At 41.8% G+C, this 72,089-nt stretch overlaps 1 pseudogene; it reads right to left on the bottom strand.

Moving 5' to 3' along the window:
• Positions 1–24,117: 24,117 nt before the first annotated feature.
• Positions 24,118–25,801, bottom strand: LOC138432733 (elongation factor 1-alpha 1 pseudogene; annotated as a pseudogene).
• Between the last annotated feature and the right edge of the window lie 46,288 nt (positions 25,802–72,089).

The following is a 72,089-nucleotide window of genomic DNA, read 5'->3' as shown; positions in this document are numbered from 1 at the left end:
AGCTGAAGCTCCAGTACTTTGGCCACCTCATGCGAAGAGTTGACTCATTGGAAAAGACTCTGATGCTGGGAGGGATTGGGGGCAGGAGGAGAAGGGGACGACAGAGGATGAGATGGCTGGATGGCATCCCTGACTCGATGGACGTGAGTCTGAGTGAACTCTGGGAGTTGGTGATGGACAGGGAGGCCTGGCGTGCTGCGATTCATGGGGCTGCAGAGTCGGACACAACTGAGTGACTAAACTGAACTGTACAAGGATGTACCAAAAATGTTATGAAAATCATTCACCAGGCATATAAGATAATTACATGTTTGAAAACTTAAGAGGAAAACAAATGTATGTGTAAGACTAGGTTATTTACAAAGTCTTACTGAGCGGCTTAGTAGGGAATCAACTATGCATTTATGCATCAGCAATAGTTTCTAATCTCAAATTTGAATTAGACTTCCTGGAAATAAGAAAGAGAGATGGTATTCATTTGAATAATCCTTTAAAAAATCGATGGCTTATATACAGGGCTTCCCAGGTAGTGCTAGTGGTAAATAACCTGCCTTTAATCCAAGGAGACATAAGAGACACTTTTTTGATCCCTGAGTTGGGAAGATCCAGGCAAGAAGTGGCAACCCACTCCAGTATTCTTTCTGGGACAATCCATGAACAGATGATATTGGTGGGCTACATTCCACAGGGTAACAAAGAGTCACACAAAACTGAAGCAACTGAACATACACAGTGGAAAAGTAATCTTTGTAAACTTACCTCTGAGGGATCATTGACACTGGACTTAACAGAAAAATATATAAATCATCTGTTTTAAATATGTTCAAAGAACTATAGGAAACCATATGTTAAAAATTAAAGTATGACAGTGATGTTTCAACAAATAGAGAATATTAGTAAAGAGAAAGAATTTAATAATAATAATAAAAGAACCATGTACTAACTTTGAAATTGAAAAGTACAATAATTGGAATGAAAAGTTGATGAGGAGGGCCAAACAGAAGATTTTAATAGCCAAAAGAAAGAATTAGGGAATTTAGAGACAAGTCCATTGATATAAAATAAGTCAAGAAAAATTATGAGCCTCAAGGACCTGTGAAACATAATCAAGAATATCAGCAAATGTATATTGGGAGTCACAAAAAAAGGAAAGAAATAGGCAAAATATTTGAAGAAATAACAATCAGAAACTTTCCAAATGTAATGAAAAACATTAAATCAAGAAAGCTAATGGAATAAAAATAGAATAAATTCAAAGATATCCATAGCTTATGTATATTACTATCAAAATTCAGTTCAGTTCAGTCCTTCAGTCGTGTCCAACTCTTTGCAACCCCATGGACTACAGCATGCCAGGCTTCCCTGTCCATCACCAACTCCTGGAGCTTGCTCAAAATCATGTCCATTGAGTCGGTGATGCCCTCCAACCATCTCATACTATCAAATTGTGGGACATTAAAGTCAAAGAGAATCTTGAAAGCAGAAGGAGTCAAATAATTTAGGTACAAGGATTCCTGAATAAGATAAACAAGTGATTTTTCATCAAAAATCATCAAAGTCAGAAGGCAATGAAGTAAGATATTCAATGTGATTAAAGAAAAAGACTGTCAATTAAGAATTCTATATGCTTATGGTGTTAGGAAGTGTTCTACCTTCATTCTTTTTCACATAGCTGTCCAGTTTTCCCAGTACCACTTATTGAAGAGGCTCTCTTTTCTCCATTGTATATTCTTGCCTCCTTTGCCAAACATAAGGTACCCATAGATAGATGGGTTATATCCAGGGTTTCTATCTTGTTCCATTGGTCTATATTTCTATTTTTGAGCTAGTACCACGCTTTCTTGATTAATGTAGCTTTGTAGTATAGTCTAAAATCAGGAAGTCTCATTCCTCCTGCTCCATTTTTCTTTCTCAAGATTGTTCTGGCTATTCAGAGTCTTTTGTGTTTCATACAAATTAAAATTTTTGTTATAATTTTGTGAAAATGCCATCGGTAAGTTGATAGTGATTGCATTGAATCTGTGGATTGCTTTGGGTAGTACAGTCATTTTCACTTTATTGATTCTTCCAATCCAAGAACATCCTCAGAATGAGAGAAAATAATTGAAAAATAAGCAAGTGGCAAAGGATTATACTCCAAAATATACAAGCAGCTCATGCAGCTTAATAGCAGAAAAACAAACTACCCAATAAAGAGACATTTCTCCAAAGAAGACATAGAGATGGCCAACAGGCACGTGGAAAGATGCTCAACATCACACATTATTAGAGAAATGCAAATCACTGGTCAGAATGGCCATCATCAAAAAATCTACAAAAAATAAGTGCTGGAGAGGGTGTGAAGAAAAGGGAACCCACTTGCACTGTTGATGGGGATGTAAACTGATACAACCACTATGGAGAACAGTGTGAAAGTTAAAGTTGCTCGTTTGTGTCCGACTCTTTGCAACTCCATGGACTGTATAGTCCATGGAATTCTCCAGGCTAGAATACTGGAGTGGGTAGCCTTTCCCTTCTCCAGGGGATCGTCTCGGACATAGGGAGAACAGTAGGGAGATTCCTTTAAAAACTAGGAATAAACCCACCATATGGCCCAGCGACCCTATTACTGGGCATATACCCTGAGAAAACCATAATTCAAAAAGACACATGTACCCCTATGTTCAATGCAGCACTATTTACAATAGCTAGGACATGGAAGCAACCTAGATGTCCATTGACAGATGAATGGATAAAGAAGTTGTGGTAAATATACACAATGGAATATAAACCATAAAAAGGAGTGAATTTGAGTCCATTGGAATGAGGTGCATGAACCTATGCAGAGTCAATTAAGTCAGAAAGAGAAAAACAAATATCATATATTCACACACACACACACACACACACATATGTAATCTAGAAATATGGTACTGATTAACCTATTTGCAGGGCAAGAATACAGACACAGATGTAGAGAATGGACTTGAGAACACAGCAGGGGAATGAGAAGGTGGAACAAATTAAGAAAGTAAGATTGATATATATATACACTACCATGTGTAAAATATTAATAAATAGCTATTGGGAAGCTTCTACATAACACAGAGAGCTCAGCCTGGTGCTCTGTGATGCCCTAGAGGGGTGGGATGGGAGGAAGGCTCAAGAGTGAGGGGATATATATATACTTAGAGCTGATTTACATTGTTGTATGCAGAAATGAACAGAACATTGTAAAGTAATTTTCCTCCAATTAAAAATAAGTTTCAAAATATAGAAGAAAAAGAAATAACAAAGAAAATGCAAGCCAATAAAAATAACCAATACCATCATGCTGCTGCTGCTGCTGCCAAGTTGCTTCAGTCGTGTCCGACTCTGTGCAATTCCATAAAGGGCATCCCACCAGGCTCCCCTGTCCCTGGGATTCTCCAGGCAAGAACACTGGAGTGGGTTGCCCTTTCCTTCTCCAATGCATGAAAGTGAAAAGTGAAAGTGAAAAGTGTAAGTGAAGTCGCTCAGTCGTGTCTGACTCTTCGCGACCCCATGGACTGCAGCCTACAAGGCTCCTCCATCAATGGGATTTTCCAGGCAAGAGTACTGGAGCTGGGTGCCATCGCTTCTCCGAGTACCATCATGACATAACTACAAATTTTGTTTATGGCCTTTGTTCCTCTTTCAGACACTTATTAATCATTAATCCACATCTGCCCTGTGTACATCCATCCACTGCTTTTCAGGAAATTAAGTCTTTCTCATATGGTTCTAGGAGGTTCCTTAAAGCCATTACCTCTGACTCAGACCAACTGTCAGCACCACAGGAAAGGGAGCTCCAACATTCAGGTTGTCAACTTCCAGTTGAACACCTCGGTCCTGAGTCATCACCCTGATGTGCTCGTACCTCATATTCTATGAACAGAAATATCTCTGGCCAAATACACCATGGGAAATGGAACTTTCAGGTCAATCGCACCTACATTACTTCTCCCCCATCGTATACACTATGATTCTCCTATCACTATATGTTTCAGTTCAGTTCAGTTCAGTGGCTCAGTCATGTCCAACTCTTTGTGACTCCATGGATTGCAGCACACCAGGCTTATTTGTCCATCACCAACTCCTGAAGTTTGCTCAAATTCATGTTTATCAAGTCAGTGATGCCATCCAACCATCAAATCCTCTGTCGTCCCCTTCTCTTCCTACCTCCAATCTTTCAATATTGGCAGCATTGGGGTCTTTTCTAATGAATCAGTTCTTCACATCAGATGGCCAAAGTGTTGGAGTTTCGGCTTCAGCATCAGTCCTTCCAATGAATATTCAGGGTTGTTTTCCTTTAGAATGGACTGGTTTGATCTCCTTTCAGTCTAAGGCACTCTTAAGAGTCTTCTCCAATATCACAGTTTGAAAGCACCAATTCTTTAGTGCCCCACTTTCTTTATAGTCCTACTCTCACATCCATACATGACTACTGGCAAAACCATAGCTTTGACTAGACAGACATTTTTCAACAAAGTAATGTCCCTGCTTTTTAATATGCTGTCAATGTTGGTCATAACTTTTCTTCACTATATGCTTCAGTTCAGTTCAGTTCAGTTCAGTTGCTCAGTCATGTCTGACTCTTTGTGACCCCATGAACCACAACACACCAGACCTCCCTGTCCATCACCAACTCCCGGAGTTTACCCAAACTCATGTCCATCAAGTTGGTGATGCTGTCCAGCCATCTCATCCTCTGTCATCCCCTTCTCCTCTTGCCCCCAATCCCTCCCATCATCAGAGTCTTTTCCAATGAGTCAACCCTTCACGTGAGGTGGCCAAAGTATTGGAGTTTCAGCTTCAATATCACTCCTACCAATGAACACCCAAGACTGATCTCCTTTAGCATGGACTGGTTGGATCTCTGTGCAGTCCAAGGGACTCTCAAGAGTCTTCTCCAGCTCCAAAAGCCTCAATTCTTTGGCACTCAGCTTTCTTCACAGTACAACTCTTACATCCATACATGACCACAGGAAAAACCATAGCCTTGACTTGACGGACCTTTGTTGGCAAAGTAATGTCTCTGCTTTTGAATATGCTGTCTAGGTTGGTCATAACTTTCCTTCCAAGGGGTAAGCATCTTTTAATTTCATGGCTGCCATCACCATCTGCAGTGATTTTGGAGCCCAAAAAAATAAAGTCAGCCACTGTTTCCACTGTTTCCCCATCTATTTGTCATGAAGTAATGGGACCAGATGTCATGATCTTAGTTTTCTGAATGTTGAGCTTTAAGCCAACTTTTTCACTCCCCTCTTTCACTTTCATCAAGAGGCTTTTTAGTTCCTCTTCACCATAAGGGTGGGGTCATCTGCATATCTTAGGTTATTGATATTTCTCCTAGAAATCTTGATATAAACATCTGAATGCAGAGTTCCAAAGAATAGCAAGAAGAGATAAGAAAGCCTTCCTCAGCAATCAGTGCAAAGAAATAGAGGAAAACAACAGAATGGGAAAGACTAGAGATCTCTTCAAGAAAATTAAAGATACCAAGGGAGTATTTCATGCAAAGATGGACTCAATAAAGGACAGAAATGGTATGGACCTAACAGAAGCAGACAATATTAAGAAGAGGTGGCAAGAATTCACAGAACTATACAAAAAAGATCTTCACAACCCAGATAATCATGATGGTGTGATCACTCAACTAGAGCCAGACATCCTGGAATGTGAAGTCAAGTGGGCCTTAGAAAGCATCACTATGAACAAAGCTAGTGGAGGTGATGGAATTCCAGTGGAGCTCTTTCAAATTCTGAAAGATGATGCTGTGAAAGTGCTGCACTCAATATGCCAGCAAATTTGGAAAACTCACCAGTGGCCACAGGACTGGAAAAGATCAGTTTTCATTCCAATCCCAAAGAAAGGCAATGCCAAAGAATGCTCAAACCACCACACAATTGCACTCATCTCACATGCTAGTGAAGTCATGCTCAAAATTCTCCAAGCCAGGCTTCAGCAGTACATGAACTGTGAACTTCCTGATGTTCAAGCTGGTTTTAGAAAAGGCAGAGGAACCAGAGATCAAATTGCCGCTGGATCATGGAAAAAGCAAGAGAGTTCCAGAAAAACATCTATTTTTGCTTTATTGACTATGCCAAAGCCTTTAACTGTGTGGATCACAATAAACTGCAGAAAATTCTGAGAGAGATGGGAATACCAGACCACCTGACCTGCCTCTTGAGAAACCTACATGCAGGTTAGGAAGCAACAGTTAGAACTGGACATGGAACAACAGACTGGTTCCAAATAGGAAAAGGAGTACGTCAAGGCTGTGTATTGTCACCCTGCTTATTTAACTTTTATGAAGAGTGCATCATGAGAAATGCTGGGCTGGAAGAAGCACAAGCTGGAATCCCTATATGCTTAGGTGAGTACAACTCATTTTCCTTGATAATCTCTCAAATAAGATTCAGAATTATCTATCCTGAATAAATCTAAGGAAAGTTCCATAAGGAGCCCCTCTTTTGGTTATTCAGTTTCAATATGTCCATCCACAGAGATCATGGGCTTGAGAGGGACTGGAGGAGGAGGAGAGAAAGAGAAGTCTTGAGTGCGTAACCCACCAAATAATTATTCATCCAACTGCATGAGTTAAAACAGAATAGTTCACCTCCTCATCTGAAAAACTGAGCTGGAGAGGGTGGTTCAGAATAATGGGGCCTGTGTGGTTTGAAAAGCTTATTTAATGTTCCTCTGAAGGCAATACCAATTGCCTCCAAAATAAATTGCACCAATAAATACCAATTGCCTTGTAAATAAAATTACAAGACAATCCTAACAGATACACAGAGAAAGCATGACTAAAGAGGAGAAATATTGGCCTAGATTGTTTAAAAGACCTCTTACAGGGCAAACTTTCTTTGAGCCTAGCACCAGGGTAGATTCTAGAATGGAGGATAAGGCCCTCATGCTGCCCTTTGCTGAGGGCCTGCCATACTGGACTTGAGACCAGATGTGTACAAGTATGAGCCTAAATCCTGGTAAAAACTCTACAAGGCATGTGTCACCAATGCCCTTTTACTGGGAACGTGAAAGGTGCAAGTATTTGTCATTAACTCGTGTCCAACTTTTGTGATTCCATTGACTGTAGCCTGCCAGGCTCCTCCGTCCATGGAATTCTCCAGACAGGAACTCTGGAATTGTTGCCATTTCCTTTTCCAGAGGATTTTCCTGACCCAGGAATCTAACCCAGATCTCCCACATCATAGGCAGATTTTTTTCTTTTTTTTGTCTGAGCCACTATGGGGGTGCATTACATTTCAATGATTCAATAACAGCAAGTGGCAGTCCCAGGGTTTGAAGACTGACCTGTCCCACTCTAAGGTTTCAATTTTTCTCTTCTATCAGCTCCCCCCCCCCCCATCAACAATATAAGATACATGGGCTAAGTTGGGTAAGGTGGACCCTTCCTAACAATTGAACACCATGGCTAATAATCTTTGTCATTCATGCTATTTCACTTTCTGCCTCATGGATTTTTTAAATTACACAAGCCAGTATACAGATGGGAACTGAAGCCCAGAAAAGTTAAATGTCATTTGGCTGTTTTACAACAGATTGGGAGTTGAGACATTGGTCTTAGAGCAACTTCTGGATAGTTGTGGATGAGCCAATACATTCAGCAGGCTCACTGGGAGCTGAATTTACAGACTTTCTCACTCACAGCCTCTTTCCTGGCCCCAGACGTTTTCTGTGGGGTAAGTAACATGATCAAGCTGGCGAACAGGAGAAATTACAAGACACTCATGTCTGCTGACCATCCCAGTCCCCTGCAAGGGGCAGAGCAGTTGCTTCTCTGGACTTAAAACACCTTTGTGCTTCTAAAATCAAAGAATCACAAGCAGAAACATTAGGCTACTTACTGCTTTTAATTCAGACAGGAGAAATGTCACCATAACTGAACATCACCTCCCTTTCAGGCATGCCTGGACCTTGGTTTTTAGCTACATCATCTGACACAGGTTGCCATGGCAAAGATGATTCTAATTTTTAAAAGGTGACAGGAGCTTCTGTTTGGCACTCAGGACAGCAGAACAATCTGGGAGGTTTACACCCACTAAGGAGTGTCTTCACACCTCCTACTAGACTCTGGACACTTGAATATTAAAGCAGTGAGAAGCCAGAATAAGCTCAGTAGCAGTAAACAGGTCCTACCTGAAGAAAATGGATTTTTAAGGGGAATCTGTTAAGTTGTTTTGTGTTTTAACAAGACACAACAGGTATAGAGGTTGAAAGTTAAATAGCACTACAGGACAAAAGATGTGTGATAAGGGCCCTAGCTTACTCCTTCTCACCTCAAAGAGCCCATTGCTCAGAGGCACTGCTTCAGCCTCCACACCTGACACCTGCTCCTGAGTGGAATGCACTCACCTACATACCACAGTGTGTCTGAGCTCCTGCTCCTTCAAGTTCAGGCCTTTCCTATTGAATTCCTGCCTTTTGTGCCTTCTCCCCACCTACACAGACTCATTATCTTCTTAGCCTGACATTATGATTGCATCACACTTTTTGTTGAAATAAGCATTTTTCATATCAGATTCAAGAGTATACAATGATTACACTTTACTTCTTATATAACTTTTTGGGTTTGGTTTTGTTTTGTTTTGTTAGAGTTAACAAGTCCCTGTTTGTTTGTTTGTTTAGTTTTCTGTGTGCCTTTCCCTAGCTTGGGTTCTTCAATATCAGATGCACCCAAAATGTATTAGTTCATTTATTTCTCTTGGAATGATTTCTGTGGAGTTCTCTGTGCTCCTGCTATGACCTTCACTGTTCCTCTCACCGTTGCTGGGGACTCCCTTCACTTCCCTAAGTGCATGAGGTCCCTTTTTTCCTGGATTCTATGCATTCCATTTTCTCAAGTAACTCCCTCATTTTCTTGGGGCATATCTTCCAGATAGGTTCTTGAAAAAGGATATCAAGGAGGTAAGTTTTCTAAAATTGCAAATGACCACAAACATCTTCCTTTTAGAGGAATCTAAATCTCCATTCAAGAGGCAAATGGATAACCATGATATATTTATATAATGGAGTAATATACAGTAGCGACATAGATGAGATTTACCTACATTAACATGGATATAACTTACAATAATAATATTGAAAAATAAGAGCAAACTGTAAAAGACTACATAGTGCAATGCTGTCATATTGCACTCAAACCCAGTCATCTCACTATTTATAGATTCTGCCTTTGCCAATTTACTGGTAACCCTCTTAATCAATACCTTCAGAGTTTTTGCAGACATGTGCAGATTGGAGAAAATTTTGTGCAGTCTTCGCACACGTCTTCAGCTGAAATCAAATAAAATGATGCCTTCCTGTTAGAGCTTTCATACCAAGATGAACAAAGGGTGGAGATGGAAGGGAGAGTGCAGTGCTCAGCTCCAGCTGAATGGGTTTGAATCCTGATTCTGGCACCTACTAGTGGGAAAACCTCAGGAAAGTCACTTAACACTTCTGAACCTTGTTTTCTCTTTTTAAATAAAGAAAATAGAATGAGTCCTTTTATGATTTAAGATCACAGTCTATGCGACATATATAAATATTTCCCCTTGGAGAAATGTTTCACACACACATACGTACACACTTTGCCCGGGCATGGAATTCCCAATGAGAAAGGCATTTATTACAAAAATGCAAAGTCACTGTCCCATGATCATCTAACTTCAATGGTGCTATCAGTAGTGCTATCTTATCTGATACTTTACCTAATAAGTACCTAGTTCTTTAAATCTAGCAACTTGTTCATTCAATTCTGGATGTTTTTCTTTATTATTCTTTAAATAAGTTCTTCCATTTCGGATAATGGTTCTCTCTGTTAAACAGTCAGGCCAGTCCTGACCTGGCCAATCCACTGGGTAACTGTCTGCATTTCCTCTTAGATTTGTCCCTTTTCCCATAAAGAAATTCTCTCCATCATGCTTTTATATAAATAAAGAGCTGATTAAGTAAAAAGATTTATTATTTTCATGGCAAGAAGATAAAATATTATAAGCTTAAATCTATAAATACAATAAAATCACAAAATTTCTGTTTGTGGGTGTTTGTGTATGTGTCAAGCTTATCTTAAAATGCATAGGATTATAAAGAGACAGGATAATTTTGGAGAAGAAATGGAGATACACTCCCTAACAATTACCAAAGCCATTGTAAAGCTAGGGTAATTAAGGTAGAATGGGATATTAGCATAAGAATAGACAAATTAACCAATGAAATAGAAACTCAGAAACAGGACTTGAAAAATTATACAAGAGCTTTAGAAATCAGAGGGGAAAAGATGAACTTTTCAATAAAGGATGAAGGGGCTCTCAAAGTGGCAAAATTATAGCAATAATAATAACAACAAAAATACTTATTTGCTTTCACCATTAACAAAATTAACTAAAAGTAGATTAAAAATCTAAATGTGAAGAGCAATAATTTTAAATTTTTTGAAGAAATGATAAGAGATACACTTATGATCTGGGCTTCCCTGGCAAGTCAGTGGTAAAGAATCTGCCTGCCAATGAAAGAGACACAATAGACATGGGTTCGATCCTTGGGTCAGGAAGATTCCCTGGAAGAGGAAATGGCAACCCACTCAGTATTCTTGTCTGAAAAATTCCAGGACAGAAGAGCCTGGTAGGCTACAGTCCATGGGGCCACAAAGAGTCAGACACAACTAAGCAACTGAATGCACACACATATGATCTAAAAATAGAAAAGAATTTCTAATACAAGACACAAAATTAACCAACAATAAAGAAAAGCAAAGTAATAAATTTGGCTTCATTAAAACAAAAAATCTAAACAAAAGAACAAAAGTTATCCTGTAAAAGGTTAAGATACAAGCCACATGTAGGAGTTAGATAATGAAGTGTAAAGATAGAAGAAATGCATTTACCAGCATGACCATCTGTCCTGGTCAACCTGGAACAGTTCTGATGTACATCAATTGCCCTAGTGTAATTGTTATTAACCATGTTTTCAATCTGAGGAGGCCTTAAAAATAGCTGAGAAAAGTGAAAGGCAAGAGAGAAAAGGAAATATATATCCATCTGAATGGACAGTTCCAAAGAACAGCAAGGAGTGATAAGAAAGCCTTCCTAAGTGACCAATGCAAAGAAATAGAGAAAAACAATAGAATGGGAAAGACTCGAGATCTCTTCAAGGAAATTAGAAATACCAAGGGGACATTTCACACAAAGATGGGCACAATAAAAGACAAACAGTAGGGACCTAAAAGAAGCAAAAAAATATTAAGAAGAGGTGGCAGGATACACAGAAGAACTATACAAAAAAGATCGTAATGAACCAGATTGCCATGATGGTGTGATCACTCACCTGGAACTGGACATCCTGGAGTGTGAGGTCAGGTGGACCTTGAGAAGCATCACTATGAACAAAGCTACTGGAGGTGATGGAATTTCCACTGAGCTATTTCAAACCCTAAAAGATGATGCTGTTAAAGTGTTGCACTCAATATGCCAACAATTTTGGAAAATTCAGCAGTGGCCACAGGATACAAAAAAATCAGTTTTCAATCAAATCCCAAAGAAAGGCAATGCCAATGAATGCTCAAACTACTGCACATTGCACTCATTTCACAAGTTAGCAAAACAATGCTCAAAATTCTTCTAGCCAGGCTTCTACAGTATGTGAACTGAGAAATTCCAGATGTTCAAGCTGGATTTAGAAAAGGCAGTGTAATCAGATATCAAATTGTCAACATCCAATGGATCATAGAAAAAGCAACAGAATTCCAGAAAAACATCTACTACTGTTTCATTGACTATGCTAAAGCCTTTGACTGTGTGGATCACAACAAACTGTGGGAAAATGTTAAAGAGATGAAAATACCAGATGACCACACCTGCCTCCTGAGAAACCTGTATGCAGATCAGGAAGCAACGGTCAGAATTGGACATGGAACAACAGACTGGTTTCAAATTGGGAAAGGAGTACGTTAAGGCTGTATATTGTCACCCTGCTTATTTAACTTATATGCAAAGCACATCATGTGAAATGCTGGGCTGGATGAAGAACAAACTGGAATCAACATTGGTAGGAAAAAAATCAATAACCTCAAATAAGTGGATGACACCCCCTTATGGCAGAAAGTGAAAAGGAGCTCAAGAGCCTCTTGATGAAAGTGAAAGAGGATAGTTAAAAAGCTGTCTTAAAACTCAACATTCAAAAAACTAAGATTATGGCATCTGGTACCATCACTTCATGGCAAATAGATGGGGAAACAATGGAAACAGTGGCAGACTTTATTTTCTTGGGCTCGAAAATCACTGCAGATGGTGACACTTAATCCTTGGAAGAAAAGCTATGACAAACTTAGACTGCATATTAAAAAGCAGAGACATTACTTTTCAGACAAAGGTCCACATAGTCAAAGCTATGGATTTTCCAGTAGTCATGTATGGATGTGAGAGTTGGATCATATAGAATGTTGAGTACCTAAGAATTGATGCTTTTAAACTGCGGTGTTGAAGAAGACTCTTAAGAGTCCCTTGGACTACAAGGAAACCCAACCAGTTCATCCTAAAGGAAATCAGTCATGAATATTCATTGGAAGGACTGATGCTGAAGCTGAAATTCCAATACTTTGGCCATCTGATGTGAAGAACTGATAAAGACTCTGATGTTGGGAAAGATTGAAGGGAGGACAAGAGGAGGACGACAGAGGATGCGAAGATTGGATGGCATCACCAACTCGATGGACACGAGTTTGAGCATGCTCTGGGATGCACAGAGAAGCCTGGAGTGCTATAGTCCATGGTGTCATAGAGTCGGACATGACTGTGTGACGAACTGAACATCACTCTCAGAAGATACCTTAGTTCAGTTCAGTTGCTTAGTCATGTCTGATTTTTTGCGACCCCACAGATGCAGCACACAAGGCTTTCTTGTCCATCCCCAGCTCCCAAAGCTTACTGAAACTCATCTCCCTTGAGTCAGTGGTGCCATCCAATCATCTCATTCTCTGCCGTCCCCTTCTCCTTCTGCCTTCAATCTTTCCCTACATTAGAGTCTTTTCAAATGAGTCAGTTATTTGCATCAGGTGGCCAAAGTATTGGAGCTTCAGTATCAGTCCTTCCAATGAATATTCAAGACTGATTTCCTTTAGGATGGACTGGTTGGATCTCCTTGCTGTCCAAGGGACTCTCAAGAGTCTTCCCCAACACCACAGTTCAAAAGCATCAATTCTTTGGTGCTGTTTTTTTGTTTGTTTGTTTGCTTTGTTTTTTAATAGGCCAATTCTCACATCCATACATGACAACTGGAAAACCATTGCTTTGACTAGATGGACATTTGTTGGCAAAATAATGTCTCTGCTTCTTAATATGCTGTGTAGGTTGGTCATAGCTTTTCTTCCAAGGAGCAAACATCTTTTAATTTCATGGCTGCAATAACCATCTGCTATGATTTGGGAGCGTCCCACCCCTCCAAAAAAAAAAAAATTCCATAACTGTTTCCATTGTTTCCCCTTCTACTTGCCATGAAGTGATGGGACTGGATGCCATGATCTTAGTTTTCTCAATGTTGAGTCTTAATCCAACTTCTTCACTCTCTTCTTTCACTTTCATCAAGAGGAGGCTCTTTAGTTATTCTTCATTTTCTGATGTAAGTGTAGTGTCATCTGCATATCTGAGATTGTTGATATTTCTCCTGGCAATCTTGATTCCACCTTATGCTTGATCTAGTCCAGCATTTCTCATGATGTACCCTGCATGTAAGTTAAATAAGCAGGGTGACAATATACAGCCTTGATGTACTCCTTAGCTGGTATGATATATGATCACTCTGTGCATGCATGCCAAGTCACGTCAGTTGTGTCTGACTCTTTGTGACCCTATGGACTGTAGGCAGTCAGGCTCAGCCCATGGGATTCTCCAGGCAAGAATACTGGAATGGATTGCCATGCCACCATCTTCCTGACCCAGGAATCAAACCCGCATCTTTTCTGTCTCCTGCATTGGCAGGCAGGTTCTTTACCACTAGCACCACCTGGGAAGCCCACATAATCACTCTACATATAAAAAATGGATTACTATCATATAGTAATTACAGAACCCTTACAAATACATAAAAATTCCAAAATAGACAATAAGAAATCACATAAAACAAAGAAAAATGAGCAAAGGCTAGGATTAAGCAATTTGTGTGGAAAAAATAAAAATCCTCAATGACCATAAATTCATGAAAAGATGTTCAACTTCCCTAGTAAACAGGAAAACACAAATAAAAACCATAACCATCACTCTGGCAACAGTTTAAAGTCTGAAAATGCCAAGAGTTGGAAGGATATGGTAAAACAAGGAAGCTCATGGTCTGAAAGTGTGAATGTGAAATAACTTAACCTCCTTGTTGGGCAACTTTGTATTACCTGGTTAAAGTGGATACACTTGAACCAGCAACTTCACTTCTTGAAACTTTTATTCATGTCCACACAGAGTCATGGGCAGGATGAGAAAAAAAATGAAATCATCTAAATGGGCAAGTAAGTTAAACCATGTTCCAGGAAAAATAATACAATATTCAAAAATAAATTATCTAGCTCTGATACATCAATAGTAGTGATGGGTAAAAATAAGTTGTGTAAAGACATAGAAAGTATGGTGCAGATGATATAGAGCTAAAAACATGCAAAGCAATTCTACTCATTGTTTAGATACAGCTTATAGAGAGTTGCTACTCACTGAATACATAAACAGTAAACTGCAGGAATGGATGAGGATGAGAAACACAAGGACCATGATAGCCATACTTCTGGAGAAAGAAACAGAAGAATGGGAAGGAGAGGGTTCATGGAGCACCTTAACACTACCAATAGGCTGTTCTTTCTTTTGAGAAAGTAAGATATGAAGTAAATACAGTGAAACCTTGAGGTTGAACAAAGCTATGTGGTATACGCATGAATATTCTATAGAATTCTCTATAATTGCCTGTATATGTGAAATATTTCATAATAGAAGCTTTTGATAGTAAAATAAGTAAATAATAATTGGTGGGTCTGGGAATTTGTTTACTTGTCCATACCTAGTTTCTAGCGGGAAGAATAGGCTCTTCTCTCCTGATCCTATGTAGGAGCCCACAGGAAGCCAGCCAGCTTTGTCTCATCATCTCAGGCAAGACACTAGACCCATGAAGGATAAGAGATGAGAATTACTTCTGTTGTGGTGGGGAGGAGATTCTTTCATATCTCCCTGTTCTTGTAAGACCACCCTACATGGAAGTTCTATTCTCGTTTCCTCGAGTAGCTGAGCATGTTTAGCATCAAAATGATTTTCTCTCAGAAGCAAGGATAGCCACAACCCACTCAAAGTGTAGATTTCCCTTCGCTGGAGATTTCTGTGCAAGCTGAAATATATTTTCTGGGGGAGAACAGAGAATCAGACAAGGTTGGGAGTGTGTCCCACTGCTGGCAGTCATGCCTTCCTCTGGATCTCTCTGAGCTTCTATCTTTAGGGAGGTGTGTGAGGCCTGGGGCCAAGAAACTGGGTCATCCCATGGCCACATCTTCCTGTGTGGAGCTGCACCCTCCCAAGAGTGGCCTTAGAGGTGGTGTGTCCCAACACTTCCTCCTATGGCTTTTCACTCATCACCAAACTTCCACCACTGCAAATGTCTTCAGTTTAGTTCAGTTCAGTCACTCGGTAGTGTCTGACTCTTTGCAACTCCATGAACCACAGCACACCAGGCCTCCCTTCCCATCACCAAATCCCTGAGTTCATCCAAACTCATGTCCACTGAGTCAGTGATGCCATCCAACCATCTCATCTTCTGTTGTCCCCTCCTCCCCCGCCCTCAATCTTTCCCAGCATCAGGGTCTTTTCAAATGAGTCGGCTCTTCACATCAAGTGGCCAAAGTATTGGAGTTTCAGCTTCAACATCAGTCCTTCCAATGAACACCCAGGAATAATCTTTAGGATGGACTGGTTGGATCTCCTTGCAATCCAAGGGACTCTCAAGAGTCTTCTCCAACTCCACAGTTCAAAAGCATCAATTCTTCAGTGCTCAGCTTTCTGTATAGTCCAACTCTCACATCCATACATGACCACAGGAAAAACCATAGCCTTGACTAGACGGACATTTGTTGACAAAGTAATGTCTCTGCTTCTAAATATGCTGTCTAAGTTGGTCATAACTTTCCTTCCAAGGAGTAAGCCTCTTTTAATTTCATAGCTGCCATCACCATCTGAAGTGATTTTGGAGCCCAGAAAAACAAAGTCAGCCACTGTTTTCACTGTTTCCTCACCTATTTGCCATGAAGTGATGGGACCAGATGCCATGATCTTAGTTTTCTGAATGTTGAGTTTTAAGCTAATTTTTTCACTCTCCTCTTTCACTTTCATCAAGAGGCTCTTTAGTTCTTCACTTTCTGCCATAAGGGTGGTGTCATCTGCATATCTAAGGTTACTGACATTTCTCCCAGCAATCTTGATTTCAGCAAATCTCTTAGCTGATAATAAATGTGGTGTGGCAAACAGAGAGTAACAGTTGTAGTTGAATATGTGTCAAATCCCTGCTTTAGTATTTTAAAAAGCAGCTCTCAAAGTCCAAGTCAAGCCCCTCAAGTCCACTGAAACTTGGATTTTCCTCTCCATGGGACAGGAGGAACAAAGCTTACCTGTGGATTTCCTGTACATGCTGGAAACAATATATGTAAAATACTGGCCTGCAGTATGAGCTCAAATGGATTCGGATTTGGATTCAGGTGTTCTTCTTCTTACTCCTATTCCACTACTGACCAGACCAGGCATCTGGCTTCCTGGTGGTATTAATGATAGACTCATATAGGATGTCTTCACCACTGCCTCTTCTACAGATTGGGGGCTTTGGAGAATGATATAAGAGTGCTGCCCAGGGCCTGCCCCCCACAGGAGTCTGCAGAACCAACACGAGAGGCTGGGTGTAAAACTGAGTGAGGGAAAGGGACTGAGAGACAGAACGAATAAGGGCTTGGGAAAGAGAGTGGATAAGAGATTGAGAGCGAGAAAGTAAGGGAGAAAGAGAGGTCTTTCTTGGCCCCTTGAAGGACAGCAAAGATAACTAAGACCACATGGGGTGTCCAGACCCTCAGAATTGAGATTACAGTCCACAGAGGAACCAACAGATGAGCTGAGGGCATTCCAGGAAAATGAAGTTAACTACATTGAACCCTGAGTGGAACATATAGTGTCAGTCCCAAATGTGTGCCTCCAAAGGTATTAGAGTTGTACCTGAGGGCCTGACCGTGGTCCTTCTCCACTAGCCAAGAACTCCCCCTGCAGGGGCTCCTTGGGGCCTAAGAGAAAGGGAGGAAGTTCTCACAGGAAAAGGTGGGAGGGCTGAGCCCCTTCCAGCAGGTAAAGGAAGTGAAGGAGACATTGATCTATACCCAGGGCCAGATTGGGTATTTTTGATCCATTTCACAGATGAGAAGGCAGTGGTTCAGGGAGATTAAGTAACTAACCAAGGCTATGCATGCAGCCAGTAAGACATCAAGGTTACAGCTCATGCAAAGATCATGCTGTCTATATTCAACAGGCTGTAGAAGAGGAAAAGACCCCCAGGTGGGGATCACTCTGGAAGGAATCAGAGAGAGGAGCCACTGTCAGCTGCTTGAGTGAACAAATCGATTCTCTTATGCAGTACAACCTTGCCTTGCTCTCAGGTAGGCTCTTTAGCTGGAACATGTACGGGTAGTAACTGTAAACAGTTCTAAAAACCAATTAATAGCTACTATTACAGAATGCCAGATGAGAAGAGGGGCATTGAAGACATTTTACACTTGATGCTTACACAAGCCCCAGCAGGTACTGCCCATTCCATTTTACACACAAGGGCACCAAGTCTCGGCGGGTAGGTGGCATGTCCAAGATCACACAGCTGGCAAGCAGGGCTTGAACTCAGGCTGCACACCTCCAGAGACTTTTCATGTCCCACTATCCCATGCCACCTCTCTATGTGTTAGCTTCGCCTTATGTCCACAAATAATTCACAATAGAAGTGATCCTCAAGAAAGTCCACAGGAAACCCACAGCCGGGAGCCAGGTCAGCCCTCACTCCAGAGAAAATCTGCATGGGAGAATTTCTTGATGGCCCAGTGGTTAGGACTTGGTGCTTTCACTGCCAGAGCCAGAATCAATCCCTGGTTGGGGGACAAAGATCCTACAAAGCAGGTAGCACAGCCAAAAAGAAAGAAAACCTGTATGGGAAACCATAGGAAAATCTGCTGAAGACACAAACTCCTCACCCTGTGGCAACTGGAGCCATGTCCTACAGCAGCTCTCAACTCTCCAGAGCCTCTGAAGCAGCCAGATTCTTCCAGCTCCCACTTGCCCAGCTCATTACTCACTTTTACTGCCAAGCCCCAGAGCCTCTCCCTCTGTTTGAGAAAATGCCCACAGTGTGAGCCCTGGAGGAAGACCTCAGCCCCTCCTCAGAAGCTCATAGCCACACCCTGACTTCCCCAGACTCCTAGGTAGCCAGAGAGATGGATCAGAGCTGGAAGCTTGCAGACACCCTATCCACACTCTGTCCTGGGGGCCTGGCCCTGTGCCAGGTAAATCTGTACTGTGCTGGGCCCAGGTGGGCTGCAGGTGGACCAGGGGCCTGGTTGCAGCCTTCCTTCCTCACTCCTACTCAGGAATGATGGCCAGGAACCATTTAATAAAATGCTTTTCTGCTTCCAATCAGCCAGAGTTGGTCTCTGGTGCTTTCGGCTAAAAATCTTCCTTCACACACTCATTTATTCATTCACTCACCAAATATCCATTGGTCCCCTGGGATCCATAGGCTCCTGAGTAATCTCCACCACCCACTGCTGGGTGACTGCAGAGGAGCAATTTTTTTTTTGTGCTCAGTTTCCTTACCTATAAAATAAGAATAATTATCACCAGTAGCTCATAGGACTGCTCTAAGATTTAAATGAGTTACCATATGCCTGGTGCACGGTAGGCTGTATGTGTTAATACTAGTTAATGTTATTGTTATCATCATCATAATTGTCATTATTTATTATAGCCACAAGTACCACTAAGGGCCAGGCACACATGTGGGCTTTGGAAAGTAAGTACCACCAGGGCCTTAATCCCAGGAAGCAGAAAATCTGACTGTGAAACAGGCAGGACATGTGACCACAAATGGGAGATGGTCAGTGTTGTGGAAGGGAAGGAACAGAAGGGGTTGCTCCATGGAGGGGTCAGATTTGCATCTGAGAGGATCTACCCCAACAGAGGACCAAAAATTTTTCCCTCACTGACTAGTCTAAGATGGACCAATACCACCCTTTCTTTTTCTGTATTCTTTCAAAATACAAACATGCAGGGGGCAGGGAAGGAGGGTAGAGGTGGAGGAAGGGTGTCTCTTAATGTCCTCCCTTCTGAAAAGAGGACACACAGCAGCTGCTGTCAAGGGCAAGCTGTGAGAACATCTCCAAGAGACAGAGAAAGGAGATGGGGAATAGTGGGAATGCCCAGCAAACTCCTGACTTTGCTGAGGGGGTTGTCATACTGGGCCACCTGCCTACCAGCCCTGGACCAAAACCTGACTCTGAGTTTTGATCAGAGATGAAGCCCCACAGCCACCCAGGCAGGGACCCAGCAGAAGAGAATGAAAAACTCACTTGGGGAGGTGTACCATCTACTAGTCTTCACTGAGGGCCCCTGTCCCCTCCACGTTGTCAACATCACCCCAGGGCAAACGGGGAATGACGCTGTCTTAGGGGGCTGTGGGATAGGAGAAAGCAGCTCTCAGAGGAGCCCAGATAGTGGAGAGGAGCAGTTTATTTCTCTGTTTTGATCTTGTTTTCTTGGGTCCAGGGGTTCCTCGCCTCACTGTCTTCTTTCTTCCTATCCTCCCCTAGGTTTCCAGGACCCTTACAATGTCCCCAGGCAGCCTGCAGTCCCCTCTATCATAGCCCTTCCAAATGGACATCTGCCAAAATACCTCCCTGAAGCAGCCAGTAGTCTGCGCCACCTCTTTCCCCTCTACACAATGGCAGACCTTCAGGGTCCACCACCCACCACCAACAGGAGCAAGTTCCAATGGGCCAGCCCTGCAGGCAGGGCCTTCCATGTCCCCCAGCCCCACCCCCTCCACGCACACACCTCTCCCACCTTTCCACCCTCCTCATCATGGGCCATAGGAAATCCTGGGATTGCAAGTTTTCACAAGCTGATCCTGGTTTCCTCATCCAACTCATTCATGCCCTTTCTCTAAGACCCAGCTCAGGTGCCAGGCCCCTCAATGGGTTGGATGAGGAAGCCAGGACCATCTTGAGATAAGCTTACAACCCCAGGATTTCCTATGGCCCATGATGAGGAGGGTGGAAAGGTGGGAGAGGTGTGTGCGTGGAGGGGGTGGGACTGGGGGACATGGAAGGCCCTGCCTGCAGGGCCAGCCCATTGGAACTTGCTCCTATTGGTGGTGGGTGGCAGACCCTGCAGATCTGCCAACATGTAGAAGGGAAAGAGGTGGGGGTAGAATTTTTCTGTTTTCTCCCTCTTATACCTCCTCTCTTTTGTGTCCAAAGCTCTCTGTTTTTACCACATTCCAGGTGGATCCTAGTGGGTCACACTCATAAAAACTTTTAAATGTAACAAAAATAATCCAAATGCACTGCTTATTTCTGACTGAGAAATGATGATTTCACTGGACATTGAACAAACATCCAGGACATAACCACAAACCACATGACAGAAATAGAAAACAAACAAACAAACAAAACCCTTTCCTTACTTCTTCCCCATAAATTCTTCCCCCTCCCAGTCTTGTCAGCTTGCCTCTTCTTTTTCCTACACTGCCCTTCACAGTCCAATTCATCTTAGCCTTCAGCAACCTCCACTCCTCACCCAGCAGCCTTAGCAGCTTTCCAGAGCATGAACGTGCATGCGAGCCCACACATTCTGCAAACCAAATATCCCCCTTATTCCAATACTCTCTGTCCTTGAGACTGTATGGTGAAGGCTCAAAGGGGGTTTGAGTGGAGAGGGAGATGCATGCCCCAGAATTCCCTTGGTTCCAGATTTGCTCCGCAAGTGGGAGAAATGTGGTTTTCATCAACAAGGCAGTCAATTTCACTAGGGTCTATTTTGATAAGAAAATAAGATTTGTGTCCAAATGGTCACATTTTTTAATGATTTATGTTAATCAGTTCTCCTATGGCTGTGAGCTTGGCTGAGGCAGGGTCCTTCTTTCCTTTCCCTGCACACTCAGAACCATGTGGAGATAGGTGGTACAGGATCCAAACCAGAGGCCCACACACCAACCCCAGCATCAAGTCCCTGTCCCACCGCCACTGTGATTGTCCTTGTCACTACTGCAGTTTCTGGTCACAGTAAATATGCCCTGAACTAAAGGAAACAGTGGTTGGGCTGTGGGCATTTGTTAACCTAGTGCCTTGAATGGAGGAAGGAGTATCTCTCAGAAACTTCCATATTCATGACTTCGATGTTATTTGTTCTGCCAACAGTGCAGCCCAGACACAAAGAAAGGGGAGAGGGTAATTCACACCTTCCTCAAGAGTCAATCCTGAGTCTTATTTATGCAAAGCCTTGCCTGGGGGATCATCAGACCTAGCCCACTTGGGGACCCAGCTTTAACTCCAACTTCCCAGGCAATGAACATTCCCAGAGGAGATAAGCCAACAGGCCCAGAGGCCATGGTCTCCCAGCAGGCAGACAGCAGGTGCCCCAGAGAGGTCCTTGGAGGAACATGAATAATGATAAACCCAAAGAAGAGCCTAGTGATTTCCCTTTGTGACAACAGCCTGCAACGCCTGTCACACATACTACTCATCAAACAAGTATCTCCCCTGTGCCTCATGTGAAAGGCCTCCCACGACACATTGCTTTTATTCTAGAGTGTGCCTGGGGAGTGTGACAGGTGGCAAGATCTAAGAATATCCTCATCTGCCTTCTAAAATGAGATGGAAAGGGGCCCAGCAGGGGAGTCCTGTGCTGAAATATTATTATTATCAATTACAGTGACACTTTCTGACAGTACAGTGCTTTGTGTTATTTCAAAGCCTGATAACATCTGCTCTTTTGTTTGGCCCTCACCAGGTCACTTTGCAAAACAAGGGCTGTGATCCTCTACCTCTGCCGAAAGAGAGGACTGGATTTGGACTTGGACTTCAGAGGCTGGGCTGAGGCGACATGGAGGCAGTGGCTTCAATAGTCTGGGTCTGCCTGGTGCCCTAGTGACATGCGGCAGAGCCTATGGTCCAGGGAGTAAGAAGAGCAGGAGGGAGGGAACTGACGCCCCGTGCTTGAGCGCTCCCAGCTTTGCTTGGTTGCTGTTTAAGATGAAGAGTTTGCCTCACTGCTCTGCATATGGTCACCACATTCCTCCTGGCATAAGGAGCACACACGCTAGTGTGTCCTGAATTGTGAGAGTCTGTAAGAGCTTACATGTGGTGAAAATGTGTTCCAAGAACCTTTAAAATATTTATGTCGTTTGATCTAGTTATTACACTTCTGGGAATGCATCCATAACAGTGGATAGAGAGCAGCCTTGAACTTCACATGTATCAGGGTTCACATCCTGACTCCGTATTCACTCATTTGTCATATGGGAATGTTACCTGCCCTCCTTTCATCTCCAACTCCCTCGATTGTGAATCAAGAGTCACAAGTCCAATGGACAGTGCCGAAACACAATGGTCACTCCATACTGAACAATGTTATGAATACAGAAAAACCGCATTCACAAAGATGCTTTCACAAAAATGGTTACCTAGTCTGTGCATAAAACTTTCTCATGAAATAGGACAAAAGTTTGTTTCTTCCCTGCCTTCTGCAGATAAAAAATTTTCCAAAAAAAAAAAAGAGTAGAAAAATCAGAAACAATTAAATGGTGCAAAAATAGGGAGATTCATCCCAGAAATTTAGAATTAAATGTGAATTTAATTAATGAATGTGAATTAATTAAATGTGAATCTTTAGTAGATGCCACAAACATGGTGAACTTCCAAGGCCAAGGAGCCTGACCTACTGGCCAGAATTCGAAACCTGGAACACAACCAAGGGACAGAAAGGCCTCTGAGCAGAGGTGAGGGTGAAGAGACACAGCTGAGTTGTTCATATATTTTATGATCTGATTACAGCGAGAAATAAAAAGCAAGTCCAGCTGTCTACAAGCAGGGTGCCCAACATCAGCCCATTAGTGTCCTGGAGTCACATCCAAATTAGCATTTGCTCTGGGTTTATTAATGAAATCTCCAACATTTCCTTCTCCAATGCATGAAAGTGAAAAGTGAAAATGAAGCCGCTCAGTCGTGTCTGACCCTCAGCAACCCCATGGACTGCAGCCTTCCAAGCTCCTCCATCCATAGGATTTTCCAGGCAAGAGTACTGGAGTGGGGTGCCACTGCCTTCTCCTCATTACTAGTAGTTGTATTCAAATAATCCAAGATAAATTTTCAGACTGCCATTTTACACCTCAAGCTTCTGCTAAGGTCTGTTAAGTAGCATTTACAATGAACATGCAAAGAGCTTTTCCACCAGCAACTGAAAGGTGATAGGGATAAGTCTTGTGTAAACATCTCCCTTTCAAGGATAGAATGCCAGGTCTCTGCTCCCATGAGAAAGGTCACTCAAACGTAAGGCCTTAGGGACAGTTAATTGCTCCTGGCCACTGGGGTGGTAGAAATATCCAAGGATACCACTCCTGCTCCAGAGGGGCCCGTGGTCAGTCATGCCCAGGCTGTGGAATGCAGCACCCCATGTACACATGTGGGAGAGTGAAGCTGAGGACTCCAGCTGTGGCACATGCACACAGGACCTTGAAGGCTCAGCTACGGTGTTTGTGAGGCAGCCATTTACTTGCTTTATTATTCTGTAACACTTTCAAAAAAAATTTTTTTAATAAACACTTTCAGTAGCAATAAGCTCAAAGAAAGTCATATTTAAATTTACTGAAAATTAAGTACTGAATTTCTCCTTCTGAAGGAAGTTGGTAATAGATATGCACATTAATTTGCACAAAATGTCATCATTTACCGTGAGAACCCTGGAAAGTCAAAGCCCCAAACTTAAAAGAAAGGGATCAACTTTTAATCCAAAATTCAAATTCTTGTGTGTGTGTGTGTTTTATTTTTTTATTTTTTCTCATTGAACTTTTTTTAATGGGTCTTAAATTCTGTGACAGATTTTTGGTCAAGTTGTTTTCATTAAAAAGTACTGATTTTAAAAACTAATAACTTAAACTGCCACACACAAAACATATGGTCCACAAAAACATTCTCTTTTCCGTCTGAAGGTTTTACAATGCATTATTATCATTAACCAGTCTTTTACTATTAAACTTAAATGGCCAATTGAGACAAACAGTTCTGAGACCGTTCTTCCACCACTGATTAAGACTGGGGCGGCAGGTATTGGGGATAATATTCATTTAGACTTCTGAGCTTTCTGGGCAGACTTGGTGACCTTGCCAGCTCCAGCTGCCTTCTTGTCCACTGCTTTGATGACACCCACAGCGACTGTCTGTCTCATGTCACGCACAGCAAAATGGCCCAGGGGAGGATAATCAGAGAAGCTCTCAACACACATAGGCTTGCCAGGAACCATATCAATGATGGCAGCGTCACCAGATTTCAAGAATTTAGGGCCATCTTCCAGCTTTTTCCCAGAACGACGATCAATCTTCTCCTTCAGCTCAGCAAACTTGCAAGCAATGTGAGCTGTGTGACAATCCAGCACAGGTGCATATCCAGCACTGATTTGGCCTGGATGGTTCAAAATAATCACCTGAGCTGTGAAGCCAGCAGCTTCCATGGGTGGATCATTTTTGCTGTCACCAGCCACCTTGCCACGATGGACATCTTTGACAGACACATTCTTGACATTGAAGCCCACGTTGTCCCCAGGAAGGGCTTCACTCAGTGCTTCATGGTGCATTTCTACAGACTTCACCTCAGTTGTTACATTGACTGGAGCAAAGGTGACCACCATGCCAGGTTTGAGAACACCAGTCTCCACACGACCCACAGGAACAGTACCAATACCACCAATTTTATAGACATCCTGGAGAGGCAAATGCAAGGGTTTGTCAGTTGGGCGAGGTGGTGGCAGGATGCAATCCAGAGCTTCAAGCAGGGTGGTCCCATTGGCATTGCCGTCCTTACAGGTGACTTCCATCCCTTGAACCATGGCATATTAGCACTTGGCTCCAGCATGTTGTCACCATTCCAGCCAGAAATTGGCACAAATGCTACTGTGTCAGGGTTGTAGCCAATTTTCTTAATGTAGATGCTGATTTCCTTAACAATTTCCTCATATCTCTTCTGGCTATAGGGTGGCTCAGTAGAATCCATTTTGTTAATGCCAACAATTAGTTGTTTCACACCCAGGGTGTAAGCCAGAAGGGCATGCTCACGGGTCTGCCCGTTCTTGGAGATACCGGCTTCAAAGTCACCAACACCAGCAGCAACAATCAGGACAGCACAGTCAGCCTGGGATGTGCCTGTAATCATGTTTTTGATGAAGTCTCTGTGTCCTGGGGCATCAATGATGGTAACATAGTACTTGCTGGTCTCAAATTTCCACAGGGAGATATCAATGGTAATACCACGCTCACATTCAGCTTTCAGTTTGTCCAAGACCCAGGCATATTTGAAGGAGCCCTTTCCCATCTCGGCAGCCTCATTCTTGAACTTTTCAATTGTTCTCTTGTCGATCCCGCCACATTTGTAGATCAGATGGCCAGTCGTGGTAGACTTCCCCGAATCTACGTGCCCAATGACAACGATGTTGATGTGGGTCTTCTCCTTTCCCATTTTGGCTTAGGTTTAATGGTGGTTTTCACGACACCTGTGTCCTGGTGGCAAACCCGTTGCAAAAAAGTGTGTGTGTGTTTTAACACTGCCATGTGATGATGACTAAATCCCATGACTGTAGGATGTACCACTCTATCTGTGATGCATGATTTTTCTTTTTTTTAATGTTAAGTATAACTGTATTTTTATATAGCTGGTTTCTTTGTTTTCATTTAATTTCATATTAAAGTATACTTGATTTGCAAGTATATCATCATATTAGTTTCAAGTAGTACAGCACAGCAATTCAGAATATGTATATTCCCTTCAGATTCTCTTCCCTTGCAAATTATTATTAAAACAAGATATTGAGTATAATTCCCTGTGCTATACAGTAGGTCCTTATTGGCTATCTATTTTATATATAGTAGTTGTTATTTAGTGCTCAGTAGTGTCTGACTTTTTGCGACCCCACGGTCTGTCCATGGAATTTTCTAGGCAAGAATACTGGAGTGGGTTGTCATTCCTTTCTCCAGGGGATCTTCCCAACCCAGAGATTGAACCCCGGTCTCATGCATTGCAGGCAGACTCTTTACCATCTGCGCTACTAGTGAAGCCCATATTTAGTAGCGTGTACATGTAAATCCCAAACTCTTAATTAGCATGACGGTTTTTTTACATCCACAGATATGTTCTAGAATGTATTTCTTTTGTTTTAATGAAGTGATTGATATGTAGTTACAAAACACAAAGTGATAGTTGACTTCATCAGCAAAAAAGAACATCACACACAATGAAATGATGCCAGATTTACACACTGCCCTTAGATGCCTCAAGTAGAAATTATTTCATTTCAATAATGGTTTTATTTTCTCATCAATCTAGGGAATCAGCATCAAGCTTTTGTAAGTTCATTCATCAAAGGTGAAACATTTGACATTATTATGACTGTTATTATAAATAAGTTTAAAGGTTCAATGCTGAAAATGAAATAATTGTTTTGCAATGACTATATGATTAAAAAATTTAGTAGCACACAGTATGTGGTACAAAAACAATATTCTTAATAAATTAAAAAAGTGTAGCAGAATATATTTGGAATAAATTGTAGTCTAAATATAATTGATAATTGCATTCCAGAAAGCTGCACTATTTTATTCAAATAGAAAACACAGTTTTCACATTTAAAATATTTTTATACATACATAGAGAGATGGATTTCAAAATGATTATAATAAAACTGACATGGAAAACAAAAAATCACCAGATTACTCCTCTACTTTCTCTTTGTGGTCTATTATCAAGCTGATATTAGAAGTATTTGAAACTTCAAAGAACTACTTTGTGAACCAGCATAAATGGCTGAGTGATACTACACCTTTCTCCAAATGAGTCCATGAAAGTTTAGTTGCATTTAGATCAAAATATTCAAAGAAATACACATACACACAAATTTGCTTTGAGTCTTTTATCAAAATTTAATTATTGGAAACAAACAGGAATCCATTGAAATGTGTTCCCTTCAAACATGAGCTTAACAAAATAAGCAATCAAAAGCTCAAATTCTATATGAGTTTTTATATAAAATGATAAATTGCACTCTGTAATAGCTTCCCTGGTGGCTCAGAGGTTAAACTGTCTGCCTGGAATGCGGGAGACCTGGGTTTGATCCCTGGGTCAGGAAGATCCCCTGGAGAAGGAAATAGCAACCCACTCCAGTACACTTGCCTGGAGAATCCCATGGAGGGAGGAGCCTGGTAGGCTACAGTCCGTGGGGTCGCAAAGAGTTGGACATGACTGAGCGACTTCACTTTCACTTTCAATATTTCAACTGTTTTTATTGCATAAACTTATACTCTAAATTGTAATAAAATAAAATCAAGAAAGCCCATGATTTCAGTGTCTAAATTTAGCAAAATTTTCAAAAAATCATACAGATAACATAAGAGTAAGTTTTGTCATATAAAAAGTTTCTTTAAAGAAACTGCTCATAGAGGAAGCTATGAGGTAATTCCTACTGACATATTTGGGCTGACATATTTTTCCATAAAACACAATTTTGAAAAAATTGCATGTAATTTTGTGGACAAAAAAAAAATTACCACACTGAAAATTACATTCTTCAGAACAATACTAGGAACAATGTACTAGAAAAAATAAATGGCTAAAAACTAGATGAACAGCTGTCAAAATTTAAAATCAAATTTAAGATAAAGTCAAGCAAGAATTTACAACAATTGATATTTCATCAAAAATTTCTTTTAAAGAATGTATCTAAAAAAGAGGGAATATATGTATATGTGTGGCTGATTCACATTTCTGTGCAGCAGAGACTGACACAGCAGTATAAATCAACTGTACTACAATTTTTTAAAAATGTATTTTTCTACTTTATTTTAAATTATGTTTAGATAGGATGTCCATGTCTAAACAACTATTATGCAATGCAACAACTACTCCATACTGTTACTTTATGATGTTGGTTGCAGGATAAGCATAATTCTACTGTACAGTAGGTATTCTGAGGCATCCATTATTTACATGGCCATTAAATCTATTGTCGGTCTCTAAATGGCCAAATTGTTCCCCCAGTCACAATGGCTTAGTTGCTGACTCAGTGCCTAGAAGCACAGAGCTATTTCTCATTGCTTACTGTCTACTTAGTGTGTACTACGTGCCAGGAGCCACATAAATAACCTGACAAATGTTAGATCTCAGTTATCACAGTCTCCAATTTATAAACAAGGGAAATGAAACTCAGAAGGCTTAAATTCTTATGCCAGGACCTCATGAGCAGAAAATGGTCATGACCTATGAAGTTCCTGTGATATTGTACTGTCCCTCATCCCTAGAACACAAAACCTTTAAAGCCCACTTAAATTTACAGTGTCTCCTACCATTCATTTATTTCTTTTTCATGTTTTTTTTTTAATCTTAACTCCTTTGTTATAAATTATTTTTGCCAAAATGGAAAATATTAGTTTTTGCTTTTCTGATCTTACTTACATAGTCCTCCTTGAAAGTGGGGGTTTTGCCTTCTTCAATACAGCTGTGAACAAGAGAGATCGTAGGCCACTGTACATTATAAACACTGGCCAACACATTACTCAGTGAAATTTTGTTGCACAAACACCAACATAAAGTGTAGGTGGTATGATCAAGAGATATAGAGAAGAAAGAAACAGCCATGAACTGAATTTCTCAAGTCTTCATTGATGAATGGAGCTTATTATTTGTCCATGTGGTCAGTCTCCCTCAGAGGCTGGAAATTTACCTTCTGACAACTGGGAATCACCAATTGATATCTGTAACCATTAGAAACATTCTGAGATTATTTAAGCATGCACGGTTCCTCTAGGGAAGTGTAAGGAATGAAGAAAATAACCAAACTTTTTTAAATTAATTTTTATTTGCATATATTTGCTTTGCAATGTTGTGTTGTGTGAATCAGCTAAATGTTTACATATATCTGTTGGAGAAGTGTGTAATTTCTCCAGTTCTGTCTCATCACAGCAAAAATGTGGAGTGGCAGACCAGTGTTACAGCTCTGGTATAGCTGTTTAAATGGTGTACTAGTGTTACAGCTCAGTTTTATTTGGCAAGCAAAGGACAACACATCCTTGAGGCGTGAGGGAAGGCCGACCCAAAGAAGCAAAGAGAAAAGAGAAAAGCTCAATTTGGCTCTTCTTTTTATGTTTTTTCTCCTCCCCCTGACCCTGCCCTATGTAAATTGGGCTAACCAGGAGGGCTGTTCGTTTCACCTGAAGTTATCACTCCAGTCCTCAGATCTTCCTATTTTCATGGGCTTTATTCTGCTTTGTCGTTTAGCCACTGCCATTCTGGACTCCTTTTTCCTATTCTAACTACCTAACATTCCCCACTCAAGAGGCCCAATTTTTTTCAGAATAGCAGTGTTGAGGTCTCTCTGGCTACTTCCTGCTGAGCTGGGACAGCAAGGGGCATTGGGCCTCCCCTTCTTACTATTCTCAAGCCTCAGAGTCCTTACAGTGGTGTCCGTCTAAGGGTGAGTGATATTTTCTGTGGTTGCGTGTAGTTTTATATATCCTTGTTGAATTGACACTGCATGTTGTAGCTTGTTGACCTGGGCAGAGACAAAATGGGTTAGACAATTGATAATACATGGAGTAATAAATATGGTGATAACAGATATTAGTAGGGGCATTAGCTAACTCCAAATTCCCCCTCGCCAGGAGAAGGATCCCCTAAACAGAGATTGTAGCCACCCCGAGAACTCTCCAGCTTTTTCTTTAAAATCCTATGAGATCTGAATGTTTTTCTTGAAGACTGTGAGATTTTCTTTAACTTAACTGGAGGTATTGACCCAGAAATAGCATGTCTCATTCAAGATGGCTCAAGTCCCTCCTTGTTCAGAGATCAGAAGATCTATCTCCTGTTTGTTTTGGAGTACAACCCCTGCAAAGCTGTGCTGGCTCTTTAGAGCTATCCTGAGAAATCTTACCCCCAGAAACTTAATTTTGGTGGTGTTCATTAGAATGACACTCATTTGTAGTCCTGTATAGGTATCTGAGATCTCCCAGGGGCTCACAGGTGTATTGAGTGTCCTCTTCTGTTTTCTTCCACAGCTTGACTCGTGAGTAGTGAATCCAGGAATCGTGTCCTGGTACCTTGACTGCTGTGGGTGTAGAAAATATTACAGGGTAGGGGCCCTTCCATGTGGGCTGGAGTTGAGCCTTTTGGAACCCATCTTTCCCTACTTTAATTAGGACTTGAGTCCCTGAAGTATATAGTGGTGGCTCTTTAGAATCTTTTTGGTCCTGTTTGACATCCCACAAGTGTATATCTTGTTGGAATTGACAAATGGCCATGGCATAAGACTGGACAGTCTGAGCTTCTGGATCTAGGAAGAGGTCATTGTCATAAACAAAGGTCTCCCATATAGCATCTCATCAGGACTAAGACCAACCTCTTCCTTAGGGGCAATGCGGGTGAGGAGGAGAGCTATTGGTAAAGCTCCTTCCATCCCAGGGAGGTCTCCTGGGTCATCTTTTTTATTGGTGATTTTAAGAATTGATTGGCTCTTTCTACTTTTCCTGGAGACTGAGGCCTACATGCACAATGGAGATAATAAGGAATGCCCAATTCTTTAGAGACCCATTGGGTGGCCTTAGAAGTAAATGATGTCCCATTGTCACTTTGTAATGACCTAGGCAGACCAAATCTCAGAATGAGTTCGTGGAGCAGTTTTTTACCACCTTGTCAGCCCTTTCAGTCTGGGTTGGAAGGCCTTCAATCCATCCTGTGAATGTATCTATCATGACTAATAGGTATTTATACCCTTGAGAAACTGGCATCTGGGTGAAGTTCATCTGCCAACCCTCTCCTAGGTAGGTCCCATGCCATTGGACAGACTGGGCCAGTTGGGGCATTGAGCTCCTTGGAGGTTGTTTAATTACAAGTGGGAGAAGAAGAGACCACTTGCCTTATAGTTGTTTGGAAGCTTGTTCCTCTGAAGGACCTTTCTAGTAATCTTTGGAAGGCCTTCTCCCCTAAATGAGTGGTGGCATAAAAGGAATTAACCTACTTCCATTGGAGGTTCCCAGGTAGAAAAAGGAGTCCCTCCTTTCAGAATCACCCCCCTATGATCTTCTTGAAAGCCATCACTCTTAGCTTTAAGAGTCTCCCCTTCAGTATATGAAGGAATTTCTGGCAAATTAGTCTGTGAAACTAAGGTTTCAGTAACGAAACCTATTAAATCATTGTTCTGTAATGTTAGTCACAGCTGCCTGATTGGCTGTTTGGTTCCCTCATGCCACTTCTGTACTCCCTTTTTGGTGTCCTTTACAATAGGAGACTGAAATCTCAGACAGCAGATGGACTACCTCCAAGAACCTAAGGATTTGATCACCAAATTTGACTGGGGACCCTCGGGTGGTCAAGCGGCCTCTTTCTTTCCAAATAGCAGCATGTACATGTAGCACCATAAAGGCATATTTGGAGTCAGTGCAAATGGCTACCCTTTTTCTTTATCCCAGCTCTAAAGCTCGAGTCAGGGCTATGAGCTCAGCCAACTGGGCTGAAGTAACTTGTGGCAAAGGTTTAGTCTTTATGGTCTCAAAATTGGAGACTAGTGCATGTCCAGCTCTTCTTTTTCCATCCAAGACAAAGCTGCTTCCATTAGTGTACCAGATTTCCTCAGGATTGGTCAGACAATCTTCTGACAATCCCTCTTTGGGTTTTGTCCAGCGGTCCAAGGTTTCTAGGCAAGAGTGAAAGGGGAGAGAGCCCTTGGGGGTAGGCAGGAGGGTGGTTCAGTTAAGAACCTCACAAGGGGATATAGCCATGCCTGAATTTTCCATCAGCACTGCTTGGTATCTGAGGATTCTTTGATCAGACAACCATAAATGGCCTCTCCCATTCAGGAGTTGTTTCACTTGATGGCTGGCAAAAATAGTTACTTTGCCCCCAAGAGAGAGTTTTAAAGCATCTTCTATCAGGACTGCAATAGCTGCAAGATTTCAAAGGTAGGGAAAGATCTCTTCCCAATAAGGGAGTAGGACACTCAGGGACCCCCAGAAACTGGTGGGAAAATATTTGTCCATCCAAGCAACAAAGAAATGCTCAGGTGAATCTTTTTGTAATTGTTTTTCCTGTAGCATCCAAAATGGTACAGGTTTGGGAGGAGAAGGGTCCAGAGTAGGAGGTCAAGACAGAGTATGTAGACCCTGTGTCAACCATGAAATTCTCAGACCTACTTGCCACATCCAGTTGCACCCTTGACAACTGTGATAGTTGTCTGTGACAGGTGGGCTGGCTGGATTGGGCTGCTTCAGTCCTGTTGAACCACCATGAGGGAAGGCTTGGCACTTGACCTTGAGGCTCCTGTGTCTCAAGAGCAGAGTGTCACCCAATGTCCCAATGGATAGTATTTGTAGCAAGCCATTTTAGGAGACTTGCCATGGTTTGAACACTCTTTGGTTCAATATCCTGTCTACAAATTAGGCATATGCCTCATGCCTTGTCTTTTAAGGACTCGGGGGTCTGCCTTAGGGCTTCCCAGGAGGGCAGCCAACATCTGGGCATGCCTTCTCTCTTTTCTTCTCTCCTTTTCCTGGACCTTGGCCTCCCTCTCCTATTCTCTGTTATAAAAGTTATTGGTGGCTATCTGGACCATCTTATCTAAAGAGGCAGCAGGGTCCTGCTGCTGTAGCTGTTATAACTTTATCCTGATATTTGATGCACTTTGGGACAAGAATTTGTTAACATCATCTGTCCCTCTTAAGAGTCAAAGTCCAGATTGGTAAACTTTTGGAGGGCCTCTTTTAGCCATTCCAGAAAGTCAACGAGGTTCTCATTGGGCTCTTGAGTTATTGCTGAGACATGGGTATAGCTGATTACTTTTTGCTGGGCTGCATACTCAGGGTCAGATAAAGTTTAACTAAATATGGCCATGATATCCTTCCACGTCAAGTCAAAGGCCAAGATAATGTGTTGGATTGTATCTATATATTTGCCTGGGTCATCTGTATAGCTTTCCAGGTCTTGTTTCATCTGTCTTCATTCTAAGAGGGAGAAAGGCTTATGGACCAGGGTTGGCCCAAATTCCCCTCCAGTTTCTACTAAGGGACATACTCGAGTTGGCTTTTGTGGAGGGGTGCTCCCAAATATGGGGGCACATTTGAATACAAGGAAGGAGGACCAAGCAACTTGGGAGCTGTGGGAGGTGAGCCATCATGACAGCTTCCTTCTCTTGGTTGTCTGCTTAACACCATTTGCCTAGTAGGCTCACTTTTAGGGCATACAACAATCCCATATTTAAGACAGAGTTCCTTCACATCTCTTAGTCAGAAGAAAATTTGGACATAGGAGATTTCTGTCCATTTCCCTTCTCTTTTGCAGAATAAGTCTAGCTGCAGGATGGTATTGTAAATTTTTTTATTTATTTATTATTTTTTACTTTACAATACTGTATTGGTTTTGCCATACATCGACATGAATCCACCACAGGTGTACATGAGTTCCCAACCCTGAACCCCCCCTCCCACCATCCTCCCCATACCATCTCTCTGGGTCATCCCCATGCACCAGCCCCAAGCATCCTGTATCCTGTATCAAACATAGACTGGTGATTCATTTCTTACATGATAGTATACATGTTTCAATGCCATTCTCCCAAATCATCCCACCCTCTCCCTCTCCCAGAGAGTCCAAAAGTCTGTTATTTACATCTGTGTCTCTTTTGCTGTCTTGCATACAAGATTATCATTACCATCTTTCTAAATTCCATATATATGTGTTAGTATACTGTATTGGTGTTTTTCTTTCTGGCTTACTTCACTCTGTATAATCGGCTCCAGTTTCATCCATCTCATTAGAACTGATTCAAATGTATTCTTTTTAATGGCTGAGTAATACTCCATTGTGTATATGTACCACAGCTTTCTTATCCCTTTGTCTGCTGATGAACATCTAGGTTGCTTCCATGTCCTGGCCATTATAAACAGTGCTGTGATGAACATTGGGATACATGTGTCTCTTTCAGTTCTGGTTTCCTTGGTGTGTATACCCAGTAGTGGGATTGAACTCTCATCCTCAGGCCAGTGTTCCTTATGCTCCAGAGGATACTGCAGCCATGTAGTGCCACAAAAGAATTTTAAGCCACTTCTCCTTAGAGTTAAAGGATCAAACATCTTCCAGTTACCAAGGATGCATCTTAAGGGTGTCCATCAGGAAGTGGATTGGTTATTTCCCATCTGAAAGACCGTGATGACAGGGAGGGGAAAAAAAAAAACTTAATAGGCCTCCTTCTATTTTATTGGTGGACATTTTTAGGGGTGAGCCTTTCTGAAGCTTATCGTACCCAGTACTGTTACAACCTGAGAGTCAGATGTACCCAGGTCAGGGTGCAGATCCCCAGACAGGCTGAGATGTGACAGTCCTCTTGAGATCAAATCTCTGGTCAGGTCGAGGCAGGTCAACCTCCTGGGACCCCCTGACTGGAGTTGGGCATCCCCAAGGTCTTCAACATGACCACTGCTGGGTAAGTTTAAGGGGTTGTAATCTTAACTCATTGGTGTTTTGTCCACCATAGATGGGAATAGATATCATGATGTAAAGCAATCCAAGCCCTGAGACTGGGAACCTGGTGAAACAGCCATAAGCCTTACCCTCTTGTTGCTCTGAGGGGATGTAAGTCATTGATTTCCTTCCCAATTCTCCATAAGAACAGCTTAGGATGTTTCCAATGCTAAACATCTCATTGTCATAGATGCACTTTAGGTAATAACAGAAGTAATGACAAAGGAGTGGGTTATCTGATCCTGTTAGGGGCATTAACAGTATTTTAATAATAAGCGGGATGTTGCCTACAAGGGGGCAGGGTCCTGGCTGTAGGAGTTAGTAAGTGGCTTAAGAACAAATTGATAAAAGGCAACAGACCAGATGTTCCATAAAAGTGAAGTGGAGATTTGATCCAGGGGATATGTTTGTAGCTTTAGGAGAAGGGTGGTAAGGGTTGGGGCCCAAATAGCCTGCAGGGCTAACTCCCAAAGTGGCAAACATTGTCCCTGGAAGCCCAGTTGCCATTGAAGGGATGCCACCAATAGATGGACTTCTAGCAGGCATTATGTGCCTGTCACCCACCCTAGTGCATTCACTGAGAGATGCTATTGTTGCACATGTTGTAGGCAACACAGAAGATGAATGCCTGAATGCCTTGGCAGACTGGATATTATATAGTATTTCCCTCTCAAAAGCCAGCTATTTTCTGGTTTTCCCTCCAGAAGATGTCGAGGCAACATTGTGGGCCTGGATAGGGCTTGGGAAAAGAGCATGAAACAGGAGCAAAGGGGGCAGGCACAACTTTTGAAAGAATGACATCAGTTCAGTTCAGTTCAGTCACTCAGTCGTGTCTGACTATTTGCGACCTCATGAACCAAAGCACTCCAGGCCTCCCTGTCCATCACCAACTTCCAGAGTCCACCCAAACCCATGTCCATTGAGTTGGTGATGCCATCCATCCAACCATCTCATCCTCTGTCATACCCTTCTCCTCCTGCCCTCAATCTTTCCCAGCATCAGGGTCTTTTCCAATGAGTCAACTCTTCCCATCATGTGGCCAAAGTATTGGAGCTTCAGCTTCAACATCAGTCCTTCCAATGAACACCCAGGACTGATCTCCCTTGGGATGAACAGGTTGGATCTCCTTGCAGTCCAAGGGACTCTCAAGAGTCTTCTCCAACACCACAGTTCAAAAGCATCAATTCTTTGGTGCTCAGATTGCTTTATAGTCCAACTCTCACATCCATACATGACCACTGGAAAAACCATAGCCTTGACTAGATGAACCTTTGTTGGCAAACTAATGTCTCTGTTTTTTAATATGCTGTCTACGTTGGTCATAACTTTCCTTCCACAGAGTAAGCGTCTTTTAATTTCATGGCTGCAATCACCATCTGAAGTGATTTTGGAGCCCCAAAAAATAAAGTCAGCCACTGTTTCCACTGTTTCCCCATCTGCTCAAGGGAATAACAAACCGATTAAAATCAAATGGGTCCAAGATGACAAGTCAAATGCAACTAAACTTTGATTCTCAATCTGCAAGCTAAATGACACACCCAGATGTGCCAGGACAGTTCCAAATCAAAATCAAAAGACTGAGGGGTGGGTGGTTCCCCAACTGTTGGAACGATCCTCCACTCATTAGCATATGAAATCACCCAACTCGTGAAAACTAACCACATCACATTCCATGGCCACTGCACTCACCCTCTGTAATGGCCCACACTCTTGGACTGTACTTCTCTCTAAATCTGAACAAATCCACCTCTTACTTATTGCTGTGTCTCTCACTGAATTTATTTTCAGTGAGACATCAAGAACCTGAGCTTCATTCAGTTCAGTTCAGTCTTTCAGTCATGTCTGACTCTTTGTGACCCCATGGGCTGCAGCACACCAGGATTCCCTAACTATCACCAACTCCTGGAGCTTGCTCAAACTCATGTCCATCGAGTCAGTGATGCCATCCAACCATCTCATCCTCTGTCATCCCCTTCTCCTACCTCCAATCTTGCCCAGCATCAGGGTCTTTTCCAATGTGTCCATTCTTCACATCAGGTGGTCAAAGCATTGGAGTTTCAGTTTCATCATCAGTACTTCCAATGAGTATTCAGGACTGATTTCCTTTAGGATTGACTGGTTTGATCTCCTTGCAGTCCAAGGGGCTCTCAAGAGTTTTCTCCAACATCATAGTTCAAAAGCATAAATTCTTCAGTGCTCAGCTTTCTTTATAGTCCATCTCTCACATCCAAACATGAGTGCTGGAAAAACCATAGCTTTGAGCTCATTAGGTCCTGAAACCAGGCACCATTGTTTTTGGTTGGGCTCAAGTACCAGTAGGATACAATTGAGTGACAAAGCATAACACAGAGTCCCTGCCACGTGGGTTTGAGTCCCAGTCTTGGGTAAACTGTTTCAAACACAATTTTTCCCTTTCAGGAGGGATGGTGACCTGCTCAGTACTTGTAAGCAGTGGCACAGATGGGGAGAGGAGCGGAAGAACAGGAGGGAAAAGCAGTGGGAAAAATGTGCTGAGGAATCCCTTTCACAACCTGCTGGAAAATCTGCTAAATATCTGACTTGTGTTCACAATTTTCATTGCCCTTATCCTTGGCACAAAGAATACTAAGGGTAGAGGAACCCTCATGGCTTGGGCAACAGCTACTAGGGCATAGCAGATACTGGAGCCTTCAGGACACACTGGGCAGTAGCCCTTGCCAGAGCCCCTCAGTTGCACCCACTGCCACTCACCTGTTCACATGGTATTCGAGGAAATAAGAAAGGAGAGATTGTAAAGGAATTAAGAATTTGTTGGCCATATGTACTTCCAGCCATAGTAGCAAGGACCTCCTACCTTAACCTGAGGTTTTCTGGAATCTGAAACTGAGTCACGTGAGCTTTCTGCCAAGTTTGCTTTTGCTGTCCTGGTTGCCAGCATGTGGACTTCTTGTCACTTCTACTGTGCTGAGTTTTCTTTCCATTCAGCTTCCACAGCAGGAGCTTTTGCCCAGTTGGGCTTCTGCTATGTTTGGCCTCTACCTTGCGAGGGCTAAGCCAAAGTTGTTTCAGCCAAGTTAAATCTGAGTCACGCCACCAGAGATGTCAGGGGAGTGTGTGTGTAATTTCCTAGGTTCTGTCTTGCCACAACAAAAATTTGAAACAGTGGACCAGTGTTACAGCTCGGTTACAGCTCAGTTTAAATGGCAGACCAGTTTTACTGCTCAGTTTTATTTGGTAAGCAAAGGAAAATACATCCTTAAGGTGTGAGGGTGGGCCAACCCGAAAGAATCGAAGAGGAAAGAGAAGAGATCAATTTTGGCTCCTCTTATGTTTTTTCTCCTTCCCCTGAGCCTTGCCCTAGGTAAATTTGGCTAGCTAGGAGGACTGTTTGTTTCACCTGAGGTTCTCACTCCAGTCCTCAGACCTTCCTTTGTTCTATACTCATGGGCTTTCTCCTTCTTCGTCTTTTTGCCACCGTCATTCTGGACTCCTTTTTCCTATTCTAACTACCTAACATATCCATGCTTTTATAGGTTTCCTCCCAATTTAGGTAACCACAGAATATCAAGTAGAGTTCCTTGTGCTATATAATAGGGTCTCATTAGTTGTCTATGTTATACATAGTATCAATAGTATATATATATATATATATATATATATATATATATATATATATATATATCAATCCTAATCTCCCAATTCCTCCCTCCCTGTTTCCCCCCACCACCCTTGGAATCCATACATTTGTTCTCTACATCTGTGTCTCTACTGCTTTGCAAATAAGATCACCTATAATATTTTTCTATATTCCACATATATTCATTAATATTTTTCTCTTTCTGACTTACTTCATTCTGTGTCACAGTCTCTAGGTTCCATCCACATCACTACAAATGACCCAATTTCATTCATTTTTATGGCTGGATAATATTCTATTGTATAGACGTACTTCAGCTTCTTTATCTGTTCCTCTACTGATGGACATTTATGATTTTTTCCATGTCCAGGTTATTGTAAATAGTACTGCAGTGAACACTGGGGTGCATGTGCCATTTTCAATTATGGTTTTCTCTGAATATATGCCTAGTAATGGGATTGCTTGGTCATGTGATAGTTTTGTTTTTAGCTTTTTAAGTAACCTTCATACCATTCTCCATAGTAACTGTATCAATTTACACTCTCGCCAATAGGGCATGAGGGTTCCCTTTTCTCTACACCTTCTCCAGCATTTATTGTTTATAGATTTTTTTTTTCTCATGATGGCCATTCTGACCAATATGAGGTGATACCTCATTGTAGTTTTGATTTTCATTTCTCTAATAACTATTGAGAGCTTCCAAGGTGACTCAGCGGTCAAGAAACCACCAGTCAAGGCAGTAGCCACAAGAACCAAGGGTTCAATCCCTGGGTCAGGAAGATCCCCCAAAGGAGGAAATGGCAACACGTTCAAGTCGTCTTGCTGGTATAATCCCATGGACAGAGGAGCCTGACTTGTTTCCATGTGTCCACAGGGTCACACAGAGTTGGACACAACTGAGTGACTGAGCATGTACACAATAATTAGTAATGTTGAGCATCTTTTCACGTATTTGTTAGCCATCTGTATGTCTTTTTTGGAGGAATGTTTATTTAGGTCTTCCATAAAATAACCTAACTCAACCATAGTGATTCCTTTAATTAAAACATAAGTGTTATAGTCTACCATTTTCATTTGTAATTCTTACTTTCTAAGGGCATTTTAATTGCAGACAACTTTAAGAAAAGAATTTGATAGATATCAAATATGAAAATTTATGTGGAAGTATTGATTATTATATTCCTGAGAAATACATCTACTTGGTAAGTAATGTTTTATGAAAGTTTGTTATTCCACAGAAGATCACACAAAGTATATTTGCAAAAAAACTAAACGAAGTGGAGAGAAAGGAAACTCATGCATGACCCTATCTGTAGTCTCCCAGGCTTCATCATCATCCTCTCTACTTCTTAATTAGCATTGTTTCCCTGAGAAGGTACTAAGTTCAGCGCTTTACACATTGGTTATGTATTATTTTCCTCTTCTTATAAATAAGGAAACAGGTTGAGTGAGGTTATCAAATAACTTTGGCAAGGTCACTCCACTTGTAAGTGGCATGGTAGAATTGGATAAGAGCTGCCTAATTCAAATCCATCTCAGCTTTCCTCTTCTAAACTATCTGAGAAATGAAAGTCCCCTGCACAGAGCAGCTCTCTCTTATTATGGATTTAACATATGGAGGCAGCCATAAAAAATGCCGTTCTCTACACACAGACTATTTTTTGTTTATTTATCTTTTAATTGTAGTAAAATACATATAACATAAAATTTACCATGTTACCCATTTTTAAGTATATAGTTCAGTATGGTTTTTCCAGTGGCCATGTATGGATGTGAGAGTTGGACTGTCAAGAAAGCTGAGCGCCGAAGAATTGATGCTTTTGAACTGTGGTGTTGGAGAAGACTCTTGAGAGTCCCTTGGACTGCAAGGAGATCCAACCAGTCAATCCTAAAGGAGATCACTCCGGGTGTTCATTGGAAGGACTGATGCTGAAGCTGAAACTCCAATACTTTGGCCACCTGATGGGAAGAGTTGACTCATTGGAAAAGACCCTGATGCTGGGAGGGATTAGGGGCAGGAGGTGAAGGGGACGACAGAGGATGAAATGGCTGGATGGCATCACCAATTTGATGGACATGAGTTTGGGTGAACTCCGGGAGTTGGTGATGGACAGGGAGGCCTGGCGTGCTGCGATTCATGGGATTGCAAAGAGTCGGACACAACTGAGCGACTGAACTGAACTGAACTGAGTGTTAATTACATCTACACTGCTGGGCAATCAGCCTCCAGAACTTTTTCATCTTTCAAACAGAAACACCAATTCCCTGTTTTCTTTTACACCCAACCCCTGGCAACCACCGTTCTACTTTCTGTTTCTATGATTCTGAATATTCTTTAGGTACCTCACACAAGTGGAACAGTGATGTATGCAAAGCTCTCCCCCATTGTAGCATGCATCTGAATTTATTATTTTTTAAGACTGAATAACTTTTGTTCCATTGTATGTATATGCTACATTTCATTTATCCTTTCATCCATTAATGAACTCTTGGGTTGCTTCCACATTTCGGCTATTGTGAATAATGCTACTACGAACACTGACGTACACATCTGTGTTCAGATACTTCTTTGAGACTCTGCTTTCAGTCCTTTTGAGTGCTTACCCAGAATGGAATTGTTGGATCTTATGTTAATTCTGTTTCTGTTTTTATTTTGAGGAATGGCCATAGTGACTCTACCACCTTATGCTCCCTTCAATAGCATTCAAGGCATCCAATTTCTATACATCCTTGCCAAAACTTGTTATTTTTATGTTTTTTTTTATATTAGCTATCTTAGTGGGTGTGAGATGACATTTTACTTTGATTTGGATGCTTACTAGTCAATGCTATTGAGCATCTTTTCACGTGCCTCTTAGCCATTTGCACACCTTTTCAAGTCCTTTGCCACCACATTCAAAAATTAGCTCAAAAAGGTTATAAGATTTAAAATCATAAAACTACTAGAAGAAAACATAGGAGAAAAACTCATGAACATTGATCTTAGCAATGACTTTTTTTTTTAATTTGAGACCAAAAGTACAGGCAACAAAAGCAAAAATAAGTAAGTGGGACTATATCAAACTAAAAGTTTCTACACAGCAGAGGGAAATTTTTGAAAACTGAAAATGCAGCTTTTGTAATGGGAGAAAACATTTGCAAGCCAAACATACGATAAGGGGTTAATATTCAAATTATATAAGGAACTCATGCAACTTAATAGCAAAGAAGTAAATAACACAATTTTTAAATGAGTTAAGGATTTGAATAGATATTTTTCTGAAGAAGACCTACAGATGGCCAATAAGCACATGAAAGGATGACCAGCATATCAGAATTTTATAGTGTTAGGCCAGTTTATCAGGGAGATGCAATAAAAGCCACAGTGATTTTCACTCCACATCTCTTAGGATGCCTATTATCATAAAGCCAAAGGACAAGTATTCGTGAGGTTATGGAGACAACAGAATCCTCTTAATGGAAATGTAAATTGGTGTAGCCATTATGCAAAACAGTGTAAGGTTTCTCAAAAGAATTTTAAGAAAGCTATTATATGATCTAACAATTCCATTTCTGGGTACAAATCCAAAGGAAATGAAATCAAGATCTTGAAAAAATATTTGCACTCACATGTTCATTGAAGCATTATTCATAATAGTTAAGATATGGAAACACCTAAGTATCAGTTGATGGGTGAATGGATAAAAAAGAGGTGATATATGTAAATAATGGAATATTGTTCAGCTTGAACGGAGAAGGCAATGGCAACCCACTCCAGTACTCTTGCCTGGAAAATCCTATGGACTGAAGAGCCTGGTAGGCTACAGTCCATGGGGTCAGGCTAGAGTCCATGGAGTCGCTAAGAGTTGGACAGGACTGAGCAACTTCACTTTCACTTCTCACTTTCATGCATTGGAAATGGAAATGGCAACCCATTCCAGCGTTCTTGCCTGGAGAATCCCAGGGAAGGGGGAGCCTGGTAGGCTGCCGTCTATGGGGTTGCACAGAGTCGGGCATGACTGAACCGACTTAGCAGCAGCAGCAGCAGTTCAGCTTGAAAATGAATGAAATCCTGCCACTTGCTACAATATAGATAAACGTAGAGGACATTATGCTAAATGAAATAAGCCAGATACAGAACAACAAATATCCCATGATCTCAATTTTATATGGAATTTTAGAGAAAAAAAGACAAATGCACAATTAAAAAGAGTAGTATGGTAGTTACCAGAGGATGGGGACGGGGAAATAGGGGAGTTATTGATTGAAGAATACAAACTTTCAGTGACAAGATATGCAAATTCTGGAGACCTATTGTATAGCCTGGTGACTATAGTTAATAATAAAGTATTGCATACTTATATTTGTCCAGAGAGTAGGTCTCAAGTGTTCTCACCACACCACACACACACATACACACACACACACATACATACACACACACGGACACACGCACACACATGCCAAAGGTAACTATGTGAGGTGATAAATATATTAATCAGTTTGATTGTGGTAATCATCTCACAATATGTATGGATAATAAAACATCACATTATATTTCTTAAATATAAAATTTTAATATTTGTCAATCACACCTCAGTAAAACTGGGCAGAATCCTTTGCCCATTTTAAATTAGTTGTTTTATTGTATTGTTACTGAGTTTTAGGATTCTTTTTACATTCTGGATATTAACCCCTTATCAGATACATGATTGGCAAATATTTCCTCCCATTCCATAGGTTGCTTTTCACTTTGTTACTTATGTCCTTTAATGAAAAGAAGTTTTTAATTTTGATAGAGTCCAATTTATCCATTTTCACTTTTGCTGTCTGTACTTTGGTGTCATAGCCACGAAATCAATGTCAAATCCAGTGTCATGACACTATTCTCTTATATTTTCTTCTCAGAGTTTTATAATTTTAGGCCTTATGTTTACATCTTTGAGCCATGTGAGTTAATTTTTGCATATGGTAGGAGATGAGTCCAGCTTCACTCTTTTTCATGTGGATATCCATTTTTCCTGGCACTATTCGTTGAAATCACCACTCATTGAATAGTCTTGGAACTCTTATCAAAATCATTTGATCATATATGTTCAAGGGTATTTCTGGGCTCTCTATTCAATTCCACTAGTTTTGCATGACTTTCTTTAGGCAGGTACCAAACATTTTGACTACTGAAATCCTGTAGTAAGTTTTGAAATTAAGAATAGTGAGTCCAACTTGTTTTTTTTCTTTCAAGATTATTTTGGATATTCAGGATTCCTTTCTATTTTTCAAAAAAAAATCATTATAATTTTTTTAGGATCTGTTGAATCTGTAGGTCACTTTAGGTAGCATTGACAACAGTGTTAATTATTGCACTCCATGAACACGTGTCTTTCCATTTATTTGTGTCTTTAACTTCTTTCAGAAACATCTTACGTTTTTCAATGTTTAAGAGTCTTTGGTCTCATGGTTAAGTTTATTCCTAAATGTTTTGTTCCTTGGATGCTACTGAAAATGAATTATATTTAATATCCACTTAAGAATGTTCACTGTTAGCAAGAATAAATGCAACTGATTTGAGTATGTTGTTTTTATACCCTGCAAGTTTGCTGAATTTATTTGTTCTAATATTCTTGTTGAGTGTTTTGGGTTTTCTACATACAAGGTCATGCAAATAGAGATAATTCTACATGCTCCTTTCCAATTTCAATGCCTTTTATTTCTTTTTCTTGTCTAAAAATTCTGCCTAAGACTTCTAGCACAATGTTGAATAGTATTGGTTAGACTGGGTATCCTTGTCTTGTTCCTGATCTTAGAAGAAAAGCTTTCAGTTTTCATCATTGAGTGTAATGTTAGTTGTGGGCTTTACATGTATAGCCTTTATTGTTTTGAGATAGTTTCCTTCTATGAACATAGATTTTTTTTTTTTACTTTATTTTACTTTACAATACTGTATTGGTTTTGCCATACATTGACATGAATCCACCACGGGTGTACATGCGTTCCCAAACATGAACCCCCCTCCCACCTCCCTCCCCATAACATCTCTCTGGGTCATCACCGTGCACCAGCCCCAAGCATGCTGTATCCTGCATCGGACATAGACTGGCGATTCGATTCTTGCATGATAGTATACATTGAACATAGATCTTTTAACTGCAGCCTGCAAAAGTGATTTAAGAGTGACCTCAATGCTCCATTCAAACAACAAATATTGATATAGCACCCTCCATGGCCCTGACACTATGCAGCTCTGTGTGAGGTGATTCATAGTCTTGGCCTTGAAGATAGTTATCTTTGTTGGAGAAATAAAACAGCAAAAAGAAAACATAACACAGTGTAAACTACAAAATAAAGGAGAGTAAACATGGCAGTTGTTCTGAAATGGAAATGGACCCAGGCTCTAGTGAACAAGATGCCATCCATCCTGGAAAAGGAGAACCCTGAACTGAATTTCAAAGATGAGCCTGATTTAAACAGGCAGATGGTGGAGAGTACCCTCCACAAACACTCTGCCCACATGCCACATATCAGACAGCCTTTGGGGATGATCTTATATAAATGTCCATCTCCACTAGATTGCTTTCCAACCCTTCCTAGTTTTATAGCATGAACAACCACTGAAATCTTGCTCTGTATTTATCGTTTTGCCTATTTATTGTCCCATGGCAGAATGTGAACTCCATTAGAGTTGTATTTTTGTCTGCTTTGCTCACTCCTAAATGTTCAGGTCCTATAACAAATTTTGGCATATGGTAGATGTTCAGTAAATATCTATTGAATGAACAAATTAACAAGTGGATGAAATATAAGGCCTTAGAGTCAGAGAAGTGAAAGTGTTAGTTGCTCAGTTGTGTCCAACTCTTTGCAACACCGTGTACTATAGCCCACCAGGCTTCTCCGTCCATGGGATTCTCCAGGCAAGAATACTGGAGTGGGTTGCCATTCCCTTCTCCAGGGGATCTTCCATACCCAAGGACCAAACTCAGGTCTCCTGCACTGCAGGCAGATTCTTTACTGTCTGAGCCACCAGGAAAGTCTTAGAGTCAGAGAAGAAATATGTGCTAAAGACAACATCAAAGAGGTGATGAGTTGGACCAGATACCCAATGGCTACACAAAGTCTTGATACACTGATTTAGGGCAGGCAGTGACATGAAAGAAAAGTATAAGGGTTTGGTGACATCTATGCCAAAGAAACCAAAAAATCTATGACTCCCGTGGAAATTGACCAAACAGATACTGTCTCTGAATATGAAGGTTATGAGTGAGATTTAAAAATCCATTTCTCCTAATTTTCCATATTTAGGTGGTTTATATAATAAACATATATCACTTTTATAGTAAAAAATATATTTTTAATTTAAAAAATCAGGAAAGTGAATATAATAGCAGTATGCAGAAGAAATAGAAAGGACAGAAGGACAGAAACTAAAGATGAAAAACCCAATTTGCCAGAATGTTAAACAAAGAAAAATTTCAACCTATGTGAGAGCTATTAAATCCCTTGTCCTCAAAAAAGTAAACAAATTATATTCAACAGGATTTTCTCAATGTTTTAAGATATAAAATTTTAATTAATGAGGATCATAAGACCAATCATAAGATATTGATGTGCCAAGTAATTAGAAAGAACAATTCAATTATCTCAGAATTTGGTTGGCTCTTGGCATCCTGCCCTGAGAACTGGAGGGCTGACTGACCTGCCAAACAACAGGTTCTCACTGAGGATTTTAACGCTATAAACAGCCTCTATCTTGAAGACTTATTTGAAATCAAAACTAATGTCTTTGAGATCCTAAGAGGTGCTCATGGGGAAATGGATTTGAGTGGCAAAGTTGGCTCTAGCACAAGGTTTCTGCAGGAGTCCTTTTACTACAAAAATATATGTTTGTAATTAATGGAGATAAGCATATGGCTCCCTGGAACCATGAAGGGACAACCTCAGGTAGAGACAACCTCAAAGAGGAGGTGATATGGAACAAGGTTCTCAAAGACAACCACTCTGGCTGCTTAATGTTTGGAACAGCACCCTTGGGTGTAATCCAGAAATAAGGGGGTGAACCAATGAGGCCCTAGAAAATTATAGAGGCTAAGGGAGAGGGGCACAGAATGATTACGACCAGAGGACACCCCACAGAGTGGAAACAGCTCATCTGGAGCTTGCCTCTCTCCTGTCAAAAGCAAGTCACTAAATATCTCTTATACTTCTTCAATATAGAAGACATGGGCATAAAGAAAAACAAGTGACAGGAGGCTGTAAAAGAATATTTACAGAGTAAACTTTGAAGGGACATAACCCTCTTTATGTTTCAGCATTTTCACTAATATTCTCAGTAGAGTAAGCTACTCCTCAAGACTTAGAATTACAGTTGGTGGTGACTCAGCTCTCACTGCATGAGTCAGAAGCAACTGTAAGTCGAGAGCAGGGTCTGTGAGAATAAAGTGCACTAGGAGAGGTTGACCTGCTGTCACAGACACCCGTGAGCATCATGACAGGCGCAGGGAATGAGCAAGAGCATGGCTAGGTGTAGCACTTCCATAGCAAGAAAGGATAGGAGTTATATCAGAAAAGAAGGCGTGTTTGTTGTATGTGCTACGCGTGTGGCTGCATGTGTTCTCTATGATATGCGTATAGAGACATACACGTGCATGAGTGAGTTATATATTACATGTGTGTGCATAATAGACATGTAGGTGTATGCATTGGGCTGCATATGCTCTACATATGCATCAACTTGCTCATATATTAGTACTATATATAGTTCACTACAGAATATGCTGGATCACAGCAAACTGTGAAATTTTTTTTTTAATTTTTATTTTTACTTTATTTTACTTTACAATACTGTATTGGTTTTGCCATACATTGACATGAATCCGCCACGGATGTACATTAGTTCCCAAACATGAACCCCCCTCCCACCTCCCACCCCATATCATCTCTCTGGATCATCCCCGTGCACCAGCCCCAAGCATCCTGTATCCTGCATCGAACATAGACTGGCGATTCGTTTCTTACATGATAGTATACATATTTCAATGCCATTCCCCCAAATCATCCCACCCTCTCCCTCTCCCACAGAGTCCAAAAGTCTGCTCTACATATCTGTGTCTCTTTTGCTGTTTCACATACAGGGTCATCATTACCATCTTTCTAAATTCCATATATATGTGTTAGGTCGGACATGACTGAGCGACTGAACTTAACTGAACTGAACTGATACTGTATTGGTGTTTTTCTTTCTGGCTTACTTCACTCTGTATAATCAGCTCCAGTTTCATCCATCTCATTAGAACTGATTCAAATGTATTCTTTTTAATGGCTGAGTAATACTCCATTGTGTATATGTACCACAGCTTTCTTATCCATTCGTCTGCTGATGGACATCTAGGTTGTTTCCATGTCCTGGCTATTATAAACAGTGCTGCGATGAACATGGGGGTACAAAACAGAAAGCCCAGAGATAAATCCACAGACATATGGACACCTTATCTTTGACAAAGGAGGCAAGAATATACAATGGAGTAAAGACAATCTCTTTAACAAGTGGTGCTGGGAAAACTGGTCAACCACTTGTAAAAGAATGAAACTAGATCACTTTCTAACACCACACACAAAAATAAACTCAAAATGGATTAAAGATCTAAACGTAAGACCAGAAACTATAAAACTCCTAGAGGAGAACATAGGCAAAACACTCTCCGACATAAATCACAGCAGGATCCTCTATGATCCACCTCCCAGAATACTGGAAATAAAAGCAAAAATAAACAGATGGGATCTAATTAAAATTAAAAGCTTCTGCACAACAAAGGAAAATATAAGCAAGGTGAAAAGACAGCCTTCAGAATAGGAGAAAATAATAGCAAATGAAGCAACTGAAAAACAACTAATCTCAAAATATACAGGCAACTTATGCAGCTCAATTCCAGAAAAATAAATGGCCCAATCAAAAAATGGAAAATTCTTAAAGAGATAGGAATACCAGACCACATTACCTGCCTTCTGAGAAACGTGTATGCAGCTTAAGAAGCAACATTTACAACTGGACATGGAACAACTGACTAGTTCAAAATTGGGAAAGGAGTACGTCAAGGCTATATATTGTCACCCTGCTTATTTATCTTTTATGCAAAGTACATCATGGGAGATCCCAGGTTGGATGAAGCTCAAGCTAGAATCGAGATTACTGGGAGAAATAACAATCTCACGTATGCAGATAACACTATCCTAATGGCAGAAAGCAAAGAGAAACTAAAGAACCTCTTGATGAAACTGAAAGAGGGAGGGTGAAAAAGCTGGCTTAAAACTCAACATTCAGAAAGCTAAGATCATGGCATCCAGTACCATCACTTTATGGCCAATAGACAGGGGAAAAAATAGAAACAGTGACAGACTTTATTTTCTTGGGTTCCAAAATAATTATGGATGATGACTGCAGCCATGAAATTAAAAGATATTTGCTCCTTGGAAAGAAAGCTATGAAAAACCTAGACAGTGTATTAAAAAAGCAGAGGTATCACTTTGCTGTCAAAGGTTCAGATAGTCAAAGTTATGGTTTTTCCAGTAGTTACACATAAATGTGAGAGGTGGACCATTAAGAAAGCTGAGCACTGAAAAACTGATGCTTTCAAACTGTGGTGTTGGAGAAGACTCTTGAGAGTCCCTTGGACTGCAAGGAGATCCAAACAGTCCATTCTGGAGGAGATCAGCCCTGGGATTTCTTTGGAAGGAATGATACTAAAGCTGAAACTCCAGTACTTTGGCCACCTCATGCAAAGAGTTGACTCATTGGAAAAGACTCTGATGCTGGGAGGGATTGGGGGCAGGAGGGGAAGGGGACAACAGAGGATGAGATGGCTGGATGGCATCACTGACTCGATGGACATGAATCTAAATGAACTCTGGGAGTTGGTGATGGACAGGGAGGCCTGGCGTGCTGCGGCCTGGGGTCGCAGAGTTGGACAGGACTGAGCAACTGAACTGAGCTAATATATACATATGTAAGTATTCACATATGTGCATGCTTGTGTGGGTGTAAAATTCAGGTTTGTAGTAAATAGTATATAATTCTCTTCTGTGGACTGGTTTAAATTATTCTGTTTCCCAGAGGCCACCATATTTTGCTCATGGATACAGCAGACCTGTCCCATATGGTCACAGCATAAACTTTCAACTCACTCCAGTGAGCTCTTGTGGATCCTCATATAGCATCCTTACAAGACCATGAGCTTCATGAAGGAGGCTGGGACCAGAGGCAAAAGGGACAGAGGTGGGCAGGCCACAGAGCTGCTCGATAATTATGGGTGAAAATGAAAGAAGGGATAGATAATGAGTAAGTGAGTGAATGAAGAAACTAATGAATGAGCCCAGGAAGGTTTCCTCCACTAACACAAATAATTCACACTGCCACAATAGATGTCCATGTACTCAGTTTTCAAAATCCTAGTAAATCAATTATTTTAGAACAATAAAAGAAAGGACAGAGGGAATAAATCTTCCCAGGGCAAACAATGGTTTGAGGAAAATGTATGTTCAAGGGGAGTAAAGCCCACTGGGAAAGTCAGAACAGACCTTGCATTTCTTGGGAGAAATTCTCTTTAAATTACTGCCCCTCTGCTAATGATGTTTTACTTCCACTGGCACAGATGGTTACCATGTATTACTTGCTCTTGACCTGTGGGAGTCTATATCTTAGAGTATTTTTCACACCAAGGAAGTTTGTACTTTGTTATTACTATTACTATTATTATCATTAAAGCTGAATCAGGGGAGTGAATTCAATATGAGAAGCATCCCTTCATTGCAGGCCTTACCAGCTGAGACCAGCTTCATGCCCTTGGCAGCAGAGGACAGCAGAGTTGGGTGGAGACCAGCCACAGGGGGTCTCAATACAAGTGATTTCTTTTGTCACCATGTTTATTGTATTCATTCAGTGCTTATTTGAGTGTTTCACAGGCATCTGCTGTCCATGGCCAGAAGTAATGGGGCAAGTCCATTTTTTCTTAAAGGCACTCAACTTCAAAGGGAGAAAGAAAAGCAAAAAGGACACATGCTCACTCAGAAGTGAGGGGCCTTTGACCTGTGAGAGGAAAGCTGGCTTTTCTTGCAGTGGAACCCTGCCTGCTAGAAAGCCCACCCCTCAGTGGAGAGTCTATTTGTCACACAGCTGGAGGTTCCACTATTAGCCTAGCACCTGAGGGTCACTGCCTTCAAAACTACAGGTGACCAGGGTGTCATCAAGCCCTCCACAGGGCCAGAGTCTCCTTGCAGGATCTGGAGGGGCTGCCAGAGCCAAGGGTAGCTGCCCTCAGTACCCTGCTGGAACACACTGAGCTCCACAGCTCAGCATAATGCAGGCTACCCCAACTGGTCCAACAGGAAGGTGCTGCAGCGCAATGCTGGTTCTGCAACCCCTCCTGCTAAGCCAGACAGGCTTGAGTCCCAGGAAAGGCTTTCCTCAAGGACACTGCGTGACCTTAACCTAGCAGTATTTCCCTGGGTCCTTTGGTTTCCCCATCATGTAATGAGGGTAGTGAGCTGAATGATGGCTCTCTGAGGGCCTTTTAAGCTCTAGCATATACACGATGATTTTACATTTTCCAGTTCCTTCCAATAGCTGTTTTTGCATTTTCTAAAAGAAAATTAATTTGCTTATGTGTTTTTTCATCTACTGTCCTCCTTTCCACCACAATCCCATCTCGTGAATTATGCAAATTGTGCTTGCCACCCAAGATGAAGTTAATTAAAAACGCCAAAGGAGTGCCCACCACCAGTTCATCTTGGTCAGCAGTGGTGAGTGATTATAGGTCCTCAACACAGAGCTCCCTGCCCCATCTCAGACACGTGTCATCATCACAGTGACCATGGGGACAAATCATGCTCCAAACCACACAATGAGCACTGAAGTCACTGAGTGGGAGGATTGCTCTGGGTCTTGCCTCCCCCTTCTCCATCACTTATGCCCACAAAACACACACATGTACGTTAGCTTAACTTTAAATGTCTAGTACCCACTTCAGCTTGCTAATGAATCTAACAAACCTAATGAAAAGTGTCCTCAGGACATTCTCTCAAAAATTCTCTTTATTGGAAGTTTATTTTGTGGAAAAATAGTTTGAATTATAGCAAGAAAAATCCAAGCTACAGGAAGGAAGCAGCAATTCAACAATATCAGTTCCTAGGAATTTCATAAAAATGGTACCCAAGGCAAGGTGCAAATAAACAGTTGATGCTCAGCAGTGTTTGACTTTTCTTGAAACATCCTCTTCCCTGACTTCTGTGTCAACATTTCCCACAAGTTGTCTTCCCACATCTCCCATCTCTCAAGCTGCTTTTCAATCTCCTTTGTATTCATTATCTGGGCCCTGACTACAAATGTCTGAGCTGTTCAAGGTGCTGCTCAGCCCTGACATCATCCGTGGCCTCTAGACTAGCTGACCTGCCATCCTGCCTTTCCTCAACCCCTCCTCTCAGATGTTGCAATAGTATAGCAAACTCAATACATCCAGCTGAGTTCATCTTGTTCCCCATACCACTAGGTCCTTCTCCAGTGGAAACTCCATCAACTGGATCATATAAGTCAGAACCTGAAACTCTGTACCAAGTTGTCCCTCTCCATCCTCAGCACATCATCAAATCAACAGATATTGGCTTCAAACTCATATATATATATGCATATCAGTTCAGTTCAGTCACTCAGTCATGTCTGACTCTTTGCGAACCCATGGACTGCAGCACACCAGGCTTCCCTGTCCATCACCAGGTCCCAGTGCTTACTCCAACTCATGTCCATCGAGTCAGTGATGCCATCCAACCATCTCATCTTCTGTCGTCTCCTTCTCCTCCCGTCTTCAATCTTTCCCAGCATAAGGGTCTTTTCCCATGAGTCAGTTCTTTGCATCAGGTGGCCAAAGTATTGGAGTCTCAGCTTCAGCATCAGTCCTTCCAATGAATATTCAGGACTGATTTCCTTTAGGATTGACTGGTTTGATCTCCTTGCAGTCCAAGGAACTCTCAAGAGTCTTCTCCAACACCACAGTTCAAAAGCATCAGTTCAGTGCTGAGTCTTCTTTATGGTCCAGTTCTCACATCTGTACTTCACTACTGGAAAAATCACAGCTTTGCAGAGATGGACCTTTGTTGGCAAAGTGATGTCTCTGCTTTTTAATATGCTGTCTAGGTTTGTCATTGCTTTCCATCCAAGGGGCAAGCATCTTTTAATTTCATGGGTGCAGTCACCATCTGTAGTAATTTTGGAGCCCAGGAAGATAAAATCTGGCACTGTTTCTACTTTTTCCCCTTCTATTTGCCATGAAGTGATGGGACCAGATGCCATGATATTAGTTTTTTTAGTGTTGAGTTTTAAGTCAGCTTTGTCACTCTCCTCTTTCACTCTTTCATCATCCTTAGTTTCTCTTTGCTTTCTGACATTAGAGTGGTATCATCTGCACATTTAAGGTTGTTGATATTTCTCTATGCAATCTTGACTCCAGCTTGTGACTCATCTAGCTCGCCATTTCACATAATGTACTCTGCACATAAGTTAAATAAGCAGGGTAACATTATACAGCCTTGAGATACTCCTTTCCCAATTTTGAACCAGTCCATTGTTCCTTGTCCAGTTCTATATGTTGCTTCTTGTCCTGTGTACAGTTTTCTCAGGAGGCAAGTAAAATGTTCTGGTATTCCCATCTCTAAGAATTTTCCATGGTTTGTTGTGATACACAGTCAAAGGCTTTAGAATAGTCAATGAAGAAGAAGTAGATGTTTGGTCATGTATAAGGCCAAATGAAAATGGTAAATAATTCCCTAAAGCAGGAATTATACGAACCACAGTCATTATCCACAACAAAGGGACCACAAAACGATACCCCTCACCAAACTAATTCACTCGACAAACAGGCAGTTGACCTGAATAGGCCTCCTGCGTACCTTTCCTACAGGTAGGGATGAGCACAAGAAATGAAAATGCCAGGGAATTATTTGCCATTTTCATTTGGCCTTATACAGGAGGTACCAGAGCCAAGAAAGAAAGGGTTACTGTATGCGAGACAGCAAAAGAGACACAGATATATAGAATGGACTTTTGGACTCTGTGGGAGAGGGAGAGGGTGGGATGATTTGGGAGAATGGCATTGAAACATGTATACTATCATGTAAGAAATGAATCGCCAGTCTATGTTCAATACAGGATACAGGATGCTTCAGGCTGGTGCACCGGGAAGATCCAGAGAGATGATATGGGGTGGGAGGTGGGAGGGGGTTCAGGATTGGGAACTCATGTACACCCATGGTGGATTCATGTCAATGTATGGCAAAACCAATACAGTATTATAAAGCAAAATAAAGTAAAAATAAAAATATTAAAAATTTAAAAAATAAAAAAAAGAATGTAAAAAAAAAAAAAGAAAAGAAAGAAAGGGCTAGTCCTGAGCCTGCCTAGTTCCTGTCATAAAGCTTATGCCCCAGTACAGCCCTAGAGACTAGGCTTGGGTCCTAGAAAGAGAGCTATGTGTGAAGTTGGGCATCTCACTACTGCTTCTGAGAGCAGTAGGAAGTCAGCCATGGGCAGCTTGGGTACCTCTGGATCCAGCAGGCTGAGATGTGGTGAGGGGTTGGGGGTGGGGAGGCCTTTCTGCCTGCCAAAAGACATAGTGCTGGGCATGACCAGCAATCATGGCTTTGGTGGGAAAATGGCAAAATCATCATGACCTTGAGTGTTGCCAAGGGCAGGAGACATTGCCATCCAAGCCGTAGGAGCAGGAGGAAAATGGTAGCCCCAGAATGGCCAAGAGGTCTAGCTCATGTCACTCATGACTGACCCTTGAATTCCCAGAACTCCCTGGGGCTGGATTCTCAAAGTTTAAACCTGGCTTGAGCCAGGATAATATGGATTCCTGATTGTTGATAGTTATTTTACTTTATAAGAAGATATTTGTCTGGGTCTTTTTTTTTTTTTTTTTAACAGTTAGCTCACAAGCTCCAGACCCCTGCATCTGCACAGTGGAGGCTCAGCCAAATCTTGAGCAAAGAGTAAATACTCAACACTGAGTGATCTGGTAAATGAGATTGTAATATTTCATATTTGCAGTGTTCTTCATCAAATAAAGTACTTGCATACTTTCTCAATGGATGCTAAGTGAGGATTGCTATATTATAGATCAGAAGATTGAGGCGTAAATCAATCCAGGGCTTAAACAGAACCACTTAGCTACTGAGTATGCGGGCAACACAAACCCAGGTCTCCTGGCCAACCAGACTCTCAACCCACCTCCCTGTGTTTCCTTGTGTAGGAGATGTGCCCTGAGCTAGTCCTTCCCCAAGAAGGCTGCTTGGCAATGAATGTTTAGAAAGTTTTTTAGGACAGTCACATTGAATGGTAACATATCAAAGGCTTGGAGAAGTTCTGCAAAAAGGAAACCTAATGTTTCCTGAAATTTTTAGAAAACCAACCAATTTTCTTTTCCTCCAATCCCCACTAACGTTGAGGAAAGCAACGTGGAAATCTGTTCTTTACTAAAAATGAAACTAGCTAATATTGAGGTATTAATGAGAAGGGAACGGCTACCCATTTCAGTATTCTGGCCTGGAGAATTCCATGGACTGTACAGTCCATGGGGTTGCAAAGAATAGGACATGACTAAGCCACTTTCACTACTTCACTTAATGATTAATAGCTTAATTTATTCTCCCAGCCTATGGATTTAACATTTCAACCACCCAATAAAATCAGAAATACTGTATAATGGGAAGAAGAATCAATCAGCTAGCAGGAAGAGGCCTTTTTTCTTTTTTTTTTTCCCCTTGACAAATGCTCCCTGAAACCTCTGAGGAAAATCTTGACAGCTAGGCTGGGGCAGTGGGAGGAGAACTGGAGTGATTTGGACCTTGAGGCCTAAGAGCAGCAGAGGCCTGGGTAGAGGCTCAGGGCAGATTTAGGGGCACTCAGGTCATCCCTCATGTCAGAATTTGGCTGTTTTAATGTGTCTAGGCCTCAGATTCACCATCAGTCAAGTGAGGAATCTTCCTATCCTTGCACATTTATAAGTTCAATTTATTTGTAAGCCCAACAAATTTAGCCAAGGTACCCAACTAACACAACCGACTATATATAGTACTGTATTATAATAACACTTTTCACAAAAATAATACAGAAGAAACAAATATAAAAAACAAAGAAAGCATTTTGAATCTTACAGTACAGTACCTTGAAAAGTACAGTCGTATAGTACAACAATTGGCATACAGGGGTACCCTCACATCTTTGAAAGTTTGAAACTTGAAGGTTCTTACATAGGAGACTCACTATAGTGGTGAAAAATGAGCAGGTGGAATGAGAAGTACTCTGCACTTAAACAGCACCCAGCTTCCCCATGCCTCAGCTTCCTTCTCTACTAGATAGATTCTTATCACCTGCCCCTCCCACACAGAGTTCTCGTACGGATACGTCATAATCTATAAGCCATCACATAAGGGGAAGTGACTTTTATTGTTATCTAAAGGGATAATAGTGTTAGTAGCTCAAGTAGTAAAGAATCTGCCTGCCAATGTAGGAGACACAGAGATATAGGTTCAATCCCTGGGTCAGGAAGATCCTCTGGAAGATGAAATGACAACCCACTCCAGTATTCTTGTCTGGAAAATTCCATGGACAGAGCAGCCTGGCAGACTACAGCCCCTGGGGTCACAAAGCATCAGACACGACTGAGTGACTGAGCACACAAAGAGATAATGGAGGTGTCTATGTTGATGGTACCCTGTATTATTTTCATTAAGTCACACTGAATTAATCATGGGCTTCCCTGGTGGCTCAGACAGTAAAGAACCTGCCAGCAATGTGGGAGACCCAGGTTCAATTCCAGGCCAGGAGGACCCCCTAGAGAAGGGTATGGCACTCCACTCCAGGATCCTTGCCTGGAGAATTCCATGGACAGAGGCTCCTGGAAGGCTATTAGTCCATGGGATCGCAAAGAGTTGGACATGACTGAGTGACTATTTTCATTCAGTAGCACTGAATTAATCAGCTGCTAATGATTAAATACCTGATGCTGTGGAAGGCCGAGGAAAAGGAGCAGGTTTGAGGAGAAAGATTATGAGTTGGTTTTGGTGCAGATGCCCCAGAGGGGATGGCACGTGCAGGTCAGGTATGGAAGATAGCAGTTAGGGAGCAGGTGAGACCACACAGGGATGCCAAAGCCCAGGCCCAATCCCCACAGGCAGCCCAGCCTCCTACCCTAGGTCTCAACTAAGGAGGTTCCTCCTCCTCCCAGTAGGTGGTCATGGTCCCCCATGTGACCACAGACCCAAGTCCCTCCCCCTTTTGCAGAAGGCTCACCCTTTAGGTGTCCCTTCCCTCTAATCCCCCTGTCTCTCCCCTTCCTATGATCATCCCCATCAGCAAACAAGCATGCTCTAGAATCTCCCATGAAAACAAAGGACGATTCCTTCCAGAAACTTCTGCATTTATCTTATTCTCTCCTCACAAGAAAGCCTTTCAAAAGAATTGCACACACTTGCTTCCTCTCCTTTCCCCCTCCCATCTGCTCCATCAACTTCTCCCTCAGGAGGAGTTCCCTCTTCCTGAAGTACAGCTGTCACACCTTCAGGACACAGTACACAGAGCCCTCTTTGTGCCCCATTTCCTGGAGCATTTCCCCCATTTGTTTTTTTTGTTTGTTTGTTTGTTTGTTTTTACTTTACAATACTGTATTGGTTTTGCCATACATCAACATGAATCTGCCACGAGTTACCTGTTTATCTCCATCATTACACAGTCCATAACTGTCCTGTTTATTCAATTGCTTACTGGCTTTTTCTTTTACTAGGATGTGAGTGAACATCATGAGGATAAGACCTTTGTCTTGCTGTCACTTACACTGTGACTCAGCATAGGATCCCAGTAGAATTTGCTAAATAAACACATGGAACATTTATTTCTGAAGGCACAAGGAAAAGCCACTCATTCATCACCATAAGTTAGGTTGTGCTATAGTAATAACAAGCCCCAAATCACTGAGCTCAAAACAATGAAGGCTTATTTTGTACCTAAAACTCTAAAGCTGTTGCGGGTTAGCAAAGGAGTCCTGCTTGTTGCAGTGATGGGGAGCCAGGTGGACAGGACAGCTGACAGTTTGGAAGGAAAAACAAACTCTGGAGCATTATATGGCGGCATTCAAATGTCCCTGCTCAAAAGTGATATATGTCACTCTGGGCTCACTGTCCAGATCTGAGCACAGGGCCATGGAAGGCCCAAGAAAATGAGGAAGCCCAGCATCTCGCATGCTTCAGGGGAAAGGTAAGGGAATGGCAGAGCACCATAGAACTGCCACAGCCACTGAGGAATGGTCAGTCCAAGAGAGAGAGAAGAACCATCCAAAGGGGTGGGGATCGGGGATCAGTAATGCCCAAGCCTGCAGAGGAGTCTGCAAGTATCTGCTGCATTTGGCAACTAATAAGTGACTAGAGAATGAACTTCCAGTGCTCTGGGAGTGTGGGAAAATCCAAATTCAATGCATTGAGCAAAAGAGAGAGGTGAAGAAATGAAAATAAAACAGACAAAATTTTCAGGAATGTAGCTGTGAAGGAGGGATTGGGGCAGTAATTTAAGACATATAGTTAAAGTGGTAATGTTCTCAGAGCAAGAGAGGAGCACATATCCACTGGGGACTGGGGTGGGCAGACTGAAGAGCCAAGGAGGAAACAGGTGGAAGTGGTAGAAGGGGACCTGGAGACACTTCTGGAAGCTTCGGGGTGGAGTGGGAAGAGGACAGTGCATGAGAGGTGAAGTGCTTTTTGGTGGAGGACTGGAGATCCTAACAGCTCTGTGGGAACTCTGAGGAGACACTGCATTTTGTCAGTTATTACAGGATTATTATCCTACATTTTGCTTCTTCAATAAGATCAGAAACTGCAGCTGTGAGAGAAGGAGGCCCAGATGACAAATAACTGGTATTGTAGCTTCTTGGGTCATTATCACCCCACTGGAGATGGAGAGAACGGAAAGGAGAAGGGTACTACCAACAGCGGTCAGAGAGAACAAATGTTGAGGTTAACCAGCCCAGACGGAAGAGGGGGACAAATGCCAGGAAAGATATGGACAGAGGGGCTGAAAGTTCACTCCCAAAATTGGGACAAGTGAGCATGGAACCAACCGCCTCTGTCTAGGCCAACGCAGGGGCTGGCCATGATAGAGCAACTGGCTCCTGTTTGGCCAGCAGTCAAGGACTTAGGGTGAGAAGTCAGACCTCACTGCCAAGCTCAGAAATAACCTGGTGGCTCAATAGTGAAGAATCCACCTGCCAATGCAGGAGAGATGGGTTCAGTCTCTGGGTCGGGAAGATCATTGGGAAAGGAAAATGGCAACCCACTCCAGTATTCTTGCCTGGACTATTCTCGCCTGGACTGTTCTTGCCTGGACTATTCTTGCTGCCCTTGTGGCTCAGCTGGTAAAGAATCAGCGGACAGTGCAGGAGGCCTGGGTTCAATCCATGGGTTGGGAAGAGCTCCCGGAGAAGGGAAAGGCTACCCACTCCAGTATTCTGACCTAGAGAATTCCGTGGACTATATAGTCCAAGGGGTCGCAAAGAGTTGGACACTACTGAGCAACTTTCACTTTCTCATACATGTTTAATATTAGGGATAAGAAATTTTTACTTTACTAATTTTTCTTCATGAATGCTGAAGTATACTGTGAAGTTTTAATTTCCACCTCAGATTATTACATTTTTTAGCACATAAAATTTTAAATTAATAAGTTCAGTTCAGTTCAGTCAGTTCAGTCGTGTCCGACTCTTTGCGACCCCATGAATTGCAGCATGCCAGGCCTCCCTGTCCATCACCAACTCCCAGAGTTCACTCAGACTCACGTCCATCGAGTCAGTGATGCCATCCAGCCATCTCATCCTCTGTTGTCCCCTTCTCCTCCTGCCCCCAATCCCTCCCAGCATCAGAGTTTTTTCCCATGAGTCAACTCTTCACATGAGGTGGCCAAAGTACTGGACTTTCAGCTTTAGCATCATTCCTTCCAAAGAACACCCAGGACTGATCTCCTTTAGAATGGACTGTTTGGATCTCCTTGCAGTCCAAGGGACCCTCAAGAGTCTTCTCCAACACCACAGTTCAAAAGCATCAATTCTTTGGCACTCAACCTTCTTCACAGTCCAACTCTCACATTCATACATGACTACTGGAAAAACCATAGCCTTGACTAGATGGACCTTAGTCGGCAAAGTAATGTCTCTGCCTTTGAATATGCTATCTAGGTTGGTCATAACTTTTCTTCCAAGGAGTAAGTGTCTTTTAATTTCATGGCTGCAGTCACCATCTGCAGTGATCTTGGAGCCCAAAATAATAAAGTCTGCAACTGTTTCCACTGTTTCCCCATCTATTTCCCATGAAATAATGGAACCGGATGCCATGATCTTCGTTTTCCGAATGTTGAGCTTTAAGGCAATTTTTTCACTCTTCTCTTTCACTTTCATCAAGAGGCTTTTTAGTTCCTCTTCACTTTCTGCCATGAGGGTGGTGTCATCTGCCTATCTGAGGTTATTGATATTTCTCCCGGCAATCTTGATTCCAGATTGTTTTTCTTCCAGTCCAGCATTTCTCATGCTACCGAAAATCCTTATGTTAATGAGAAACGTACTAGAACTAAGAGTTAACCTTCCCAAGATTCAAAGACTTCTGAAATGAGAAGGGGATGAAAGGGATGTTTGTAGCATAAAACATTGCTAAGATTATGTTACGTATTTTATGGACCCTATTGGATTTCATGTTTTCAATGAGATCATTGCTGTTGTTCAGTTGCCGAATTGTCCAACTCTTTGTAACCCCATGGATTGCAGCACACCAGTCTTACCTGTCCTTCACCATACCTGAAGTATGCTCAAACTAATGTTCATTGAGTTTGTGATGCCATCCAATCATCTCATCCATCCTACGTCATTCCCTTCTCCTCCTGCCTTCAGTCTTTCCAACATCAGGGCCTTTTCCAATGAGTCAGCTCTTTGCATCTGGTGGCCAAACTATTGGAGCTTCAGCTTCAGCATCAGTACTTCCAATGAATATTCAAAGTTGATTTCCTTTAAGATTGACTATTTGATCCCCTTGCTGTTCAAGGGACTCTCAAGAATCTTCACCAGCCCCACAGATTGAAAACATCAGTTCTTCAGAGCTCAGCTTTCTTTATGGTCCAACTCTCACATCCATACATGGCTACTGGAAAAACCACAGCTGTGACTACACAGACCTCTGTCAGCAAAGTAATGTCTCTGCTTTTGAATACATTGTCTAGGTTTGCCATAGTTTTTCTTCCAAGGAGTAAGCATTTTTCAATATCATGGCTGTAGTCACAGTCTGCAGTGATTTTGGAGCCCAAGAAGATACAGTCTGTCACTGTTTCCATTTTTTCCCCTGTCTATTTGCCATGAAGTGATGGAACCAGATGCCATAATCTCAGTTTGTGGAATATTGAATTTTAAGCCAGCTTTTTTACTCTCCTCTTTCACCTTCATCAAGAGACTATTTAGTTCCTCTTTGCTTTATGACATTAAAGTGGTATCATCTGCATATCTGAGGTTATTGATATTTCTCCCAGCAATCTTGCTTCCACATTGAGTTTCATCCATCCTGGCATTTCACATGATGTACCCTTCATATAAGTTAAATAAGCAGGGTGAAAATATATAGCCTTGATGAAGTCCTTTCCCAATTTTGAACCAGTTCATTGCTTCATGTCCAGTTCTAACTGTTGCTACTTGAGCTAAATACAGGTTTCTCAGGATGCAAGTAAGGTGGTCTGGTATTCCCATCTCTTTAAGAATTTTCCACAATTTGTTGTGATCCACACAGTCAAAGGCTTTCACATAGTCAATGAAGCAGAAGTAGATGTATTTCTGGAATGTTCATGCTTTTTCTATGATCTAGCAGATATTGGCAATTTGATCTCTGGTTTTTCTGCCTTTTCTAAACTCAGCTTGTACATCTGGAAGGTTTCAGTTCACATACTATTGAAGCCTAGCTTGAAGGTTTTGAGCATTACCTAGCTAGCATGTGAAATGAGTGTAATTTTGTGATAGTTTGAAGATTCCTTGGCATTGCCCTTCTTTGAGATTGGAATGAAAACCAACTTTTCCAATCCTGGGGCCACTGTTGAGTTTTCCAAATTTGCTGGCATATAGAGTACAGCACTTTCAGAGCATCATCATTTAGGACTTGAAATAGCTCAGCAGGAATTCCACCACCAGTAGCTTTGTTCATAGTAATTGTTCAGGTAAAGTTTGTAGCTTTGTTCAAGTAAGACCCACTTGAATTCACACTCCAGGATGTTTGGTTCTAGGTGAGTGATCACACCATCATGGTTATCTGGGTCATTAAGACTTTGATTGTATACTTCTGTGTATTCTTGCAACCTCTTAACATCTTCTGCTTCTGTTAGACCCATAACGATTTCTGTCCTCTATTGTGCTCATCTTTGCATGAAATATTCCCTAGGTATCTCTAATTTTCTTGAAGAGATCTCTAGTCTTCCTCATTCTAATTTTTTCCTCTATTTCTTTGCACTGTTCACTTAGGAAGGCTTTCTTATCTCTCCTTGCTGTTCTTTGGAACTCTGCATTCAGATGGGTTTATCTTTCCTTTTCTTTTTTGCCTTTCTCTTCTCTTCTTTTCTCTATTATTTGTAAGGCCCCCTCAGGCAACCATTTTGCCTTTTTGCCTGTTTTTCTTGGGGATGGTCTTGATCGCTGCCTCCTGTGTGATGTTATAAGCTTCCATCTATAGTTTTCTGGCACTTTATTGTATCTAATCCTTTGAATATATTTGTCACTTCCATTATATAATCATAGTTCAATTCAGTTTAGTCACTCAGTCATGTTAGACTCTTTGTGACCCCATGGACTGCAGCACACCAGGCCTTCCTGTCCATCACCAACTCCTGGAGCTTACTCAAACTCATGTCCATCGAGTCAGTGATGCCATCCAACCATCTCATCCTCTATCATCCCCTTCTCCTCTCACCTTCAATCTTTCCCAGCATCAGGGTCTTTTCCAATGAGTCAGTTCTTTCCACTAGGTGGACAAAGTATTGGACTTTCAGCTTCAGCATCAGTGCTTCCAATGAATATTCAGGGCTGATTTCCTTTAGGATGGACTGGTTGGATCTCCTTGCTGTCCAAGGGACTCTCAAGAGTCTTCTCCAACATCATAGTTCAAAAGCATTAATCTTTGGCTCTCAGCTTTCTTCATAGTCCAATTCTCACATCCACACATGACTACTGGAAAAACCACAGCTTTGACTAGATGGACTTTTGTTGACAAAGGAATGTCTATGCTTTTTAATATGCTGTCTAGGTTGGTCATAGCTTTTCATCCAAGGAGCAAGTGTCTTTTAATTTCATGGTTGTAGTCACCTTCTACAGTGATTTTGGAGCCCATGAAAATGAAGTCTCTAACTGTTTCCATTGTTGCTCCATCTATTTCCCATGAAATGATGGGACCGGATGCCATGATGTTAGTTTTCTGAATGTTAAGCTTTAAACCAACTTTTTCACTCTCCTGTTTCACTTTCATCATAAATTAAAAAAAAAAAAAGAGTCTCTTTAGTTCTTCTTCACTTTCTGCCATAAGGGGAGTGTCATCTACATATCTGAGGTTACTGATATTTATCTGGCAATCTTGATTCCAGCTTTTGCTTCATCTAGCCCAGCATTTAACAAGCCCAGCATTTAACATGATATACTCTGCATATAAGCTAAATAAGCAGGGTGACAATATACAGGCTTGACGTACTTCTTTCCCAATTTGGAACCAGTCTGTTATTCCATGTACAGTTCTAACTGTTGCTTCTTGACTTGCATAGGTATTTGATTTAGATCATACCTGAATGGGCTAGTGGTTTTCCCTACTTTCTTCTATTTAAGTCTGAATTCTACAGTAAGGAGTTCATAATTGAGCCACAGTCATCTCCTGGTCTTGTTTTTGCTGTTTAGGGCTTCTCCATGTTCAGCTGCAAAGAATATAATTAATCTGATTTCAGTATTGACCAATGTCAATGGTCATCACCATTGGCATTGACCTTCACAAAGTGATGTCCATATGCAGAATCATCTCTTGTGTTGTTGGAAGAGGGTGATTGCTATGACCAGTGTGTTCTCTTTGCAAAGCTCTGTTAGCCTTTGCCCTGCTTTATTTTGGGGCTTCCCCTTTGGCTCAGCTGGTAAAGAATCCACCTGCAGTGGAGGAGATGGGCATTCAGTCCCTGGGTTGAGAAGATCCCCTGGAGAAGATCCCCTGGGGAAGAGAAAGGCTACCCACTCCAGTATTCTGGCCTGGAGAATTCCAAGGACTGCACAGTCCTTGGGGTCACAAGGAGTCGGACACAACTGAGTGACTTTCACTTTCTTTCTGCTTCATTTTGTACTCCAAGTCCAAAGTTGCCTGTTAGTTACTCCAGGTATCTCTTGACTTTTTACTTTTGCATTCCAGTCCCATGTGATGTAAAGATACCTTTTGTGTGTTAGTTCTAGAAGGTCTTGTGGGTCTTTATCAGTTCAGTTTAGTTCAGTCACTCAGTCGCGTCCAACTCTTTGCAACCCCATGAATTGCAGCACACCAGGGCTCCCTGTCCATCACCAACTCCCAGAGTTCACTCAAGCTCACGTACATTGAGTCGGTGATGCCATCCAGCCATCTCATCCTCTGTTGTCCCCTTCTCCTCCTGCCCCCAATCCCTCCCAGCATCAGAGTCTTTTCCAATGAGTCAACTCTTCACATGAGGTGGCCAAAGTACTGGAGCTTCAGCTTTAGCATCATTCCTTCCAAAGAACACCCAGGACTGATCTCCTTTAGAATGGACTGGTTGGATCTCCTTGCAGTCCAAGGGACTCTCAAGAGTCTTCTCCAACACCACAGTTCAAAAGCATCAATTCTTCGGCGCTCAGCCTTCTTCACAGTCCAACTCTCACATCCTTGCATGACTACTGGAAAAACCACAGCCTTGACTAGGCGGACCTTTGTTGGCAAAGTAATGTCTCTGCTTTTGAATATGCTCTCTAGGTTGGTCATAACTTTCCTTCCAAGGAGTAAGAGTCTTTTAATTTCAGGTCTTTATAAGACCATTCAATTTCACCTTCTTTGGCATTAGTGGTTGGGGCACAGACTTGGATTGCTGTGATATTGAATGGTTTGCTATGGAAATGAATGAAGATAATCTGTTATTTTTGAGAATCAACCCAAGTACTGAATTTCAGATTCTTTTGTTGACTATGAGGGCTACTCCATTTCTTCTAAAGTATTTTTGCCCACGGTAGTAAATATAATTGTCATCTGAATTAGATTCACCCACTCCCATCCATTTTAGTTCACTGATTCCTAACATATTCACTCTTGCCATCTTCTGTTTGACCATTTCCAATTTATTTTGATTCATGGACTTAATGGGTCTCTGTGATAGCTCAGCTGGTAAAGAACTCACTGCAATGCAGCAGACCATGGTTTGATTCCTGGGCTGGGAAAATCTGCTGCAGAAGGGACAGGCTACCTACCCCCAACTATTCTGGGGCTTCCTTTGTGGCTTAACTGGTAAAAAAACCTGCCTGCAATGCAGGAGAACTGGGTTTGATCCCTGGGTTGGGAAGAACCCCTGGAGAAGGGAAGGATACCCACTCCAGCATCCTAGCCTGGAGAATTCCATGAATCATATAATCCATGGGCTTACAAAGAATCAGACACGACTGAGCAACTTTCACTTTCAAGGACTTCATATTCTAGGTTCCTATGCAATATTGTTCTTACAGCATCAGACTTTACTTTCACCACCAGATACATCCACAACTGGGCATCATTTCTGCTTTGGTTCAGCCTCTTCATTCCTTCTGGAGCTATTTCTCTGCTTTTCTCCAGTAGCACATTGGACACCTACTGACCTGGGGAGTTCATCTTTCAGTGTCATATCTTTTTGCCTTTTCATACTGTTCATGGGGTTCTCAAGGCATGAATGTTGAAGTGTTTGCCATTCCCTTCTCCAGTGGACCGTGTTTTATGAGAACTCTCCACCATGACCTGTCCACCTTGGGAGACCCTACATGACATGGCTCATAGTTTCATTAAGTTACACAAAGCTGTGATCCATGTGATTGTTTTGTTTTCTTTGATTTTGATTTTCATTCTGTATGCCTTCTGATGAATGAGGGTAAGAGGCATGTGCAAGCTTCCTGATGGGAGGGACTGGTTGTGGGAATACTGAGTCTTGCTCTGGTGGTAAAGGCCATACTCAGTAAATTGTTAATCCAGTTTTCAGCTGATGGGCTGGGCTGTGATCCCTCCCTGTAGTTTGGTCTGAGGCCAAACTATGGTAGGGGTAATGCTGGCCTCCTCCAGATGGACTTATGCCAGCACACTGTGGCTGCCCAGACTGCTGAAGTCAGTTTCCCTTGACCCTGTGGCAGGCTGCTGTGAACCCATGCCTCCACTGGAGACTCCCAAACACTTCAGGCAAGTCTGCTTCAGTCTCTTGTAAGGTCACTGCTCCTTTCTCCTGGGTCCTGGTATACACAAAGTATTGTTTGTGCTCTCCAAGAGTTTCTGCTTCCCCAATTCTGTGGAAATTCTGAAATTAAATCCCGCTGACCTTCAAAGTCAGATTCCTTGGGGATCCTTACACCCCTTTGCAGATCCTCAGATTGGGAAGTCTGTTGTGGGAGGTAGAACTTTCACAACAGTGCAAGAACTTCTTTGGTATATTTGTTCTCCAGTTTGAGTATCACCCAGCCAGTGGCTTTATAGTGGGGCTCATGGCAATCTCCTTTATGAGGATTTATGCCACACACTGAGCCCCCCAGGACTGCTGCTGCCAGATCCCCTGTCCCTGTGGCAGGCTACTGCTGACCCATGACTCTGAAGGAGACCCTCAAACAGTTACAGGCATGTCTGGCCCAGTCTTTTGTGGGGGTCACTGCTCCCTTCCCTGAGTCCTGGTGCACACAAGGTTTTGTTTGTGCCTTCTAAGCATCTCCTGAGAGTATGAGGTTTAATTTAAACATGACTGCAGTCCTCCTACCATCTTGCCGCAGTTTCTCCTTTGCCCTTGGACTCAGGGCACCTTCTTTTGGTGTGTTCCAACATTCTCCTGTTGATGGTTGTCCGGCAGCTAGTTGTGATTTTGGTGTTCCTGCAGGAGGAGGTGAGCGCACACCCTTCTACTCTGCCGTCTTGGACTGTAGCCTCCCAGTCTCTTCTGCCCATGGAATTCTCCAGGCAAAAATGCTGGAGTGGGTAGCCATTCTCTTCTCCAGGGAATCCTTCAAACCTGGGTCTCCTGTGTGGCAGCCATATTGTTTTACCATCTGAGCCACCAGGGAAGTCTTTCCAATAAGATGTGAATATTAATATTTATTTGGTTCAACATAAAAAATTAATCAATGTAATATGTTAGATTAATAAAATGAGGAGGGAAACACATGATCATCTCAATGGAAAAAGAAAAAACAAAACTTTTGAAAAAATTCTGCCTCCATGATAAAAGTGTCAGAAAACTAGGACTAGAAAACACTTTGCTAAAGTAATAAAGAGCATATGTAAAAATTTATAGCTATTCAATGGTTAAAGACTGAAAGCTTTCTCCCTAAAACCAGGAATAAGTCAAGAATGCCCACTTTCATCATTGTTATTCAACATTGTACTGGATGTATTAGCAAAAGAAATTAAGCAAGAAAAATAAAAAGAAATGAAATACTGACACATACAAGAACATGTGGTGGCTTAGTCACTAAATTATGTCTGACTCCTGCGACCCCACTGATTGTAACCCACCAGGCTCCAGTGTCCCTAGGATTTTCCAGGCAAGAATACAGGAGTGGGTTGCCATTCCCTTCTCCAGGGGATCTTCCCGATTCAGGGATCAAATCCAGGTCTCCTGCACTTCAGGCAGATTCTTTACCTGCTGAGCCACAAAGGAAAGCCAAGAATAGTGGAGTGAGCAGCCTATCCCTTCTCCAGTGAATCTTCCCAACCTAGGAATCAAACCAGGGTCTCCTGCATTGCAGATGGATTCTTTACCAACTGAGCTATCAGGGAAGCCCTACAGAAAGGTCCCTCCGAGATTTGAACTTGGATCACTGGATTCAGAGTCGAGAGTGCTAACCATTACTCTAGAAACTAACCATAAATGGGCTTCAGCACACTTTCTGGGATGCTATAAATGCTCCATCCTTGGAGAAGGGCATGGCAACCCACTCCAGTATTCTTGTCTGGAGAATCTGATGGACAGAGATGGTCCATAGGGTCACAAAGAGTTGAATACAACTGAAGTGACTTAGCTTGCATTCATGCATAAATGCTCCATATTATGATACAGATGTAGGTTACATGAACGTGTACATTTGTCAAACTCTATACTTATCTGCATTTCACTTATGTAAATTATATCTCAATATAATTATTTCATGCATATAAAATAATTGGTACTTTCTAAAGGGATGTTAAGTGTTTGACATTGTGCTTAATGTTTTTAATTTTCCTAAGTCAGGGAATTCTTTTTTCAGCTTATACAGCCTATATTTAACAGAGCATCTAGAATATAGAGGCTATCAATAATTAATTGTTGTTGAATGAATGACTGAGTGGGTATGCTCTAAGGTATCCTTTAAATTATCTTCAGTTCTCTGGATTCTATTCCACTTGCTAAATGAATATAATGATTTATTTACTAAATAAAATAATAATTTATTCTCTACATAGGTATTCTGAAAAGTAAATGAGATTCTGTTACACAAACTGCTCTATGAATGTTGGTAGTAGTTGTTGTGGTGATGGTCACAGCTGTGGTTATATTGCATTATATATTGTTGATGCTGTTGAAAGTACACTCTCACAGCAAATGTTGCCTTCATTTTCCTGGGGGAATGTAATTGGGTCTATATGTAAAACTTTCAGGGGCTAAAGGAAATGATAAGACTATTCTGAAAGTTCTATTAGATGAAAAACAGTAATCCTTGGTCCCCATCCACTTAAAGCCTCACTCTACAGTAAAATTAAAAGACATTTACACCTTGGAAGGAAAGTTACGACCAACTTAGACAGCATATTAAAAAGCAAAGATATTACTTTGTCAACAAAGATCCATCTAGTCAAGGCTACAGTTTTTCCAGTCATCATGTATGGATGTGAGAGTTGGACTATAAAGAAAGCTGAGCACCAAAGAATTGATGCTTTTGCACTGTGGTGTTGGAGAAGACTCTTGAGAGTCTCTTGAACTGCAAGAAGATCCAAACAGTCCATCCCAAAGGAGATCAGTCCTGGGTATTCATTGGAAGGACTGATGTTAAAGCTGAAAGTCCAATACTTTGGCCACCTGATGCAAAGAGCTGACTCATTTGAAAATACCCTGAAGTTGGGAAAGATTGAGGGCAGGAGGAGAAGAGGATGACAGAGGATGAGATGGTGTTATGGCATTACTGACTCAATGGACATGAGTTTGCGTGAACTCGAGGAGTTGGTGATGGACAGGGAGGCCTGGCATGCTGCAGTTCATGGGGCCTCAAAGAGTCAGACACAACTGAGTGACTGAACTGAACAGTGAAGGAAGAGGACCCCTCAAATATTTATATTGTCTCTTCAGGGCTCCTGCATGACCAAGATGATTAACAATGTACCTCAATTTATACAATATATAAATTAATGTGATACAGTCCTTAAAAATCAAATCAACTTTTGAAAATTAAATTTCTATTTTAAATTCCTTAAAGGAGTTGGATATTTATGAATAATCTTCCTTGTTTCTTTTAGGAAAGTTCTAATTTTCCCCTAATGGGTTTGCTTAAAGGCAAGGGCAACCTATCTTCAGGAATCATTTCTACAAACTGCACAGCCCTGGAATGAGCTCCAGAGAATAGTAGCCAAGTGAGAAGCACCGTCAGCTCCTAACCCTCTGGAGTCCCAGGAACCATCCTCAGTAGTTCCAGAGTTTTCACTTGATGTTTTTGTCCTTTCCAAAGAATTCTTCTTTTGCTATCAGTGAAAGTTCGTAGGGGGTTGGTCCTGATGAAAAAGGCCAGTAACCCAGATATTCCTGAACCCAAGATGAGAGTCTCATCTGTTTTTACTTACATGGGCCTACTTGAGACTCACAAAAAAGTCCTTAAGGTACACAGGTCAGGGACTGTTGCGATGATGATGATGATGATGACCACCATTCTATAAGAGCAGAGAGTGGAAGATCTGATCCCAGAACCTGAGACTAGTGGGCTTTCACCCACCCCACCCCAAGTTGCTTTCCAAGCCATATTCACCATCTCTGGAGGTAACCAATGATACCACCCCTGTTACCCTAAAGCATCAGAGATGTGATCTCACCCAAAGAGCCTGAATAAGAGAGCTGAAATATCTTTTTCTCCAGTATTTAAGAGAAGCATTAGACAAAATAAACTCCAAACTTAAAGAATAGAGTTCAGTTCAATTGAGCAACATTTAGAGAGCAACCTATACTAAGCACTAAAGTTACAACAATGTCTCAAAGAGTCCAGAGTCCAGAAGACAGAGAAGAGCAGGCCAGCTGCGCCTCACTGCCATGAGCAGTTTTGGGGTCGGCACCCCATCTCCCAAGGCTGCCCTGATGGGGAGAGGTTTGTGCCATCTATGGCCTGGAGGCAGGGATGTGGCATTTGTGTAGAGTGTTAGGGGCAAACAGGGCTTAGCCAGAGATGCAGCAAGTAATGAGCAACCACAAACCTGAGCAGCCCCTGGGAGATGACTTCCCTAAGCAGATTTGCTATTCTGACAATTACTTGACCTGGCTCAGCTTACAGTGGACAGCTCATGATTCCTCTCCCTCGCATCAGCCCTACATAGGCAATCCCTTGAAAATCCCTGACTCTTTGGCCCTGGGAGTCAACCCCTGACCTCCTAGAGGACAGTACTCACTGAAAGGAGGGAGTAAAGCAGGTGCCCATGCATGCTCCAGTCCCAGGACACAGGGCTTCAGGCCAGTAGCAGAGCCTCAGCACATCAGAGTCCTCAAGGAGAGCCACCCTCCATGCTGAGAGCCCAAGGCGCTGCCCTTGCCCCTGAGCACATCTATTCCTGCACTCCCATCTCAGTCACTGCCCAGGCTCCACCCTTACAGCCTAGACCTTTCCTGGGCAGTGTGGGAAGCTCCAGGCTCTCTGGTGACTGTCTGGCACAGCCTCTGTAAGACAGACTCTCCCACAAGTCTGCAGGGCCAGCTCGACATCACCTCCCCAGAAAGCCTCAGAACAGATCCTCAGCTCAAACTCTGTCAGAGCTACTCCATGGGCCCAAAGCCTCCACTGACACCCCCCCAGCTTAGATATCTGTATCTTGCTACTTGTCCTTCAAGACACTCACTTACATTCACCTTTCCCTGCGGGCTACAAGCTAGGGTGTGTCCTGGGATGTTGACGTGGGCAGGAGATCTGATCCAGTCCCTCCTGAGAGCAGAACTTCTCAGCCTTTTGTCATCATCAGCATCAACAGATTACACTCTCCTCCCCACCCTTCACACCGCCACCCCCCACCAAGGAGATATATTGCACTTAATTTTTATGAAAGAAATAAATGAGAGGAAAAAAAAAAAAACAGAAAAAAGTGGGGTAGAGAGAGCAGGTCACAGGGAAGAGAAATAATATTTAATGATTATTCTATGTCAAATGTACACTAATTTATTGAGAGAAATTAGATATTAAGGAGTACGAGCTTGTCATATAGACGAGCTATGGAGAACAATTAACCAATATAATAGTTAAGATTTTTGTCTCCCCCAAAACCAATGTTTTGTTCCTTTGGGGGTGATATCGCCCTACTGAGAATCATGCCATAAAAGAAAAATCCTCAAGTGAAAAATGACTTTAAAATGCGACCTGAGACCAGCCCTTTCCTCCAGCTCCATGTTCCCCATGGGTCCACAGAGGTAGGCCAGGTACCCCCTCTTACATCTCCAAGTTCTGCAGGCCCCACCTCCTCCTGGCTTTGGCTGGGCATTCTTTCCAATGTTTCTACATCAAAGTCAATTTGCTCCAAATTATGAAAGAGCTCTATGTGGGCAGACAAGAGGTGCTTCCAGAAGTCCATAGGTTTGCTCCCTTTGTCAAGAAGAATTCTTCTGTCCCCAGGACCCTGACCTCCCCAAGAAAGAGCCATGGTCACTTGGTAGCTTTGCTACAACCCTATCCTACACAGACATAGGCCAGCTCACTCCCTATGGAGTAGAGGAGGTTAATTGAATTGTGAAAGTAGGTACAGCTCACTGTTTCACAGTCTTTCTAATTATTTACTTATTAAAAAGAACCATAATTGTTTATCAAGGGACTGAGTATGTATTAATGGTAGGCAGGGCTATTTGCGTGATGCCTTTGACGGGGAAACTAAATATTACTTGACACCTTACCATGAAGCTTTCTGACAAGGCTTTAAACATCAATCAATTTTTTAAAGTCCTACATACATTGACTTTAATTACAGAGCTTTCCAGAGCAAAGGGAGTGTAAAGGAAGAAAGAATGAGGTTGCCATGAAGAACATTCCATTTTTCTTAGGGTTTGACCCATTTTCCTTCTGCTTTATTAAGACCTTGCTTTGTTTTATAGATCCTATGACCAGTTGCCAATTTGTTTTCAAGACATGGATTTTGCTTATTTTTTCCTCAGGCCAGGAGACTTTCCACTTAATTGGGCCTGTCTGGAATGGATGGAGC

Source organism: Ovis canadensis, chromosome 2 (genome assembly GCF_042477335.2).
Source record: "Ovis canadensis isolate MfBH-ARS-UI-01 breed Bighorn chromosome 2, ARS-UI_OviCan_v2, whole genome shotgun sequence".
Classification (NCBI taxonomy): Eukaryota; Metazoa; Chordata; class Mammalia; order Artiodactyla; family Bovidae; genus Ovis; species Ovis canadensis.
This window is presented reverse-complemented; position numbering and strand designations above follow the sequence as displayed.